Source organism: Cricetulus griseus, chromosome 5 (genome assembly GCF_003668045.3).
Source record: "Cricetulus griseus strain 17A/GY chromosome 5, alternate assembly CriGri-PICRH-1.0, whole genome shotgun sequence".
NCBI lineage: Eukaryota > Metazoa > Chordata > Mammalia > Rodentia > Cricetidae > Cricetulus > Cricetulus griseus.
In genome coordinates this window covers 177,600,699-177,672,787 of record NC_048598.1, presented here as the reverse complement: position 1 = coordinate 177,672,787, position 72,089 = coordinate 177,600,699, and the positions used below count along the sequence as shown (strand labels likewise).

Genomic DNA, 72,089 nt, shown 5'->3' with positions numbered 1-72,089 from the left:
ACAGAACTAGAAAAACACATCTTGAGTGTGGTAACCCATACCATGAAAGAAAAATACAGTATGTGCTTAGTCATAAGTGGATACCAGACATAAAGCAAAAGATACACAGCCTACAATCCACAATCCCAGAGAAGTTAGAACCCTCTTCCAGAAAAAGATGAAAGCAGATGCAGAAACCCCCACCAAACATTGGACTGAGTTCCTGGAGTACAATCAAAGTGAGGGTGGACCCATATTACAAACAGAGGAGTCAAGACCATGGTGGGGAAATCTACAGAATCAACAGACCCAAGCTAGTGAGAGATTACTGACTCTGGTCTGACAAATGGAAAACCTGTATGAGAACCATCTAGACTCCCTTAATATAGGTGATAATGGTCCAGCTGGGACAATACATGAGGCCACAGGCGTGGGTTCAAGATCTAACTCTAATGCACTAACTGACTTCATGGAGCCCATTAGATATGGAGAGATACCTTGCTCAGTATAGACACAGGGTGTGGGGTGGTGAGGGGGTGACTTGGTCCTGCCTCAACAAGAAGATGGGACAAAATTATTAGAATTCCTGTGATCCCAGTAGTCCCCATGCTCTCTAGTTCAGATTCACACTATAGGAAGTCAGAGGCAATGATGGCCATGTTGTAATGAGGAAATGGAGTGGTTTCCACTCTCCTCTTTTATAAGGACAAGGCTGACTCCCCACATGCAAATTCATCTTCTAGCTCTAAGTTAAATCCCCTCCTGGGCTGTGGGAGATCACATCTCTCTCAACAGGGGTGTAGCCTAGAAGATGAGACTGCTGGAACTTCTGTACCTGGTGACAGCCCTTCCTGGTGAGTGTGACCATTTCATACATGTGTCCATGAGGGGATGTGACAACATGTGATTGACAGAATTGACTCTTCCTGTCTGCAGGTGTCCTGTCCCAGATCCAGCTTCAGGAGTCAGGACCTGTCCTGGTGAAGCCCTCACAGTCGCTGTCCCTCACTTGCTCTGTCACGGGTTTCTCCATCACCAGTGGTTACTACTGGAGCTGGTTCAGGCAGTTCCCAGGGAAGAACCTGGAGTGGATGGGGAACATAGGTTATGCTGGTGGCACCAACTACAACCCATCCCTCAAGAGCCGCATCTCCATCACCAGAGACACTGCCAAGAACCAGGTCTTCCTGCAGCTGAACTCTGTGACCACTGAGGACACAGCCACATATTACTGTGCAAGACACACAGTGAGGGGACTTCAGCATGAGCCCAGACAAAAACCTCCCTGCAGAGGAGCTCTGGGCCAGCAGGGGGCGCTCAGCCCTAACCAAGCCCAGGATCTCTAAGTCTTTAGAGCTGGAAAGAAAAACACCTGGTTTCTTCAGTCTTTCTTCACACTCCCTAAGCACAGAGATGATAGGAGGTCTTTTCTCTGATTCTGAAATCTGTGTTTTTGTAAAGTCATATTTGTTTGCGTCTCACTGAGTCTCTCTAGAGTTTCTTTATAAAAGTCAGTTGGCCTTGGCATTGCAGTAGTTGATCCATTAAAAAATAATTCTTCCCTCGATTCTCCATTCCCTTCATCCTCAGACACATCTTCCTGTCATAGCACTTCCTAGAGCATTGACAGAAAGTAGCTGTATTATCCACCCTACAAGGAGGGGCAGGGATTTCCTTAGATCAAGATTTCATGGGTGAAGTAAAAGAGTGGTGTCATGGTTGTTACACCCAAGCAAATTTGGCATATTTCATACAAAATACAAATTTTTCATTTTTATTAAAACATCAATTAATCAAATTCTCCCATGTTTACACTGATAATTAACATTTTATAAGTGTATCATGGAAGACTCTGGGACCAGATATGGCCTACTGGAGACACAGTTTGTAATTAGGACTTCAACCCCAGAATCAGTGTCAGGAACAACGCTTCCAATAGCCAAGTTTTCTTGTGTCTGAACCATGTGGCATGCCTAACTGTGTCAGAGACATAGGAGGAGACTTCAGTGTAGACTCAGACTTAAAATCCTCCATGCATAAGAGTTTGAGTTAAGCATAGCACTTAAGAAGCTCTGAGTCTACTCAGAACAACTGGATGCCCTCATGTCGTATGAATGTCCCCGTGAGTGTCCTCACCAACAAGCATATGTCAACTACATTTCAGGATATGTGGTTTATTCTTGATGCTCAAAAAATAATCCTATGGATCTGTGGTACATCTTATTCTATGACAATTACTATTTGCTTATTTTCTAATAAGTGGATCATTATGACCCCATGGAGCATCTAAGGCATCCATTTGCTTTTTGATATTAGATCAAATAAACAGAAAATAAAACTGTCCATGTTTTTTGACAAAGGTCTGCAATTTTCAGATGTGGTGATGATAGGCTCAGATAGAAATCACAGAGGATTTAAGTAATCTGAATACCTTCCTATTTATTCCCCATCATGGGGAGTAGAAAATAGATCTTCATGAATAAATGTTATTATCTCACCTAGAGGGAGAAACAAGCCATCTACTGTCCCCAGCTTCCAATGTGTTAATGCTCTACTAACACACAGACGATTCACATTTTCACACAATTTAACGTGAAAATTTGCATCCTTGTCAAGATTACTTTTCAACCCAATGTCCCATGTTATGATCCCTTTGAAGGTGTTTCTTGTTCCTCCATATTGTGGAATGTCTGAGTGACCATTGTGCACAAGCCAGGTGCTGTCCTCTGAGGTCTCTGTTTTGTCTCCCTTCTATTGGCAACAGGGTCCTTTATCTCAGTTTTCTGATTTTTACTGCTGTTTTCTTGTTCATGTTGCCTGCATGCTCACTGCTGTGAACTCTTGGACTCAGCTAAAGGTAGGAAAGCTGGAGTGTTTACCTGTGAGTTGGAGATGATTAATGGGAGAAGAGATGGTTGGTGTTAGTTCAGAGTTAATGATCGCAGGTTTCAGGAATCTGGAAAAGGAAAAGAAAATCTACTTTTCCTGGTCTGAGTCTTCTGTGGATATTATTATAGTAACATCAGCCAAGTGTCCAGAAGTTTTGGTGAACAAACAGACTATAGAATATGCGATTACTGACCTCAACACAAACACAGTTCATCGAACATTTCAGCGTGAAGGTGAAAAACAAAGGAATCCACTTTCTGTTCCCTAACACCAGGGTTGAGGCTTAGGCCCACACAGCTGCCATTGACAAATGATGACCACAGTGAAATGAACTATTTCTGCTTTGATTTGGGAAAATAATTCTTCAACCACCATATTAATTCAGTTGACACAAACCTTCAGTGAGGAGGAAGAATAGACAGGAAGTACCAGGAGGGAGGGACAGAGGACATACTCCCTGATTCCTGAGACATTTCCAACAACACTGACTATCTCCAATGAACATTTGAGATATGAGGACATTAGTCTGTATTGCTGTGCTAGAGTCACAGAGAGGAGACCTCCATTTGAGCTCTGACATAAACCCCTCCACTGATTGGCTCTCTGCTTTGTGTTTGCATTGAAGATGTGAACTTTCAGCTTTCTGCTCTTGCCACCACTCCTGTCCACACAGAAGCCTCCTTATAGACCCAGTTAGCACAAAAGACCAATTACGAGGTACTAAGTCTTGGGAGGGTTTCTTCTTAAGGCCAGAATCACCATCCACAGAAACCTGGAGTCTTCACCTGGAACAGTAAGGAGGAAGAATAGACAGGAAGCACCAGGAGGGAGGGACAGAGGAAATGAGGAGGGCTGGGAGGGCACAGCATTGTGTCATACAGGAGGGAAAGATCTGGGGGTATGATCAAAATACAGTATATGGCAGAATTTTAAAAAGACAAAAAAATAAAATACATAATAGTCTGTGGGATTAAAAAAACTATTTGCTTTGTTGGGACTTGAGACACAAACATTCAGGAAACAAATTTCTTGCCAAGGATTTGTCAGCCCTTAGTTCATCAGGAGCCTCATTTGATTCAAGTCATCACTGCATACAAAGCACAGTTCTGGATCATCAGGTGTCTGGGCTGAGAACAAGGTTCTCTCTATAGAACACCTGGTCACCAGGACCCTGAAACCAGCTGGGGAAACATCAACTGAAAATTCCCCTAATCCTTTGCTCTTATCACTTCTCTGTTAGCTGCAGTGAAATCCATCATTTTGTTTCTTAGAGTCATTCCTGGGGTTATTAAATTGATACATTCAAATGCTTTCAACTCCACAGAGACATGATGAGGCCAATCTAGACCTGCAGGTTCATTTTCATGTGCACATGGTTCCCTTCCACTCTGTTACAAATCTGTCATAATCATCCCTGGAGAATTGTCCAGCTGTTCCTGTGAGAAGAAAGTCACTGATATGGCAACACCTACTATGCACAGGGGCAGAAAGCTCAAGGGGAGCCAGGCAGCAGAAGTCCATATCCACACTGTGGACCCTGGTGAGTCCCACACATCAGCTAGACTGTGGTTCACACTCAAATCCAGACAAGATCAACCTGATGCAAAGGAAATGCAGGTCAGCAGGTGATTCTGGCCTCTCAAACACTCAGACACCCCACGGAGCAGGTGCCATCAAGGGACAGCAAGGGAGGTTACTGCATCGACCCAGAGTTTCCTCCTTTCACTTATCTACATATAACCCTTTAAGTATGTGAAATCCAAAAGAGAAATGATTTGATCATTTAAGGGCCAAATCATAAATGACTTCAGATCACCAGTTCACTACACTTAGTTGCTTTAATGGGTTCCTTTCCCTGGGAAAGCCACAAAAATGAAAATGCCATAATCCACCAACCCTCTTAGCCATAGGAAGCACAGTTTCTCTAACAGTACATTTAATTGCTCCATTGGGACAATTGGGACCCAATTATCTCTTCTAATAAGGGGTGGCTATTCCAAGGGTCCTCTTGAGTCTGGACTGATCCCACAGCCACCAAGGAAGTCCTACTTTCTCAGGGGAACTGGAGAGATGGGAGGTCACACAGTCATGTCAGTAGAGACCAGGTAACAGACTCCTCTCCTTCCTGAGACACATGCACTCTGCACTGCCTTTCCTAACAGACGTTACACAGAAAGCACAATGAAAATAAATTAACGCTCATGAAGTTTTATTACAAATACAATATGAATAACATTTTAGTGAAATCATGCTTACACTGGTGCTTCATTTTCTCTCAGATATTTGCACCATTAACTGCTGCCCTGAGGGCTCACACAACAGAGCATGAGATATATCAGGAAGATATGCAAATACGGCCTCCCTCTGCTCATAAAAACCATCCCTGCCCCGGAGGTCAGGCAGAGGACTCTAGCCCTGTCTTCCCATTCAGTGATCAGCACTGAAAACACGACAGTAAACATGGGGCTGGGGCTGCACTGGGTTTTCTTTGTTGCTCTTTTAAAAGGTAGATAACACGGGATACTGAGTGTGTGAGGAGACATGAGTGAGAGAGACAGTAGACTTTGTGACAGTTTCTTCATCAGGATCCTCTCTGTTTGCAGGTGTCCACTGTGAGGTGCAGCTGGTTGAGTCTGGTGGAGGATTGGTGAAGCCTGCAGGGTCACTGAAGCTCTCCTGTGCGGCCTCTGGATTCACCTTCACAAATTATGCCATGTACTGGGTCCGCCAGGCTCCCGGAAAGGGACTGGAGTGGATTGCTCGCATAAGAAGTAAAAGTTATAATTATGCAACAAATTATGCTGATTCAGTGATGGGCAGATTCACCATCTCCAGAGATGATTCCCAAAGCATGGTCTACCTGCAAATGAACAACCTGAGAACTGAGGACACGGCCACTTATTACTGTACAACTGACACAGTGAGGAGTCTGCAGTGTGAGCCCAGACAAAAACCTCCCTGCCGGATTCCCATGACCAGCAGGGGGCGCTCAGCACACATAAAGCCGAGGTTCACACACAATTTTTTTTTTTTCTGTTTTATCTGGCTGCCCTGTAAAAAATGATTTGTCTAGGGGAAACTTTTATAATTATAGACTCTAGGATTTGATCATGCCTCTAAAATTGATGACTTTGCTTTGATGAACGTTCTTAATCACTGCAGAACCTGGAAAAGTTGTTGCTGCTATTGATGCATAACATACTGCTATTATTAATATATATTAATATATATATATATTGAATTTTTGGAAACTTTAGCTGTGCTGTCAACTTTGGAAAAAAGTATCCCAGTTTACCGTGTTGAGTTGGCATTGTACAGAAATTAACAGCCATATTGGTCTAGAAATGTTGAACTTAATTTTTTTCCATTCATACAGGGGTATCGCACTGTATTAAATATGCAAGGTCTTTAAAAAGAAAGCAAAAAAAAGAGAATTCCTCAGGGAAGAGTAATGGTAGAGCATCTGCATGGCATAGAGAAGGAGGCCCTGGTATCATTCCCAGCACACATGGACAAAATAAAATAGTTTTGCATGAAGTTTCACAGGAAGAGCAGTAAACTCTATAGAGATGTGTTTCCAGAGAGCTTTCTCAACTATTCAGAAAAGCAATGAAAATTTTGTGACTCTCCATGTAGAAAACTCTAGGATGGCTACAGCACAGGGAGGGTGAATGACAGCTAGGGCCATCAGGACAGGTGCCAGTTCCTCCTCTGGCTTCTCTTTAGGGGATGTGAGGTCACGGGAAAGCCTTCTGCAGGGGACCATGCTGTGTTTTCAGCAGCCCGGGTACAGGCAGGGAACTCACCCTGATCCTGCTTTCTCTTAGCTGTTTTCAACTGAAATCCATCCCGTTTCCTGAGCAGGACAATCCCATCTAACTTTTCTTATGTCACAGAATCTGATAAGGATTCACAGGACACCAAGGAAGGAAGAAAGTGGGAGAATGGGAACAAAAGGATGCCAAGAGGGACAGGTGACTGAATAAGTCAAAAAGGCAAAAACAAAGTTAAAACTGTCTCCAAATTAATGTTGAGCTTTTGTATTTTAAGCATTCACTTTGAAATCGACAAAAAACACATCATGCATGAATACATGTATTTTGGAAACTTGCACGAGTCACAGCCAAGAAAACTCCCAGCAGCTGGTTCTGTGCTTAAGAGTTTGTAACGTTTAAATGGAATCTGATTTGGCTCTCAGCTTCCCACTCAGGCAGCTCACAACTACCCATAATTCCATCTCTCTGACCCTCTGGCCCCTTCACCCAAACGTGATGACTCTGCCTCTGTATCATCCATTCCAGGATGTTTTCCTTTCAATGAGGATGTGTGTGATGATCTTGGAATCTCATTGAGACAATGTCAGATATTCCCCAATTTAATCATAGAACAAATATCAGCTTTATGCTGTATTCTGTGGACAGTTTCACTGATAAGTTGTTAGGAATTTCCATACATGGTTCTGTGTTCCTATCCAATACCTATAACCTACTTAGAGTCTCATATAATATCTGTTTAAGAGATGATCTTAATTAATACAGACATCTCAGGACATGCTGATTTTCCTCAAGGTGATATAATTTCTGTATTCATTCAAATGAAATATTCCCATTGTGTCCCACATATAACCGTGTCTTCTTGCTGCAGTCATCTGCTGACAGACGTGAAGTAAAGCTCAATAATTTATTGCAGACAGTGCTGCAAAAATATCAATGTGCAAATGTTTCTGAGGTGTGTTCCCTTTAGGTCAATTCAGAAGTCAATTCAGTTTGTATGTAGCCTACTTGAAGGACAAATACTAGTTCTATACATCTGACAGGAGCATGTAAATTCTCAAAATTTATCATATTTTGAAATTTCCATTCATCACCATCATCATCACAACCATCTTCTTTAAATAAATCTGACAACCTTGTCACAGAGCAGAGCAACTCTCTCAGGACTGAAATCTACCAAGAGTTTAGCTCTTGATGTTTCACCCACAGCATCTCCACAGCCCTGAGCTAAGACAAAGAATGCATTTCCTGAGACAGCGTTAGGATTTGGACATCAGCATCCTTTGCCTGATCCAGGTGTCCTCCACCTCCTCAAACTTGAGTAGGTCCTTATTTAAAGTAATTCTTTGCTCATGAATATGCAAATCATGAAATCTGTGCTGGTAAATACAGAGATGTCCACCCTACCAACAATATGTGATCAGTGTCCTCTCCACAGTCACTGAGCACACAGGTCCTCACCATGGGATGGAGCTGGATCATCCTCTTCCTGGTGACAGCAGCTACAGGTAAGTGCTTAAGTTCCAGACTTGAGGAGGGGCCATTTACTCAGGTGACAATGACATCCACTAGGCCTTTCTCTCCACAGGTGTCCACTCCCAGGTCTAGCTGTAGCAGTCTGGGGCTGAGTTGAGAAGGCCTGGGTCTTCAGTGAAGCTGTCTTGCAAGGCTTCAGGCTACACCTTCACTAGCTATGTTATGAGCTGGGTGAAGAAGATGTTTGGACAGTGCCTGGAGTGGATTGGAGATTTTTTTCCTGGAGATGGCAGTACTAGCTACCGTCAGAAGTTCCAGGGAATGGCCACACTAACTGCAGACAAACCCTCCAGGACAGCCTACAAGGAGCTCAGCAGCCCGACATCTGAGGACTCTTCAGTCTATTACTGTGCAAGAGACACAGTGTTGCAACCACAGCCTGAGTGTGTCAGAAACCGTGGAGTGGCAGGAAAGTTCCCTGGGACTGAGATGACAAAGAAGATCAGCCTGGAGACTTGCTCAGAAATAATCACTTGAGTGGTGACTTTTCTGACCCTCCATCACAGTCTCAACAGTCTTTGTTAAGTTTTCCAAGTTTCAACTGTAATAAAACGATGCTGAATGAGGTCCAGTGACCATCTCCATGTACATGTTCCTTCTGTAATAAAACACTACAGGGAAAACTGTGGTAATGCATAGTGACAATAATATCTTTGGGCTCTCAGAGACTGGATTTGGTTGTAGTAGCTTTGAATAAAATATTTTACCTGTAAAGTACAAATAAATGATATCACACCAAACCAAATATCCTCTCATAGTCTTTTTTATTTAAATTAGAAACAATATTGTTTTACATGTCAATCCCGGTTCCCTCTCCCTTGTCTCCTCCCCTACCCCAAACCAACAGCCTACATATCCCATATCACTTTTGCTCCACAGAGACAGTGAGGCCTTCCATGGTGGGTCTTCAGAGTCTGTCATATCCTTTGGGATAGATCCTAGGCCCTCCACCATGTGTCTCAGCTGAGGGTGTGTCCCTCTATGTGAAATGGGCTCCCAAAATTCATTCCTGTGCTAGGAATAAGTATTGATCTACTACAAGAGGCCCCATAGATTTCCGAGGCCTCCTCACTGACACCCACATTTATGGGGTCTTTTTCATTTCCATGATGGCTTCCCAATGATCAGTCTGGGGGGGGCAAGCATTCACCCTTGTTCAGCTGATTATGTGGGTTTCATCAGCCTGGTCTTAACTCCTTTGTTCATCACTCCACCTTCTCTGCAACTGGATTCCAGTTCAGTTCAGTGTTTAGCTGTGGGTGTCTGCTTCTACTTCTATTAGGTGCTGGATGAAGGCTCTAGGATGGCATATAAGTTACTCATCAATCTAATTATCAGGGGAGGGCATTTAAGGTAGCCTCTCCTCTGTTGCTTAGACTGTTAGTTGGTGTCATCCTTGTAGATCTGGAAATTTCCCTAGTGCCTGATTTCTTAAACCTATACTGGCCCCCTAACTGATGGAATCTCTTATTTCAGTCTCCTCTATTCTTCCCCCTACACCACATTCCTGTTCCCTTATGTCTTCTTCTCATAGACTTGAGTAACATGAATGTGTGTTTTTATCTCAGCCTGTGTCATCCAGAAGACCTTCTGGTCTCTTACAATGAATGAAATATTTGTGTCATTATGCATTGCTACAAAAGTGTAATTATTGTAAGTTGAACAAGTGTATCGTTAAATTAGTTTTCATCAAACACAATGTATATACATGCTAATTAAGAATAGGTTTAAGATTATTCATAATAATCTGGTCTCAAGTTTACTGCCTTTCCAGTCCCTGTACCCTGACCCACAGTCTCAAGCATTTACAGAACACCGCCTTACTGTGTTACACCCACATACTTCACCATCCACTGGATATCTTGAAGTCACCCTTGCTCCATAATGTGTTTGGTTTTATATAATGAGCAGCATGGAGGCCTTAAGTACTTGATAATCTCAATGTTTGGATGCAGTAAGAAGTCTCTGTGGCAGAGAATATTAATTTTGCATGTTCCTGTAGCAAACACACTTAACCTTGAAATTTGAATGCCATGAGCTGAATATGGATGAAGCCTCATATGATAAAATTTTGTTGGCAGGCATGAATCACCTGTGCCAATTCTGTGTTAGAGACCTTTCAGATCTGTGGTGAATTTAAAATACTGTTTGAAATACTGAAGACTTCATAAAGCACCTCCTGTCTTCTGCAGTGGTAACTCGGGAATGATAAGAAGGCAAGGGAATCTTCCCATTCTGGTCTCTGAAATGAACAAAACTCCAATGTACTCAGAAGGCATTTTTCAGGTTGCTGTAAGACATTGATACAAGTGGTTGTCTGTTACATGCTGCTGAGTCACCATGAAGTGCCCAAACACTTCAAATGTCATGTCATCAGGTAGACATGAGAATGTGGGAACATTAGAGCATGGCTGTTGTGGGAGCTCAGTCTGATTAGCCAATGACATTTGGGGTTTTCTTCCTCTATTGGCGTGGTTCTCTCTGCTTAGTGTCCAGATAAGACCTTAGGTCAGGAGTCCTGTGCTCTCTCTCCCTTGGAAGCTGAAGGCTTCAACATGCACCTGGTCATGTGCTTTTCTCCATCCTTCCCTGGCATAGGAAGAAGGATGTTTACACAAACATACTACATACAGAAACATCAAAACTATTTGCAAGTAGTTTTTCCAATTGTTTATATTATCAATAAACTATATTTACTTAATTAGTTTTCTTCAGTCTTTTGGATACAAAACACAGTCCTGGATCATCAGGTGTCTGGGCTGAGAACACGGTTCTTTCTGTAGAACAGCTGGGCAAGGACCCTGAAATCATTCTGGGGAAACAGCTGCTTAAATTTCCTCTAATGCTTTGCTCTTATCACCACTCTGCTAGCTAATAGCAAAGAGTCATCATTTCATTTTATGCAACTCTTCCTGTAGTTATGGAATCAATATAATATTTTATATACCTTCAATTTCTTAGAAATGTGATGAGGCTGATCCTAGCATCCATGCTTACTTTCATGTGCATTTATTTTTGTTCCAGTTTGCTGCAAGAAATATTACTAGATCCTGACTATGAGAAACTGTGTGTGAGTATCCTCCAGCAGTTCTTGTGAGAAGAAACCCACTGAGATGTCACCGTCTCACTGTGAAAAGGGCATAGAAATGAACAAAGACCATGCAGCAGAATCTAATGTCCACATTCCAGACTTGATGGATCCTATAGATCATCCATACTCCTGATCAGAAGCAACTCCCACAACAGATCAACCTGATGATTATGAAGCACAGGCCAGCAGGGTCTGACCACACCTCAGTCAATCAGAGCCCTAAGGAACAGGTGCAAAATGGAACAGCAAGGGAGTTCACCACATCTGTCTAGAGTTTCTTCCTTTTGCTTATCCACCCATAACCAGGCTAAATAAGTGAAAACTGGCAGAGAAATGATTTGATCATCAAGGAACACAGAACAGAAGTGACTTCAGATCAGCAGCTCACTGCATTTAGTTGCTTTAAATGAAGTCACTTTCCTGCAAGTGCCGCAAAAACAATAATGTCATGGTTCATAAGAACTCTTAGCCATAGCAAACTTTCTCTAAAACATGACTTCATTAATCAATTAATTCCAAACTCTCTATTACAGGGATGACCATTCAAAGGGGCCTCTGAAGAGTGATCCCACAACCACTATGGCATCACTACATAATCAGAGGGTGGAAGAGATGGGAAGATATAAACCATGGCACTACAGACCAGGTAACAGACTCCTCTCCTTCCTGTTGTAACCACACACAAGGAGCCTATATTCATTTTGCGGAAAAATAATGGTACAGATGCCAAAGGTGTTAACTAACAAATGCCAATCACAAACATTTGTCCCTATGTGTAATAGCAGATTGTGATGTCTATAGGATTTCTCAAGGAATAGCCTCTGAATGATTAATGATTATTTAATATGTATATTTATTATATATGCATTCATATGTATTCTATAATGAGGGCAAAATGTGTGTCCTGGCTCATGTTAAATTTCCCCCCATGCTGTCCCCAGCCCAGTTTTATTATAGTAAATTATGCATACTTCACTATTCATTGATCTTTACATTAGTCCCCCTTGAATTTTAGAATTGTAATTTTGAATGTTTAAACTTCGATGAACTTATTGTGTGGTATCTGGTGATTTAAGAAGTAAAGAATGCATGTAAAAATAAATAAATTAAAGATGTTGAAGCTTTTTGCAAACAAATAATGAATAATAGTTCAATGAAAACTTGGTAGTCACTATTTCATTTTCTCTCAGACATTTGCAACATTGCTGCTGCCTCTAAGGCTCACACGCCAGAGAATAAGATATATCAGGAAGATATGCAAACACGGCCTCTCTGTGCTCATAAAACAAGACCTGTCCTGACCCCGCAGGTCAGGCAGAGGACTCTAGCCCTGTCTTCTCATTCTGAGATCAGCACTGAAAACACGACATTCAACATGGGGCTGGGACTGCACTGGGTTTTCGTTGTTGCTCTTTTAAAAGGTAGATAACACGGGATACTGAGTGTGTGAGGAGACATGAGTGAGAGAGACAGTAGACTTTGTGACAGTTTCTTCATCAGGATCCTCTCTGTTTGCAGGTGTCCACTGTGAGGTGCAGCTGGTTGAGTCTGGTGGAGGATTGGTGAAGCCTGCAGGGTCACTGAAACTCTCCTGTGTGGCCTCTGGATTCACCTTCACTGACTATAACATGCACTGGGTCCGCCAGGCTCCAGGGAAGGGGCTGGAGTGGGTTGCTTATGTAAGCACTGAAAGTAACAATTATGCAACCTCTTATGCTGATTCGGTGAAAGGCAGATTCACCATCTCCAGAGATGATTCCCGAAGCATGGCCGACCTGCAAATGAACAACCTGAGAACTGATGACACGGCCACTTATTACTGTACAAGCAACACACTGAGGAGTCTTCAGTGTGAGCCCAGACAAAAACCTCCCTGGCAGATACCCATGACCAGCAGGGGGCGCTCAGCATTCATAAAGCCCAGGTTCAGACATAACGGATTGTTTTCTGTGTTATGAAGATGCCATCTCCATCTGACACTTTTCTGACGATCCTCTTAACAATTATAGAATCTAGGAATTGATTATGTCTCTAAAGATAAACAAGTCCTATTTTGATGCAACTTATTAAAACAAATATGTCAGCTAGTCCTACTTGAACCTAATACAGAAAGTGTCTATGAGGAAGAGTGATTCTCTGTGGTCACCAGGATCAGCTGCTGGGGAAGCTTGGAAACCTCAGATGGACTTTTGCCTCATCCTGAGGTTAGAACAGACCCTTGACAGGAACAGTTTTACTAAATCAGAGGGAACCAAGTGGAAGGGGAGCCAGGCTCAGTCTCAGCAGTCACCTTGAGTTGTCCTATGGGCTGAAGAGGGTTGCCCCAACGTTACAGAGGAACTGTGGGTGGCTGTCCAGGTAGCAGATGTCTCTGTCAATTCTAGAGTTTATATATTATCCTTCTGTGGTCTTTGATAGAATTAAAGAGAGATAGTTATGGTTATAGTTTTCTTCAGTTATTATAAAAGATAAGTTATCCTTCTTTTATTTAGACAGAAATGAGGAGATGATGGGGAAATGTACTGTGTATGTTTATCTTATTGATTGTTAAATAAAATACTCTTTGGCCAATGAGAAAGCAAGTTAGAAGGGACCAGGAGTCAAATAGGATTCTGGGAAATGTAGTAGAGAAGTGGTGATCCAGGCGGGAAGTGACATAGCAAGGAGACCCATATTTAAGAGAAGGAGAAACAGGGAGGACCCCCTTTTTCCCTTCCTTCTCCAGCGGCACAATGTGATCCACCAGCAAGGAGGGACGCCAGTAAGGCGTCTGATAAGATAAGTCTTATAAAATATATAGATTTATGATGGTTAAGACTGAGCTAGCAGATGAGAAGTCCTAGTCATTGGCCAAGCAGCTTGAACCTAATACAAGTTTCTGTGTATTCATTTGGGCCCTAACTCAGGCGGGCAGCTGGCGTGAAGCTCACACGTGGTGGTGGGGCTCAGGTGGCTTTTGGCAGAAAGATTTATAGTAACAGTCTAACCCCCTGTCCTCTTCTGGAGGCTGTAGACTTATAAGGCTCAGAAGCTGTAGCATTGAACTTTTAATTCAATTATTTTCATTACTACATACATCTTGGTGTTTTCTGAATGTGTTTTGAATTAATGGCTAGATGACTTTCAGCTCATGAGATTAGATCCTGGCTCTGATGGCAGACTTTATACATCACCTAAAGAAATGTCTGCACAGTGCTCTACTCCATGCATATGTGGGATCCCCTTACTCACCTCATCAGCATGTAACATGATCTGCCTACATCAATCCCAAAATAACACCACTGATCACAATCCAGGTAACTGAGATTTCTGAAGGATGAGTTTGTGGTTCCATTTTATCTAACGATTGTTCCCTCTGTAGTGCTTCTCACCTCACCTATCACCGTGATCAACAGAGGAGAGACAGTCATGCCAACATCAGACACTGGAAATACAATAAATTCTTGACATGCATATGTCCCAGGCTTGGGATTTTCAAAGCTGTAAAGTAGTTCAGTGAAATGTTCTGAATGGGTGAGTTAATCTGCTCCAATGTTAGAGTCATATCTCCTCCTTTTGATCTCTCATTGGCAGGGTGCTAAGCATCTACATTTATATAACATCTTGTTGGATTAGGTTTATGTATTTAACTATGGACTGCACAAGGCACACTTTTCTGCACTTCTTTTGACTCAGACCTGGGAGTTCTCTGTGCACATCTGACGGATTCAGGGAAAATGAATCTATGTCTACTGCAGCTCATATCACAGACCTGAGACAGCATCACACTTTTATTCCCTCCACATAAAAAGCATCTGAAATGCAGTCATTGTTCCTGGTTACAAATGAATCTCTCTCTTTAGGAGAGTCTGGTGCCTGCCTTTCCATACTCAGGTAGCAGCATTCCCTGCATCTCTGGGCCTCTAATCCTTCTGTCCTAACATGGCAACTTCATCTCTGTATATCCTATGCAGGTACTTTTCCTTCTGTGGATCCTTCCTACTGCCTGCCTTTGATGAGGATGTGTGTGGTGAACTTCTTATGTCATAGAGGTGATGTCAGAAGTCTCCTGTTTCAAGACACACAATTTAATAACAGATTAAATCATTGAAACACTCTGGAAAAGGAACCATGTGATTCTACAGCTCTTATTGCCCATCTTACCACAAGAGTTCAGTGCCTCAGCTCACTCTCAGCATTGTGGATTTGGTTTCTTTTGGCAATATTACTAAAAGCTTGTGGTAAGTTCATATTCATGTTTTAGAAACATCTTGGTATCTTTATCTTCCAAACACTCAATTGAGAAAATGTTGTTTTCATAAAATGAGTAATTTTTGATGTAGCCTTCCCTAAGAAATCAGCAGTTCACTCAAGCTACTTTCCAAGGATTGAATCATGTTCATATCACAATGCCACTGTGAAATTTGTTCAAAGAGAAGCAAATCATTTTCTTTCTGAATCTTAAAACATCAGTTGTCACAGAAAACATCAAATTACATTGCTCTATAACATCACTGAACCTGTGAAGAAATCCCTGGGCCCTGTGAGCTGTGACTTTCATCAGTCTCGGTCCTTCTTCCCTTTCTCCAGGATGTTCAGCATCTGAGAGAATTGAGATAACTGACCATGTCTCTGCTACAGGTTATGTTTTCTGTTGCTGCTGCTTTTAAAGTTTTCAGAAATAGACAGCAGTGTAAACATGAAGCTGTCCATGTTGAATATTAGAATATCAAATATGTGAGGCAGGAGATTGACAGATTAGTAAAGTCAATGAAAAACAACTCTCTTCCATGCAATTATAGACTGCATAACTGCCATCCTGCAAATGACACATACTGTTGATTGCTGAATTCACACAGTTATCATCAGATGTGCTGCCTACTGAGGACCTGGGTCTTCTCATGTTGGCTCCTTTCTATGGTGAGCAGAAGTGAACTTCCCTGAGACATCCTGTGTACCTCATCACAGACTGGATCCCCCTGAGACCCATAATTTAAGTCCTCCACCAGAGTCAGCTCCTGGTGAAGGAATGCAAATCTCTCCTGGCTTCACCCAAGCATAGGTTGAAAAGGCAAAGCTGGGCCTGGGCACTCACTGGTGTGCAGCCATGGCCCTGATTGCCTCCTTATTCCTGCTGCTGATTGTGCCTGCATGTGAGTGCCATAGATTTCTACATGAACTCCCATAATTCACTCTGTCCCAACCTTACCTTCTCCTTTTTCCCCCACAGATGTCCTATCCCAGGTTACCCTGAAGGAGTCTGGCCCTGGGCTGTTGCAGCCTTCCCAGACTCTCAGTCTGACCTGCTCTTTTTCTGGGTTTTCACTGAGCACATATGGTATGGGTGTGGGCTAGATCCGCCAGCCCTCAGGGAAGGGTCTGGAGTGGCTGGCAAACATTTGGTGGAATAATGATAAATACTACACCCCATCCCTGAAGAGCCAGCTCACAATCTCCAAGGACACATCCAACAACCGAGTAACCCTGAAGATCACCAGTGTGGACACTGAAGACACTGCCACATACTACTGTGCTCTAGTAACGAATACCACAGAGACACAGCCTCATTTGATATCTGTACAAAATTTCAGGAAGCTTCTCATCTCTTTCCCTTCCTAATATGGGGAGAGAGTTACATCTTTCCTGCAGCCTCTGAGGTTTCCTCTTCACTGCTAACTTCAGAGCCCGGGCTTCCTGTTATACACCATCATTCATTTTTAAGATGTTTAGAAATGAGTCTGTCTGTGTTTGGTTATACAATGATTAAGGAAGTCTGATGCTCAAGCCAGATGGTTGAAAGCTATTGTTTCACTCTGTACTTTCTCTCAAATTCCCACAGCAGGAATTTCTAAATTACTGTAATTTCTCCTTCAGTGAATAACTCCATACTGGGGAGATGGGCTTACTGGGTAAGCACTCACAACCTGAGACTCTGGTGAAAGGATTGCTAAGGAACCTCTGAGATATCTCAGTCTATTGCCAAGGCTCTTGGTTCTCTCCACAAACTGGTGATAAGGTCATAATGCTGAGGACAACACTTGTGTATCACAGTGGACACTGGGAAGTTGATCTGATATTTAACAAGATGTATTCTCTTCTACTGACTGGCATTCATAGCTATTGAAGATATTTTTCCATGAGAACGAGAAGGGCAATAACCAACCTAGATACAAATGCTGTGAGTTATAATAGTGACCATCCCATGAGATATGTTATTGCAATTGTTGTGGATGTAATCGATCATTCTCTGTTTGGATTTCATTGTTGTCCATGAGATGACACCCATGTCGGGCACTGCCAAGAAGGTGAAGAAACAGAGTCTAGATATACCATAGCCCCAGGTGAAACCAAATGCTATTTTCTTATAAAGGAACATATCAATAAAATTATTCTTAATCGTGTGCCCTCATAGACACATAAGTCATTGACTAAGTCAGCCATCAGCAGAGAACATTCTCTTTTTCCATATGTGGAAACTGACTTAGACAGAAAGGGACACTATGTACAGAGTGATATATATTTGGGCACACTCTATAAATGGGTAGTCTTCATCAAACCTTACACTCAGGATTGTGCCAACAATTCAGGGAAGGAGTTGGAAAGATGATAAGAGTGAGAAGTGATAAATGACTCCAAGGAAGCAGTTTCCTGCACTCACAGCGGGACTGATGCACACATGAACTCACAGATTCTGTGGTAGCAAGCACAAGGCTTGCACAAGTTCAAGCCAGAAGGGTTCTCAGGGCTGGGTGTTACGAGTGGACAAGAGCTCCCACTATTAACCAAGAAACTATCTGCAATTTATAACCACTAGCAAAGGAGAAAAATTGGCCCAATTCAATTAGTCTCACTGGTATATTAATCACACTTCTCTGGCTATATTAATTACACTCCATGACCAGGAATTAGCAAAAAGAAACTTTGTCCAATGACATTTTGGACAGCTTTTGTCTTATATAACTTTATTTAAGCTTCTTTGTTTCATTGATATTTTTGTATGTGTGCATATTTTGGTTTCTGATTTTGTATCCTTGAGAATATGTGTGTGTTTATGAGATACATAGATTGATGATAGTTTCTTGTTGTTTTTTGCTCATTTGTTTAATGAGTGAGGGAAATAAAGGCTTTAGAGTTGTATTGGTAGGGAGGGGAGAAGTCTGGGATTATGTGACAGAGGGGGAATATATTGTCTAGAAATATTTTTCTCAATGAAGCAAATTTAAATAAAACATACTAGAGCCACCCCAATCAGTTATGTATCTATGGATATTCAATATATTATAACATTTGGGTAGAGAGAACAAATTTATACTTTATTCTTGCATGTACATGTTCAACCTGGTTGGAGAGTTTGCAACAATTTCCGATCAGTTACTTAACTGCACTACTCTTCCCTCTCTTATAATTTCCTTCCTCCTGCACTGATGTTAATCAGGTAGGAATCTATGGAGTTTTGTAAATGTCATTGTTCAGACATTTTCTCAGAACAAGTGCAGAATCATCAGAGATAGGAGATAATATTTCAGTTTCCATCAGCTCATTTGTCATTGTCCTGCATGACATCATCAATACTGTCTTCATGACCCATGTCTCTGCTGTAATTCTGAATTCATTCCCATTGCAGATCTGTGAGGTTCAGACTTCCTAGAGTTGGTCATTATCTCTAAGCAGATTTGTCACTAATAATCTCTTCTGAGAAATACAGACCTGTTTTAGCCCTAAGTTCAAAATGGTTTTGCCTCTAAAGTCACCCAGGTCCTGAGCTGTTTCAATATTTAATCAGTTTGATCAATATTCTCACTCTTTTGTAAAGTCACTCAGTATTTTTACTGCATAAGTAAAACAATACAGAGTGAGTGATCTACCAGAAACAAAAGTGATTAAATTTGCCCATCAGGAAACCATAGACAGTTATTTGTGTGATTGTTAGCAGATTATCCATGGGATTTCCTTACTAGGATAGTGTTTGAGATTCAGGAGGAACCAAGAGAAAGGCAGAATCAACCTCCTGTACCCCAGAATCCTAAGAAATCTAAACTCTCCCTTCCTCTTTCCAAGGTACATACTGGGCTCAGACCTGAGCAATGTGAATTTTATCATATGCAATTTTTATACTTGGATCGTTCTTGCATTTCCCACATCACTTTGTTCAACAATTAAAAGCAATTTCTGAACTTTATGGAGAGAAGAATTTGGTGGGCAGGTTGGGCTAGGGCTTGAAGGTGGGGTGGTGACAATATGTGTTTCCTGTGATCCCTGTGGTCCCCATGCTCTCTATTCCAGACTCACACAGTAGGAAGTCAGACACAGTGATGTCTGTATTGTAATAAGGAAATGGAATGGTATCCACCCTCCTCTTTTTTAAGGACAAGGCTGACTCCCCACATGCAAATTCATCTTCTAGCTCTAAGTTAAATCTCCTCCTGAGCTGTGGAAGCTTAGAACTGTCTCACAGGAGGCTGACCTAGAAGATGACAATGTTGGGTCTTCTGTACCTGGTGACAGCCCTTCCTGGTGAGTGTGACCATTTCATACATGTGTTCATGAGGGGATGTGACATCATGTGATTGACAGAATTGACTCTTCCTGTCTGCAGGTGTCCTGTCCCAGATCCAGCTTCAGGAGTCAGGACCTGGCCTGGTGAAGCCCTCACAGTCGCTGTCCCTCACTTGCTCTGTCACTTTTTTCTCCATCACCACCAGTGATTCCTACTGGAGATGGATCAGGCAGTTCCCAGGGAAGAAGCTGGAGTGGATGGGGAACATAGGTTATGCTGGTAGCACTGACTACAACCCATCCCTCAAGAGCCGCATCTCCATCACCAGAGACACAGCCAAGAACCTGATCTTCCTGCAGCTGAACTCTGTGACCACTGAGGACACAGCCACATATTACTGTGCAAGAGACACAGTGAGGGGACTTCAGCATGAGCCCAGACAAAAACCTCCCTACAGAGGAGCTCTGGGCCAGCAGGGGGCGCTCAGCGCTAACCAACCCTAAGATCTCAGAGCAGGGAATGAAAAAGATCTGGTTTGCTCTGACAATGCATCCCACTCCCTAAGCACAGAGAACACAGTGAGTCTTTTCTCTCTCTGTTGCTGAAATGCCGTGTTTATGTTTATTTGTTCCTCACTCTGTCCTTGAAGACAGTTACACACTAGTATTTCTTGTACTTTTGATTGTGAATCTAACCCAAACCAGCTGAGCCATCTCTCTGGTCTTAGGAATTTTTCTTTTAAATCAAACGATGTTTTTGAAAGACAGCTCACCTTGGCCTTACAGTAGTTTAACCATTAAAAAATTAATTCTATGTTGGATTCTCCATTACTTCCATCCTTGGATACATCTGAATGTCATAGCACTTCCTAGAATATTGACAGGAAGCAGTTGTGGCTGTGCCTAAGGAATGTGGCACAGACTGAGTGGGGTCCACACATCACTGCAGCTGTGTGACCCACCCCACAAGGTAGGGCAGGGATTTCCTGAGGTGAACTGCACATGGCTGAGGTACAAAGTCTGTTGTGAGGTTGGCACTCACTCTGAATGCTGGGATATATTGTCCAAACAGTTCTTAAATTTGCACTGTAATTAAAACCATCAAATTAAACAAATCCTCCTGTGTATATAAATACTATTCTTTAACTGTGTCAAAAAGAAGGTACTGGACTACTGGAGACAGAATTTGCAATAGGGACTTGAACTCCAGCATCAGCATTGGTAGGGATACCTCAATCGCCAAGTTTCCTTAAATGAACCTCCTGCCATGACCTACTGTTCCAGAGACACAGGAGGAGACTTCAGTGTGAAGTCACACACAAGCCTCCCTACACAGGAGCTTGGGAACAACACAGGCCCTTAAGAAATGCTGGAGCTACTCAGAAATAGTAGATGGCCCTCAGATGACAGGCAGTTCTCATTTGACACCATGTACTTCCCTGTAAATAAGTGTACGTCTGATTTCGAATTTCTGCTTTCTTCTTCCTGTTCAAATAAACTTCTAGGGACCCGTGGCCATGTCCTAGTTACTACTGTTTCCATTTTTACTATGCATACAATAATTTTCCCATGGAGCATCTAAGGTATCTGTTTGCAACCTGCTGTCAAAATAAAAACAAAAATAAAACTTGATTTTCCACAGTGTCTATAATTTTAAGACTTGGTGATGATAGGTTTAGATGCAAATCATAGGGAAATTTAAATAATCTGATAATGCTTATTATTTATTTCCCATCTTGGGGAGTAAAATCCAAATCTTCCATGAATGAATGTGATTACCTCAGAAAGATGGGAAAACAGGATCTCTACTTTTTCCAGCTTTCAATGTTTTAAAGCTCTGGAAGGGTACAGTTAATTCACAGATTTACACAATTATACTGGAAATCTGCATCCTTGTAAAGATTACAATGCAACTTAATCCCATGCGATGATTCCTTTGCAGGTGTTTCTTGTTCCCCATCTTGTGAAAAGTCTGAGTGACCATTGTGCACAAGCCAGGTGATGTCATCTAAGGTGTCTGTTCTAACTCAGCTTCCATTGGCAACAGAGCTCCTCATCTCAGCTTTCTGCTTTCTGCTGCTATTTCCTGGTTCACATTGTCTACTTGCTCACTGTTGTGAACTCTTTGGCTCAGCTGAAGGTGTTTACCTGTGAGTTAGAGAATATAAATGAGAGAAGTTATGGTTGGTGTTAGTTTAGGGTTATGGATTACAGGTTTCAGGAATCTCTGGATACTATTATAGTGACCACAGCAATGTTTCAATAATTTGGGGTGAACAAATAGACTATACAATGTGGGATTACTGAGATCCAGAAAAATCACACCTCATTGAACAGTCCAGTGTGAAGGTGAAAACCAGGAGTACCACTGTTTGTTCCCTGACACCAGGGTGACCTCAGGCCACATGGCAGCCAGTGACATATGGTGACCACAGTGAACCTGTAGATTGGGAAGACTCTTGACACCAGAAGTCTGTAAATTAGCTACTCAATATTTCACAAGTATACTGAATAAAAGACATACATTCTTGAGAAATATTTAATGAATGTGAGATGACCTATTTCTGCTTAGATTTGGGCAAATAATTCTTCAACAACTCTATGAGTCCAGTTGATATAAACCTTAAAAGCACCAGCCATGGTCTCCTGATTATGGTCAGTGAGAACTGAGTTTTAAACAGGCCAGGATGGAGAGGCCACAGCATGACTGAATCTGTGACAAGTTTATTATTTTTAAACTCAGAATGATATGAGTATAAAAATTGTAAGGGCAGCAGGGGGCACCATGGAGACATCAATCCTTAGGATGGAAATCAGATGATGATTGGAGGGACTCCAGAGCCCCTGTGGACTCCCTTCTTAAAGACTATCAGCTGAACAACACCTGATACAGTTGATATGTGAAGTCAGGAATTTTCAAACACAGTAAAAATTCATTGTTAAATATTGCACAAATTTTATTTTCTCGTTTTTAAAAATAGTTATTTATTTTGGATTTTTGTAAAACACCTTTTCATGAAAAATATTCTGATGACATTCTATGCCCAATCCTCTCAGATATTTTCCATGTTCCTACCAGAAACCCCAAAGCCTTTTTTCTATTGAAACCAAAGACTATACTAGAAGAAAGGTATTTAGAAAAAGAAAAAAAATTACCAGAAACACACACCTGTAACATTCTGGAAAATATAATATTAATATCTTACCGATGAAAGAGTAATAATTCGCCAAATTTAGGAAGTTTTGAAATTTCCATTAACAATTTTCCTCATCACTACCCAAACCTTTGAATTTGTCAGGGAAATGAAATAATTTCTCAGGTTGGGATTCTATTTGTAAATTGAGGGATTAGGCCTTGATGTTATATCCACAGGATCTGCACAGGTCTCAGGAATGGCTGCTTCCTCAGACAGGATGAGGATTTGGACCTCAGCATCCTGATGCCTGACCCAGGTGTCCTCCACCTCCTTCTTCTCCAGCTGGACTAGGTTCTTATCTAAGAATTACCCTGATCATGAATATGCAAATCATGTGAGTCTAGGGATGTCCACACCACCAACAACACATGATCAGTGTCTTTTCCACAGTGACTGAGCACACAGTTCCTCACCATGGGATGGAGCTGGATCAATGTCTTCCTGGTGACAGCAGCTACAGGTAGGGGCTCCAAGTTCCAGACTTGAGGAGGGGCCATGCACTCAGGTGACAGTGACATCCACTCTGCCTTTCTCTCCACAGGTGTCCACTCCCAGGTCCAGCTGCAGCTGGGGCTGAGCTGCTGAGGCCTGGAGCCTCAGTGAAGGTGTCCTGTAAGACTTCAGGCTACAACTTCACTGGTTACTATATGAGTTGTGAAACCCTGAGGCCTAGACAGGGCCTGCAGTGGATTGGAGGTATTGATCCAGAAGATAGTGAATCTATATACACTCAAAAGGTCAAGGCCATACTTACTGCAGAAAAATCCTCCAGCACAGCCTACATGGAGCTCAGCAGCCTGACATCTGAGGACTCTGCTGTCTATAACTGTGCAAGAAACACTATTGTAACCACATCCTGAGTGTGTCAGTAACCCTGGAGGAGCAGAAATATGTCCTGGCACTGAGATAACAGAGAAGATCAGCCTGGGGACTTGCTCTGGAATAATCATTTCTTGTGACCCTTTGTAACTTCACAGTCTTACAGAGTCTTTTTCATCAGTTCAAAAGGACTGTTGGGAATAAAGTGATGTTAATTTTGGATGTCCCTACATTATACACTACTTGACCAGAGCGTTATGAATGACCACCTCTATTGATATGATTCTTCTTTAATAAAACTAAAAAGGCAAATTCTGGTGCCACAATATCACACACACACACACACACACACACACACACACACACACACACACACACGCACACACACACACACACATATATGTATATCGGATACCTAAGAGACTGGAAATGGTTCTGGACTTGATGGGAATAAACTATAAGTCAACAATTTCAGGACAAACAGAAAATCCCTTCAAAATTCAATTTGATATATGTGGCCCCACTTCAAATACTTCGTTGAGATGTTGTTCCCCAAGATTTGTGGGGAGTCACATTAACTTTCCTAATAAATCTAACTCATGTTTTTGTTTATAGATATGTCTCACCCTGAATCATTTTTGGTACTAGTAATAAAAATTCTTACTAATTTAGAGTCACAGTTAGAGCTGACTGTCACGCTGTGGAGTCCTCGGGGTGTGGAATTTCTTCACTGACAACAAAGTGGGCTCCTGCTCAGATAACACTGGGGGCAGAGCAGTGTGTTTCCAGGCTGGGAATGTAAGAGGCCTGTTCATGTCATTGAGAGCACTGGGTGCTCATTCTCTGCTCCCTGTAATTGGATTATCTTTGTCACAAGTTCTAGGTTGACACTGATTGACATAGAATGCACACATGTTTAAAGTGCATTAGACACTGACCCCAACACACACCTTCTTTTGTTCTTAGAAGAAGAAGGGCAACTGATGACCTCTCTTGGGTTTTCCCTCTGTTATAACTTTGACATGTCTGAATCTAATCATTTCTGTCTACATATGCTTTTTGGTTTTGTTTTGCTTTTATAGAACCCACATTCTGGTTATGCGAAGGCTGAATTCCAAGGACAGAAGTAATTCTGCCATTGGTAGCAAGGCTACAATCTGAAAATTGTAGCATGGCTACAATTCTGATCAAAACAACAACAACAACAACAAAAAAGTGAGGTTTTCTCCATTGAACACTTAAAAAACACTCAGATCCAGGTCAAGGTTGTATAAAAAAGGCCCTGTGAGTAGCAAAAACATTTTTTCCCATCTGACCTGGCTTTTCTTACATATATGAGCACACTCAAGTGGAGAATTGGTTGGGATGTCTGATTTCCTGCAAGTGTATTTATTTTCCTCCTGCAATTTTTTCTCAAAGTTCATCCTTATCCTTCCTTATCCTCCCAGCCTTTTCTAGCAGATCACAGGACACTCAGGAAGTGTCTCCTGTTCCAGTAAATGTGGACAGAATTTCCTTGTCATCCTAGGTATAGTGCCCATCTGTTTTAATCTGTGCAAAGTAAAGTTTCAACACCATCATGAAGATCTCTCTTGGTCTAATATAAACTCAGTGTTGGGATATATAGGAAAGAGGGTTCCCTTCTTTGTGAATTCCGGGAACCATCAACAGAAAGACTAATATTGGTATGAATGCAGGGCTGCTGTTATGTGTGAACTTGCTGGACCCATGCAAGGTTTATAGGGCTGACTTCTGTGGGAGGAGACTGGATTTCTGAAGAGTAGACACCGCTTTCATCCTCCACAGAACTCCATCTTGTGGCTTCCCTGATGCATCCCAGGCACACAGGATTCCTAGGACAACCTCCTGACCTGTACAGGATTGCTGAGATAGAATAAATTGTCTACAAACACTGAAGAGCAACCCCTACATGGGAGTGAGAATCACCAATTGGAGACGATGTTCCATCAAAATTAACAAAGAAGGACAATGTCCAATATTACATCAAGTGTATAAGAACTACAACAGTGCTAAATGTGTTTGTTGTGTGACAGAAAAAGGGAAAACCAAAATTAATTAGTTATGCAGACCATGTGGAATAAGAGCAGAGGGGTGAGAAAGTGTGTTCCCTCAATCTACTCAAGAGATTATTCCTCTCAGTTAATCACATGCCAGGCCCAGGAGACCATCTCAGATGACAGTTAGAACCCTCCTCTAGAAGGATACAAGGCCAGTTAGTTCCTAGAATCTATGTCACTCTCTTGGAAATGCTACAGAAAAGGAAATGACTCCATTTAAAGCCTCTCTCCCTCACCATGAATACAGTTTATCTCACAGTGGAATATTAGGACCTCTGTGGGTTGACAGTAGAGGGGGTTCTAGAGTTAAAAGGTGAAGTGCACATGTAATCCAGAATCTATCTCCAATTACAGTATCTTTAAAATGAAAAATGGGATTTTTAAGGGAGTCTAACCGAGGAAACCAAACACTCCTAAGCATAGGCTGCAGGTCCACCTGCAGATGTCATCAGGATCCAATTCAAATGCATTTGGGAGGTTCCCTGTGTCATAATATCACATGGCTTTAGTTCTATTTTATACATATATATATATTTATCTATTATTTTATACTAGAGTTCTTTTGCCTGTATAGAACACCTTCTAATTTTAAAGACAGCAAGATGTTTTATACGGATGGGGAGGACTTGGGAGTTGAGGAGGGGGAGGGAGTGTGGGATGCAGCTGATTCTATCAGCAGGTGTTTCCTCTACATTCCATAGTCTGGACAGAGCAAGAAGCAGGGATTCATATGCTACAGCAACGTGACAGCTTGATGAAATTCTAGCAAAGACGGGAACCCATCACATGACTGAAAAGGGAAAGAAAACTTGAGCAGTCTGGTCTTCTTCATCAGGAACCAGGAACTCAGAAGGCCAAGTATGAATAGTAGATTGGATTTGACATGGGACTTAAAATTACAGAAGCTGCAATTATGTTCATAGCAGCATTATTCGTAATATTCATAACTTGGTAATAACCTAGATGCTCCTCAATGGAAGAATGGATAAAGAAACTGTGATAAATTTGCACAATGGAATACTACTCAGAAGTAAGAAACAAAGATATCCTAAAATCTGCAGACAAAAGGACAGAACTAGAAAAATAAAAACAGCCTGAGTGTGGTAACCCATACCCCCAAAACAAATATAGTGTGTAGTCACTCATTAGTGGATACCAGACATAAAGTAAAAGATACACAGACTTTACAATTGTCAACCCCAGAGAAGCATTAACCCACTTTAAGAAACAGAGAAAAGCAGATGCAGAAATCCAAAACTAATCAATGGACCATTCTCCTGGTGTACAATCGAAGTGAGGGAGGAGTGATAATATGAACAAAGGGGTCAAGACCATGATGAGGAATTCAGAATTATCTGGGCTAGCTAATGAAATATTACTGACTCAGGTCTGACAAATAGGGGACCTGCACAAGACCAAAGTAGACTCCCTTAATATAGGTGACACTGGTGCAGCTGGCATTATACACGAAGCCATTGGGAATGTGACCAAGATCGAATTGTAATGTAAAAATTTTAGAGGAGCCCAATCTATATGGTGCAGTTGCTTGCTCAACCAAAACACAGATGTGCAGGGTGGTGGGGAGGCGCCTTGTTCCTGCCTCAAATGTATAATGGGCGGATTTAATAGACTCCTGCTCCAAGGAGCAGACGGGAGGTGGGGGTGGGAGGAGGAAGAGGAGATAAGGGAGGGGAACTGGGATTGGAATATAAATATAAATAAATTAATTAAATAGTAAAATTTATAAAATATTAACAAATAAGTTAATGGAAAAAAGCAAAAAATATACAGGAGCAGAAGAATTTGGTGACGGGATGTGCTAGGGAGCAGAGGTGGGGTCATGTCAGTATCTCTTTCCTGTGATCCCTGTGGTCCCCATGCTCTCTATTCCAGACTCACTCTGTAGGAAGTAAGACACAGTGATGGCTATGTTGTAATGAGGAAATGGAGTGGTATCCTCCGTCCTCTTTATAAGGACAAGGCTGACTCCCCACATGCAAATGCATCTTCTAGTTCTAAGTTAAATCCCCTCCTGAGCTGTGGGAGCTCACATCTCTCTCACAGGAGGCTGACCTCTGAAAAAACGGGGTGTAGCCTAGAAGATGAGACTGTTGGGTCTTCTGTACCTAGCCCTTCCTGGTGAGTGTGACCATTTCATACATGTGTCCATGAGGGGAAGTGACAACCTGTGATTGACAGAATTGACTCTTCCTGTCTGCAGGTGTCCTGTCCCAGATCCAGCTTCAGGAGTCAGGACCTGGCCTGGTGAAGCCCTCACAGTCGCTGTCCCTCACGTGCTCTGTCACTGGTGAATCCATCACCAGTTACTACTGGCACTGGATCAGGCAGTTCCCAGGGAAGAAGCTGGAGTGGATGGGGTACATAGGTTATGATGGTAGCACCTACTACAACCCATCGGTCAAGAGCCGCATCTCCATCACCAGAGACACAGCCAAGAACCAGTTCTTCCTGCAGCTGAACTCTGTGACCACTGAGGACACAGCCACATATTACTGTGCAAGAGACACAGTGAGGGGACTTCAGCATGAGCCCAGACAAAAACCTCCCTGCAGAGGAGATCTGGGCCAGCAGGGGGCGCTCAGCCATAAGGAATCATAGGCACTGTAATTCTTTAGAACAGGGAAATAAAAAGACCTGGTTTCCTCTGCCTTTGATTCCCATTCCCCATGCACAGAGAAGACAGGGGGTGTCTTCTCTCTCTGATGCTGAATTGCTGTGTTTATGTAAAATCAGTTAACTGCATGCAAGACCCAGGAGACCTCTCTATTTCAGCTAGAGCCCATGCCTTGAAGGACACCAGATCTGGCAGAGTTCAGTTAGTTCCTAGAATCTGTCACTGTCATGGGGATGCTACAGAAACAGAAATGACACAAATCAAAGACCTTCCCCGTCATATAGACAGTTTACCTATGGTAGAATGAATTCCTCAATTGGAAAACTAGGAGCTGGCACACTTGTCCCATGGAGAGGTGATTTCAAGGCTCTTCATGCTGAGAGTCACCTCCATTCTGTACAGGGGTAGGGGCAGGACTGGAGAGTTGGAAGGATTTCAGAGCAGGGCTCCACAGTGGAGTGTTAAGATCTCTGTGTACTCACAGACATGCTCCTTTATTACTTTGAGGATGTTCAGAAATAGTGACCTAATGTACAGGAGCGCTGCGAAACACAGCCCACTCCACACAAAAGAAACAAGTGTAAATTTTCAAAAGTTATTTACAGAAAAATAATAATTTATACAACGTAAATATGTTTATTTTTCGAAACTGAGTGTCACATACAAGTTGACTTCATGAATCTGCTCTAAGCTACCTCCTTGGAACCAATTCCTACTATTTATATCTGGATTCAATATTCATAAAACATTGATATTCTTTCTAAAATCATCAAAACCTTATTTTATTGGCCTCTGTGGCATGAATCAGGCAGAGTGGTGTCTGTAGTCCATAACACAATAAAATAAGACTTGGATTATATCACAAACATGTAATAAATAATAGGCAATTCCTTAATTATTTTCAGTTTCTCAGTTTTGTCTCCTTCATCTGCTCAATTCATTCATGGCTAATGCTTTCACCACAGAACTCATTGTGCAGCAGGAAATGCAGATGAAGCCTCCCTATGCTCATAAATAAATAGCATAGCCGTGACCCTGTAGCTCTGTCTGAGGAGCCCAGCCCTTTACTCCAAGTATTCCTAATGCATGTTTAACATTGAACTCATAACAGTCTCCCTGACTTCACTGTGAGAGGAGATTTCCTTGTTGATTTTTACCGGGATTGGTATTTAATCATAAGATTTTTTATTAAATTTAAATTAAAATGTTTTAAGTAAACGATATATATATATATATATTTTATATATATATTTTCTATCCGTTGCAGTACCCGTCAATATCCCAACTCTAGTGCCTTTCATATCCATTCCTTCCTCCTTCTGAAATCATGGCTGCTTCATCTGTGATAAAAATACCATGACCAAGGCAATGTAAAAAAGAAGAAATACACTGGGCTTACAGCTTCAGAGCATTACTGAAATAGCACGAGTGTTTAGAATCCCCAGAGATTTCCCCAATGACACATTTTCCTCAACGAGGTCACACTTCCTAAACTTTACAAACAGTTCCAAGTGAGAACCAGGGATTCAAACCTGTGAGCCTATGGGGGACCACCTCACTTTCAGTCCCTGAAGGACTCACAGTTTAGGCGATTAGTAAGGTCTGAGCAAGATGGAGGCTGGAAGGGAAGGTGGGACTTCTTAGAGATTTCAAGATGTGACCGACTCTGTCAACTGAATCTAGGTTTGTTGGAGCAGCTGTAACAGAGTGGGTCTATGAAAAGTTTTCTATCACATGTAATGTTCATGATGTATAAAGAAGTAAATTCCATGGGAATCAACTCATGGAACAGAAAACTCATATTTTAGGGTCAGGTCATATCACAGGGACAGAGAGGAACCTGAAGTTTGCAGTACAGTTTGGCCAGCTGTCCCAAAGATCTGCTTCAATATCCTATTTTTAAGATTAGCTACATGGGCCAAGGGGTGGTAGTGATGGTGCACTCATTTAATCCCAGCATTTGGGAGGCCGAGGTGGAGGCCAGCCTGGTATAGAGAGCAAATTCCAGGACAGGCTCAGAAAATATGTAGGGATCCCTGTCCCAAAAATCATAAAAAAAAACAAATACAGAATAGCAACATATTCCGGCAACTGAACAAATTTAAGAAACCTTCCTATGCAGGAACCTATGAAGAAGAGTGGATAGAATGATTCTAAGAACCAGAGGTTGGAGAAAACATAAAGGAATCAGTGTTTTCCAGACACAACATGGCAGAAACACATGTGAACTCACAAAGTTGGTGACATATTGAACAAAACCTATGGAAGCTAAAGCCACAGTGTCCAAGCATGAAGGAGTGGAAGAGCAAACCACAGCACACTCTTAGCCATGAAGACATTCATAATGGACAGCACTGTGAGGACATCAACCTTCTACAGTTGAGTGACACCAGGTACATCAGCCACACTCAGGGGAGGCCCCATGATAGGAAGTAAGTGACAACACACAATGGACTTCTTTGGATTATATTGTGTTTATCTTTTTTGTTTTCTGTGTTTCTTTCTAAGTGACAGAACAGTTTAATGTGGGTGGGTAGGGAGTTGGTAAAAACCCTGTGAGGAGTTAGGACCTTCAGTTCCTCACAGTTAGGAGAGATTTGAAATGCCTTGTAAGGCAATCATCACACACACTGAATTTAATATTTTTGAGTCTTCTCAAAATTTCAAGTGACTGAGAACTACCAAAATAACACAGGCAGACAGTCGTGGACTGATCATGACTGGGCAGGAAGATGAACAGCAGAGAGGAGGCACAAACAGAAGATCCAAATAAAGCAACCTTATGAGAACTGTGTCCATGGCTCCCTAGTGGCTGAGGGTTGAAGAAGGTTCCAAGTCTGTCAAAGTCTGTAGAGCACACATTGGAAGACAGCGCATGAACCAGGTGCAGAGCTTGCAGAAGATTTGACTCCTGTGCCTGGAATTATCTCTTCCTGTAATATGTGTTGTGAAATCACCTCTAAAAGTATTTTTGTATTATATTTTGTGGGAAACCAGCAGCATGAGTCCCAGGCTTGCCTCACTAATGTTACCAATACAAGGAGTATTTATAGTTCTTGATACTCATGAACCACCCCAGAAATCTAGGGTTTAATGCATGTGCCATTACAGGGAATATTCTTGGTGTGGTTTTGTACCTACTAAGCAATCACTCATGTATTTTTATACTATTTTTAATCTCTATTGACAATTAAAGAAACTCAGGAAATGAGGAGTTTGATTTTCATTGTCAATTCATCGTTTTCATCCTCCGTTTTCTCCCTACCACCTATCTTTTGGAGACTCCTGTTTTCTTTCAAAATCATTGTTTATTTTTTAACTTATAAATATTTGGTTTTTTTTCTCTCTCTTTGTGTGTGCGTGTGTGTGTGTGTGTGTGTGTGTGTGTGTGTGTGTGTCTGTGTGTGTGTGTGTGTGTGTGTGTGTGTGTCTGTGTGTGTGTGTGTGTCTGTGTGTGTGTGTGTCTGTGTGTGTGTGTGTGTGTCTGTGTGTGTGTGTGTGTGTGTGTGTCTGTGTGTGTGTGTGTGTGTGTGTGTGTGTGTCTGTGTGTGTGTGTGTGTGTGTGTGTGTGTGTGTGTGTGTGTGTGTGTGTGTGTGTGTGTGTGTGTGTGATTTCTATATATCTAAATAATGAAATTCAACCTCTCTTCATGTAATGTGTTTTCTGGTTTTACGGCATTGAAAAACTTAGAGGTATTCTCTTGTCTCTTGAAGACTGTCTCTGTTGCTCTGGGCTCCTCAGTTGCCTATAATCCTTTGACTACAGCTGAGGCCTGGTAAACTCTCCTCCTTCCATGTTAGCATGTCTTCTGTTTTCATTCTTGTTTGGCTCATGTTTCAAGCGCCTTGTTAGGTAGACTTGATGGAAACATCTTCTCTAATATGTATAGGAGACATAATCTCAGAGAAGATTCACTCTTCTTAAGCTGTACACACTCTTTCTACTCCCTCTTCTACAACAATTCCTAAGCCTATGAGGCAGGAGATGGATTGTAGATGTATCAGTTGAGGCTTGGGCTTAACAACTCTGCATTTTATCTGCTGTGGTTTTCTGTCTTCAAAATTTGCAGACAAGTTTCCTTGATCAGTGGAGATAACAACAAGTATTTGGAAGTATAAAGATGAAGAGTTGGAGTGTAGTTAGAGATCATGCTAGTTAGTGGCAGTTACATGTTTTCCTCCAAGATCTATGATGTGAGAAACCCGGGGTAGTTGACTAGGTTTCCAGCACCAGGCAGGATTTCCTTCTTAGAGGTAAGGATTTTAACAAAATGGTCAATTCATAGCATCTCCTAATACAGGTATTCCTAACCTGGATGCCAATATATTTTACAGAAGCCTATGAATGCATCTTTCAACATTAAGTTTGAAAGAATTTGAGACACCCTGGCTTGCGGGGACTCAAGTGTTTTCCCTAATCATTAACCTGAACTACAGTCTATGCAGCTAAGGAGGTGAAGCTCATAGGCCCTAGCTGTGTGACACTTCCTTGAATTCATTTTTAATCATCAAAAGTCTATTTAAACTAACTTTATTACTGTCAACTAGACAGTTCAGCATAAGAAGAAATCATCTTCATAATAATCCACAGGGAAATATCTCCAGTAGAATGTGACGTTTCCACCAGATAAACACACTACATTACAGGCATTGGGGATCTCCCTACATCCATTTACACTATGCCAGGTACACAGAAATATGGCAGAAGCAACCACATAAAGGCGCAGTGGAAGCAAAAGACATTTTGGAGTCTGTGGTCTCAGGTTTTGCCTATCAGAGATTCACCCACCAGGGCTTCAGCTCATGGTCAGGTGACACCTGAACTTCTCTTGCCACCTGCAGCTCCTCTGACAGGGCCACCTGCAGACAAGCAGAAGTCAAAGCTCAGCTCCACCTTGAAGTTCAGCTTCTCAGTCACTCCCCATTGCTGGGCACCAATAGGTAAACGTGCAGCAAAGGAAAACTGAATTAGAGGAAAACATAAGAAATTCACAGAGTGTCTAGAAAAGGCTCATGCATGTGATTAGCTGAACACTGGAATTCAGGCATGTCACATGACCTCCATAAAGAACAGGAGTTCCCAAACTCAGGCAGCAGCTGCACACAAAGCTATAGCTATGCAGGGAGTTTTATGTTCATCAAGGCTGAGGTCCACACAGCAGTGCCAACTCCTACAGAAATAAGCACCACAGAGCAATGTCCCTCTGGTTTGTAATCCCAGACACGGAGAATTGAGTTGAAATGAACAACAAAATGAGTCTCTTGCTTGTAAAGGAGATAATGGGAGATGGTTATAAAACAGTCTAACTTAATACCCTTTCCCCAACATTAACATTATGATCTGATTCCTCCAGCAAATTAACGAAAAACACAAGACCTGCCATCCCCAGGCTCCACGACAGAGCTTGCTGTAAAGCAGGAAGACATGCAAATGGGCCCTCTCTCTGCTCATGAAAAGCAGCCCAGTCCTGACCTTACAGCTCAGGCAGAGGGGCTCAACTGTGGATCCCAAGACTTCACTCAGGGATCAGCATGGAGTTGGGGCTGAGCTGCATTTTCTTGTTGCTCTTTTAAAAGGTAATTTATGGAGAGCAGTAGATGCTGACTGTGTGAGTGGACATTAATCTGAGGGACAATGGACATGTGTGATGATTTCTTGGTCAGGATTACTTTGTTGTTGTTTTTAGGTGTCCAGTGTGAGGAGAAGCTGGTGGAGTCTGGGGGTGGCCTGGTGAAGCCTGGGGGATTCTTGAAACTCTCCTGTGCAGCCTCTGGATTCACCTTCAGTAGCTACTGGATGACCTGGGTCCACCAGGCTCCAGGCATAGGGCTGGAGTGGGTTGGAAATATTAAATATGATGGCAGTACCACAAACTATGCACCATCCGTGAAAGGCCGGTTCACCATCTCCAGGGACAATTCCAAGAACACTCTGTACCTGCAAATGTACAGTGTGAAGTCTGAGGACACGGCCACTTATTACTGTGCTAGACACACAGTGAGGGAATCTCAGTGTGAACCCAGACATCAACCTCACTGTGAGGCCGCTCACGGACACCAGGGGGCGCACAGCACACACTGAACACAGGTCCATCCCAGGAGATTATGCAGACAGGGTTAGTAGAAGCACCCATCAGGTGTCTGGGCTGCACTTTTTCTTGCTGTTTTCTGGAAATTCTCTCACCACGTGTAATGTGAAGAGATACAGTGTCCTCAATACATTACATGTTCTCTTTGTACTATTTTAAATATATGAAGCACAGTCCCCATAACAAGATGCAAACCGACAGCTATGAGGACATAAAGGACATTAACACAGTCACTGAAATCACATGATAAGGAATTCCTGGACTTTCCTGAGTCCTTTCTTACTCTAGGCAGAGTCTTGTTCAGATTTCTGGAATATAATACTCATAAAATAGTGTTTAAGTGAAAACCAAGGGGAAGGTGGGGCCGAGATCATTACCATCAACCCTAGCAGGTCGGGAACCTTCCCTGAACCTTCCCTCCTCTCCTCTAACTGAGGACTGTGCGCTGTAATCCAGATGTGACCCAGCTGTGCTTTTAGCTAACTCAGTTTATTACTGCATGACTTTCATCTCTGTTCATTGTGGAAATTTGTTTAAACTGATCCCTTCAGTTGTTGAAAGATGTGAATGAGTGTGGTAACTATGGTTTCAACACTGAGGGACAAACAGATTGGTCATTGAAGCTTAGGGACAGGTCATTTGTGCTGAATTGATGAACTTCATGTTCAGTGAGAAACCCTATATTAAAGAAGGGTTATAAAGTGGGAGGGGAAAGACAACCAATACCAACTCTTGCCTCTGTATGTGTGTATACACACAAGCACACTCATCTGTGTAAACAACTGCACAAGACCACAAGACTTTAAAACAGCACAGAAAGGGAGGCAGAGAGAGAGAGAGAGAGAGAGAGAGAGAGAGAGAGAGAGAGAGAGAGAGAGAGAGAGAGAGAAAGAGAGAGAGAAATCCAGAGAGAGAGTGAAAGGATTTAGTAAGTGTACTTGAAGAAATAGTCTGAAGATCCAAAACAAAAGAGTCAGCATTTGGTTCATCAATTTGCCTCATTTTGGTGTTCCATAAAATACCAATTTTTGGAATTTCTACAAGAGCTTTTGCACAGGTAGTCCTTGCCTTATAGTCTATAGTTTATAGTCTATAGTCTATAGTCCAGAAACCATCAATGGTTGAATGTCTGAACATGTGTGACATTTCCATGAAATACCATGTTGTCTCTCAACATGTAGCCTGCAGTTTCTATGTCACAGTGTGGATAAATCTGGAGGGAATTGAACATGAAAAGAAACACAGACAATTATGTCATACATCACATTTCAGTCTCAGTGAGAATCAAGGACAGATAAATCCTAGAGAAGCACTGTTGAATGAGGACGGGGACCTGGGAATATGGGGGTGCACAGGGGATGCATGGATTTCTTTGTGTCTGAAGTTATGTTAGGAAGTAGAGAACTGGGAACTCCCCAGCATTGCGAATGCTGCAATTGTCAGGTTTCTGCTCACAAAAACGGTTGCTCATGTGAATTTCACTCAAAACTTGAACTTGATGAAGATAGGCAATTGAATGACAAACAGTGATTTGAAATGAAATTAATAAACCTATGAATGGTAAAGTGAATACATCTGTACACTCCACGGAGAAAAAACACATTTGAATTCTGAATGAGGCTGTGAGTTCATGCCACAGAGAGAGAGAATCACAGAGGACACAAGAGACAAAAATGTCCATTCTCTTGTCCTGTGTGAGATGTAGAGAGAAACTTCTAATTCCAAGTCTCTAAGCTATGTCACTGACTGTGACAGATCTGTGCCCCCTCAGACCAGAAATCATTTAGCATCATGATTGACATAATGACAAATATTGAAACATCTAACACAGGAGAGATCAATATCTGGAATGAGCAACAGCTAAATGCTCAGTAGAGGAACTGTTTCACATGGAACAAGAAGTCAGCAAAGCTTATGTAATTATCATGCTAATAGCAGAAGTAAACAACAATAATTTAAAGCATAGTCTGAAAGTATCAGAAAATTATGTAATTCTGAGGTCTTTTCTTCCCCGTTTCCAAGTCATGGATTGGCTATGAGACAGGACTTTGTTCTGGATAAAGGGAGCTATCATGATGCTCTGACCATCAGCCTGGGGCCAGCATGCTGCAGGGAGTCAGTGTTCCATCAGGGGGAGAGAAATCAGGTGTGCCCTTGAGCAGGTGCACAGGAGGCCAGAGAGCACTTCCTGTGAGCCCTGGCTTCCTCTCCCAGCCCAGTGTGCTGATATTATTATTTTATTATTTTATTAGTTCTAGTTAGGGAACAAGCTTATTTCAAGTCCCTTCTCCCTCTCCCTCCCCTCACCCCAAATTCCTCCCCCACGCCCAGTCTACCCCCCACCCCATCTACCCACCACTCCCCAGGCAGGGTAGGGCCCTCAACTGGGGCTCTGCAAAGTCCATCAAGTCTTCCTATGCTGGTCCTGGGCCCTTCCCCATGTGTCCAGGGCCAGAGTGTAACCCTTCATATGGGTTGGGCTCTCAAAATCCCTTCTTGCACCAGGGAAAAATACTAATCCACCACCAGAGGCTCCCTGGAGTGCAGAGGCCTCCTTATTGACATCCATGTTCAGGGGTCTGGATCAGTCTTGTACGGGCCTCCGGGACAGCATCTGGGGTCGATGTGCTCTCCCTTGTTCAGGTCAACTGTTCCTGTGGGTTTCTCCAACATGGTACAGACCCCTTCGTTCTTCATTCCTCCCTCTATTCAACTAAATTCCCGATTTCGGCTCATTGTATATCTGTGGATGTCTGTTTGTGTTTCCATCAGCCACTGGACGAGGGCTCTTTGAGCAGTGTTTCTTCACCTTCTTCTACACCTATTATTCTTAGGTTTGGCCCTTTTACGGTGTCCCATATTTCCTGGATATTTTGTGTTAGGGTTTTGTTGGACTTGAGGTTCTCTTTGGTTGATGAATGTATATCCTCTAGTGAGTCTTCAGTAGCTGAGATTCTCTCTTCCATCTCTTGAATCCTGTTGGATATGCTTATATCTTTAGTTCCTGATCATTTATCCAACCTTTCCATTTCCAACATGGTCTCATTCTGTGTTTTCTTTATTGTCTGTATTTCAGCTTTCATGCTTTGAACTATTTCAAGAGCTTCCTTCACTTGCTTGGATGTTTTTTCTTGGCTTTCTTTAGATTCTTTAAGAGATTTATTTATTTCTTGAATTTTTTGGTTTGTCTTTTCCTCCAATTCGTTTAATTTTTTGTTTGCTTTCTCTTCTATTTCTTTAAGGGATTTTCTTGTTTCCTCTTTAAAGGTCTCTATCAACTTGCTGAGATAATTTTTGAGGACCATCTCATCTTCATGCTCTGTGTTGGGCTTTTCAGCTCTTTCTGGAGTGGAGTCCCTAGATTCTGGTGGTGTCATATTGGTCTTTCTGTTGTTGAGTGAAATCTTATTCTGTCTTCTCCCCATATCTTCTTTTAGTGGGTGCAGGTGGGTTCTCTCTATCTCCTCTTGTGGCCCAGTGGTGTGTGGGGGCCAGGAATTCAATGTCCACAACTCTAGATGATCTTGACGCTCCTGGTAGTCTCCTCACTAGTTCCTAGTTCCTCGGTCGTTCGGCTGAATGGAAGAGTGGGGTGCTATCAGATTTGGGGTGCAGGGAACTCCTCCCTGCCTGGGCGTGTCTGGCCCAAGCAGGCAGGCACAGGCGGGGGTGGGGGATGGGGGTGGTCGAGGTGTTCTGGCCTGGGGTCCGGAGCGGGAAGAAACTCACTAACCTAGTTCCAGGACAGTCGGCGGCGGTGGAATGGAAGCGATATTATTTATTAACTTGTTTAACATACTGCTGTGTCACTTCTGTCCACTCCTCCAAACCCTGACAATTTTCCCCGGACTCCCCATCCACTCCTCCATTTCTTTTCAGTTGAGGGCGAGCCTCCCATGGCTATCAACAAACATGGCGTGTCACATTGTTGACACAACTTAGCATGAGGAAAAGGGTTGCAAAGTCAGCACAAGAGTCACAGACAGCCCCTGCTCCCACATTTAGGAATCCCACATGAAGACATGCATACTACACATCTGGCACGTATGTGCCGAGACCCTAGGTCAGTCCTCTGAATGCTCTGTGTGAGTCTTTACCACCCCGTGTTCCTTGGTGCCTTGGCATTGGGGATGAATGTCACAGGAAGACAGTAGGCTCTGGGGAAGGAAGGAGGTGGATTACCTTATAGTCCCCCTTAGTAAATTCTCTCAAGATCCAGGTGGATCTTTACTGTGAGAAACATCAGGCCTAGCTGATGGAGAGAGAAACGGAAGTCATTGAAGAAACAGAGAGCAGAAGGATGTGGCATGGAAGGAAAGAGCCCCACTGGGTGTTTTAGGGAGGTTACAGAGAGCCAGCACTACCTTTGTGATGGGCATGAGAGGGTCTCTATAGAAGGTCAGTCCTGGAGCAGTGAAATGGTTAATATGGGTTATCAAAATGTGTTATAACCATTGTTAAAGAAGAATCTTTATGCAGGAAATGTTATACCACTTTGCTGTGGCCTCAACCACATGTTGTTAATTCAACTAAATTCAACTAAAGGTAGGCGTTCATTGTTTACTGAACCTTATACAACAATTATTAAATGATTATGTTGTGGTTTTTCTTATCTTCAATTCCTAAGAATTAGTTTAATAATCCATGCAAAGTTAGCAGAAAAGTTTAGAAGTAGAGAGCACAACAAAGGAAGACTGAAAATATATGGCAATGTAAAACCATGAAGTCAAACTTAATAGTCTATTTTCTAATTTCTTCTATCTTCTCTTTTCTCTGTTGGCACACAGTTTCATATAGACCAAGCATAATAACTTCAGCATAAGATTCTCCTACTCCAAGCTCTTGCTTATCATGTAATGGTGGGGATGTACACGGGGCTTCAGGAATGCAAAACAATACTCTAACAACTAAGCTACATGCCCGGGGCAATGATTGATACTTTGATATATACACCACTTGGTTCATAATTTCATCTCAGACAGCTACACCCTTATTTGTCCTCCCTAAGACTCCTGCCCATGAGCTGATAATATAGCAGGAAGACATGCAAATAGTGTTCCCCACTCCCCATGAAAAGCAGCACTGACCCTACAGCTCTGACAGAGACACCCAGCTCTGGACTCCCAGGTCCTCACATTCTGTGGTCATCACAGAACTCTCAACGCTCAGCATGGAGATGAGACTGAGCTGGGTTTTCCTTGTTGTTCTTTTGAAAGGTAATTTATACACAACAAAAGATACTGTGTGAATGGACTTGAGAGAGAGAGAGACAGTGAACATTTGTGAGAGTTTCCTGACAGGATTCTCTTTTCACAGGTGTCCAATGTGAGGTTCAGCTGGTGGAGTCTGGCGGAGGCTTGATGCAGCCTGGAAAGTCCCTGAAACTCTCCTGTGCAGCCTCTGGATTCACCTTCAGTGACTACTGGATGGATTGGGTTCGCCAGGTTCCTGGGAAGGGGCTGGAGTGGGTTGCACAAATTGGAACCAAGGGTTACAATTATGTAACACACTATGGGGAGTCTGTGAGTGGCAGATTCACCATCTCAAGAGACGACTCCAAAAACAGCCTCTACCTGCAAATGAACAGCTTAAGAGCCGAGGACACTGCCATTTATTACTGTGCTAGAGACACACAGTGAGAGGACTTCAGTGTGAACCTGACAAAAACCTCCCTGCAGGAGCGCTCAGAACCAGCAGGGGGTGCAGGTCACATGGAAAACCAGCACATTGCAGGAACAGCTGCAGACATAATTGGATGCTGGTTCTGAGGTCTCGGATGTCAATCCATCTAAGGATTTACTTGAAAGCGTCCAGAACTTGTGGTCTCTACATGCCTGGAGATCAGAGGGTGGAGCTAGCTACTAGTTAACTTCAGAAGCCAGGCAGTGGTGGCACATGCCTTTAATCCCAGCTCTCTTGGCTCACACCTTTAATCCCAGCACTTGGGAGGTGGAGACAGGAAGTGAAAAGGTTGGATGTAGACAGGATCTCAGCCTTTTTGGATGTAGGAGCAAAACAGGTAGGAAGCAAGTGGCAACTGTTTCCAGTTCTCTGATCTTCCAGGTTTTTACCCTGATATCTGACTTCTGGTTTTTATTGATTAAGACTCATGAGATTAACACCTCATCCTCATCCAATTTTTGAGTCACGTTTTCATGAAATAGCCACTTTCCTGTGGCTTTGCAGCACTGGCCCCGGAAGCAGCTGAACCTGGTAGGAAATGTGCCCAGCAGAGTCACAGAAGCAGAGGTTGTCTTTCCCTTTCTTCCCAAGCCCTCTGAGCCATTCTGGTTTTGTTGTTGTTGTTTTGTTTGTTGTTTGTTTGTTTTATTTTTTCTGTTGCAGCCTCTTTATAGAAAATGCTCCAGGTGCTTGACTTCCTAATGCCAACCGAGTCAGCATGTTTCCATGTTCCCCAGTGCAGACGGTGGCTCTTTGGCTTTTTTCCTTAGTGGGTTTGAGCTTTCCCTGGATCCCCTCCTCACACTGATGACAGGCCAGCAGCAGCAGCTGTGTGTATTCACCATGCTGTTCACAGCCTGTGTTCTCCACTCAGACTCCCTAAGTATAACATTTCCCCATCATCATCACCAGATTTGGAGAGACAATTTGCAATTCTTAGATGGAGGAATTAGTTTTAAAAAAGCTTTTCCAACGTTAAAAAATTGGAAACACCATTATGATGGAAGGAGATATGTCTCTGTATGATCACATGATGGGTGTGTAAAAAGAGAACAAATAAAAGAGGGGAAAATTAACTCAGATGGGATCCACAAAATGCCAAAGATTAACATTATTGGATTGATCATTCTTATTTTATCCCTACAATGTTGGCTGATATGAGAGCCAAGTTGCTTGACATGAGTGCCAAGATACAGGTCTTAGAAAGAGTTAATAAAGAAAACAATTCCATTTTGACTGATAAGTTACAAGCTTTAAGAGATATTCAGACAAAGACATGGGAATTGAAAGCATATTCAACATCAGTATTACATTATAATATTAGAGAGGAACAGCCCAAGGCTTTCAAACAACCAACCTTTATTTATCCAGTCACCTGACAGCAACAACTGCCAAATGACAGATATCCTCCAGGCTGTGGAAAAGCTGACTGGATTAGTGTGGGAATGATATTTTTGAGGAGATTTAAGGAAGTGATATTCTCATATGTTATGCATTTACCCTTTGTGAGGCAGACATTACATTCATGGTCAACTAGTGACAGATTTGTCCCAGATAGACTGGAAAGGCTTGTTTGTGGCAGTGTTGGAGTCTGTTCCTCAATTTCAGTGAAGAACCTGGTGAAAAGAGAAAAGATGAAGCTAGGACAATTAAACAATGAAGGAGGGATAGAGGTACTGAAACTTCCTAAGACCTATTCATTGGAGAGTGAGATTACCATGGTGTGTGTGTGTGTGTGTGTGTGTGTGTGTGTGTGTGTGTGTGTGTTTTGTGCACATGAGAACCTGTGTGTGTTTTTTGAATTTTTTATTGTATAATAGATTGTATACATGTCATTTTATTCACCTGATTGATTTCTAAAGGGAGGGGGCATGAAGACCTGAAAGTTGGAATGCTGGTGAGTTGTGAGAATTGTGATCAGAATGTATTTATATAAATTTTATTTTTGGCTGGATGTTGGTGTTGCACACCTTTAGTTCCAGCACTTGGAAGGCAGAAGCAGGCTGATCTCTGTGAGTTTGAGACCAGGCTGGTCTACAAGAGCTAGATCCCAGACAGGCTCCAAAGTCACAGAGAAGCCCTTCCCCCCCAAAAAATGTTATTTTCAATGAAAAAATGTTATCAGGCACCTGTGCCCTCCTGTGTCTCATGATACAATTTCAAATAAGCAGAGGCTAGTTGGCTCTCAACAGAGTCTTGACACTAGTTTACCAGTGAAGGTATCTGTCTTGGCAGGGAAGAATTGTCATAGGATTAGTACATAACTTGGAAATGTTTGGTTGGTGACTTTTCACCCTCTATAGCCTGAACAAGTTCTTTTGGACATAGGACTCCAAATCAGTCATCATTGAGGAAGATTACAAATCGTTTACAGCTTGAGTTACTTGTGTCTTATATCCAGAGTGTATAACCTGTTAAGCACTAAGGGCTTATCATATTGATCTGGGAAATAACAAAATCAAAGCATGTATTGTTTTAGGATCTCTGGACCTATGATTAAATCAAACCAAACCAAACCTAACCAAACCAAATTAAACAAAACAAAACAAAACAAAACAAAAACAATGGCTTCTGTTTTCCTCTGCATTCAGGTTAGATTTCTAGCCAAGTGTTGTTACAATACCAATATTCCTATAAGATGAACACTGTGTTCAGTAGTTTAAATCAGTTTTAAATTTAATCTTTAAACCAGGTATAAATTGGATGACAGATTAAATTTTTAAATCATGTTTAAATTTAATCACAGATTTAATAACAGATTAAAAGCCAGATTTATGTTTACCATAAAATTATGGCCAAATGCCATGACATATTCTTCTTAGTTTGTGATCTTAGTTTCGACTGACACATTAGTATGTGTTAACAGTGAAACATAATACAATATAATATAATATAATAATCAAAACAAAAACCATCACAACTAAGTTGGACAAGGCAAGACAGCAGAAGGAAAAGAGAAGGCAAAAAATCAGAGACCTACTCATCCATATACTCAGGAGTCGTATATCAAGAAATAGGAATTTGGGGTTCTTCAGTTTGTAGAACTAATATGGTTTTTAAAGACAAACTTTTTCATACATGAGTAAAATTTTATATTCTATTCTGCTCCTGCTCTCTTTCATATATATATATATATATATATATATATATATATATATATATGTGTGTGTGTGTGTGTGTGTGTGTTCCTAATATATTCCTAACATATACATTCCTTATATAATTACAAGCTTCTCAGTCCACATAATGTTACTTGTAAATATGATTTCAGGGCTTTTGTATTGCTGTACTCTCCTCTCTAGAAGACCATTTCTCAGACACACAGCTCCTTAGTCTGTGTTCTTTGACTACGGTTGAGAGGAGGTGAGCTGCCTTCATTCCAGCAGGCTTTGTTTCCACAAGGTTCAGTCACTGCATTATTCACAGTTTCTACCATGATCCCGAGTATCTGTGGAGAGGAAGGAGAGGACACTCTGGTTGGTATGTAAAATAAATGAAAGAATTAAATAACAATACTAAAAGAAGAAATGGAGCTCCCAACCTCAGGGGGCAGCTACACTTAGGGCTGAAGCTGACTCAGGCAGTGCTCAGTGCATCAGGGCTGAAGTCAACACAGTGAAAGAAAATTGCTCCAGAGCATGGAACAGAGCAATGCCCACTGTCCATTATAAGCCAGGACACAAAGAATTGGTGTGAAATGTACCTTAAAATGCATCATTAAACAATTCTGGAATGTAAATTCTCCGTGTGTAGTCTGACATTTTACTCTTCCACAGTCACCTCCCATTCTCACCTCAGCCTCTGGGAATCAGAACAATGCTCTCTGTTGCCAGGGTTTCCACCTTTTCATTCTCCATGTGTCTCAGGTCAGGCAGTGTTTGTCTTCATGACCTTGGATTATCTCACTTGCTGTAACTCACTCAGGTCCATTCAGTTTCACACACAGGACTGAGTTTTCATCATCCCAAGACCACATCACAGTATTCTCATAGATTCTCTCTGCCACCCTTTCTTTGTCAATGACTTATTCCTCAAATAAAATGATCGATTTCAAATTAAGTCATTTTATTGCTTCTATAGTTATTTTATGTATCTATGACATATTTTGATGATAGTTATCAGTCAATCATCCCATTAACTCCTCAATTCCCCCACCCCACAAACCACTCTCAGCTTCATAGTGAAGTCCTTTTCTTATCTTGACTCCTGGGAATGACCCTGCAATAGTTGCAGATGTTGGTGTTGACCTCTCATGAAACACATGTTCCTGTCTCTCATATGTAGCCTATTGGTTGACTGGGAGAACTTATGGTGAAGCTGTGTTTTGTTTGGTGAAGAGTGCACACCAGTCTCACCACACTCATCTACAGACAAACAAAAGAAATGCTTTATGTGTGTATCAGCCATTATTATCTCTTGTTTCTGACAAGTTATACTAAGATACCTGATGGACATTCCCATGTGCATTTAACCTGTGGATCAATAATAATTAAAAACTGGAAATTCTTTAGACATCTATGAACATAGATAAGTATTGTTTAGATAAATGCCTATCAAGTATTTTTTAAATATTTAATTGATTTTTCTCATTTTTTGACTGAATTATGTGCATATGTGTATATGGGCTCATGATAATATTCATACTGAGTGAATATTTTCAAATTTCCAATGTGAAGTGGTCATCCCAGAAATCATGTACAAAAAACACTGAAAAAAACTGAGCTTGTTGTCCTATATATTTATCTCTCTCTCTCTCATTCTCTCTCTCTCTCTCTCTCTCTCTCTCTCTCTCTCTGTGTGTGTGTGTGTGTGTGTGTGTGTGTGTGTGTGTGTGTGTGTGTGTGTGTAAATAACTCATACAGAGGAGGAGGCTAGGAATTTGGTAGTGAGAGTTTGGGTATGCATGGTGTAATTCTGTATGTCTTTATTTTTCTATCTTGATTTTTAATATGTCTAGTATTAATTTATAGGGAATAGTGATGGTGTATCTCACTATCTTTCTTAATTTGTTTATTGGTTGTAATACCTCATGTAGTCTTTGACTGTTTCTAATTATATATATATTCATGCCGTCTGAATTGATGAGTAAGTTTCAATTTTCTAATTTGGGTGACTTTTATATTGTTTTTGTGATTAATGTTCTGGCTATTATCAAATACTATCTTGACTAAGGTGGTTCAAATTAGGACAATTTTCTTTTACTTACATAAGTACCAACCATTCAACTCCACAACAATTCTTTACCACTGTAGAAAGCAAACAAATAGACAAAAGAAAGTGATTTAAAGAAGGAAACTCATGAGAAACACACCTACAGCATTCTTAAAAAGAAAACTTTAACATCCAAGTTTTTTGGAGCGTTTGAGTTTATCAAGAGTCCATTTGGGCTCCTCTAGCTTGTGTCTCAGAAACATTAACATAGATCCCTTACTAAGTGCCCACACTGATAACAAGGGTTGTTCTACTCAATAGGTTGAAATTCATGCCCCATTCTGGCAAAATGTCTAAGGTGTGGCCAGCTAATATTAGAGGTGTCCCATGGGTCCTGCGGGTATCTGATGAGGGTTGAACAACACTCTCCAATATCCTCTGCTAAAGCCTGGTGGGCCAGGACGGACTCAATGCCCTCAATGCAAGTTCCCTGAGTCACAAACACATTTCACACTGAGGATGATCAGCTGGCTCATGGACCATTCAGTGTGGCTCAGATTGAGGAACATGACAGTGGGGACTTCAGTCTCAGTGGGAAGGAGTCTGTCTGTGAAGAGCTTAGGGATGAGTTATGGGATGTATTCAATAAGAGTGTGTTAGGACTGGTCAATCAGTGTCCTGCTGTCTGACTCAGAGGCTTCTGCCTTCTTCTCAGGCTGGATCAGGTCTTGATAATAACAGCTAACTGTCTCATGAATATGCAAATGACCTGAATTCGTGATGCTAAATACTGAGATGTCTATAGACCACAGCAACAGGTGACTAACCTCATCTCCACAGTCCCTGAGTGCATACATCCTCACCATGGGCTGGAGCTGGAGCTTGTTTTTCCTGGTAGCAGCAGCTACAGGTAAGAGGCTCTCCAGTTCCAGGCCTGAGGACAGTAGAGGCTCAGGTGACAGTAGCATCCAGTTTTCCTTCTCTCCACAGGTGTCCAAGGCGAGATCCAATTGCAGCAGTCTGGGTCTCAGCTGGTAAGGCCTGGGTCCTCAGTGAAGGTGTCCTGCAAGGTTTCAGGCTACAACATCATTGAGTACTATATGCATTGGGTGAAGCAGAAGCCTGGACAGGGGCTGGAGTGGATGGGACGTCTCAACCCTAGAACTGGTAGCACAGACTACGCACAGAAGTTCCAAGGACGGGTCTCCATGACCAGTGTCACATCCTCTAGCACAGCCTACATGGAGCTCAGCAGCCTGACATCTGAGGACTCTGCAGTCTATTACTGTGTGAGAGACACAGTGTTGCAACCACATCCTGAGTGTGTCAGAAACCCTGGAGGAGCAGGAAGCAGAGACTGAGATGACACAGAAGAGCAGCCTGGAGACTTACAAAGAAATAATGAATCTGACTGTCCTGTTTCAGCCTCCTCCTAATGGTCCTATGAGGTGTTTGTTAGTTTTTCCAAATGACATCTGAAAATGACTGAGTGTGCCCTGCATTATACCACAAATTGATGAGATCTTTATCAGTGACCACCTCCACTGATATGTGTCTTCTTTAATGAAACAAAATATAAGAAGCTGTGACAATTCATTATGGTGTGTGTGTGTGTGTGTGTGTGTGTGTGTGTGTGTGTGTGTGTGTGTGATCTAAATTAAAGACATTAGAATTGTTGATAAAGTAGCTGGGAATATACTATAATAAGAATTTGACTAGGAAAATAGATCAGCAATATCAGAACAAACATAAACAGATGTCAAAATTCAGTTTGATGTACTTAACAGCACACCGAATACTTTAGTAGAAGTTGTTACCAAAGATTTATGAGGAGTCCCTTTACATTTCCTCATAATTTCAATTCTAAGTAATCATTTATAAATAAGTCTAATCCTGGATTGCTTTTGTTAGTTGTAATCACACTTTTTTATCAATTGAGAGATGAAGACGGACCCAAATATCACACTGTGGAGTCCTCTGGTATAGAGTCTGTTACTCTCTCAGCATTCTGGGCTCCTGCTCACATAACACTGGGCCAGAGCAGGGGATCCTGAACTGATGATGGGAGAGGCCTTGATGTCATCAGGTGATCATTGCCTGTTTCCTGAAATTGGATTGTCTCTGCAGCAAGTTTAGATTGACATTGAGTGACAATGACTGGACGTCAGTGTATGACACAGGATAACCACAGCACCTCCATACAACACATACACACACACAGACACACATAGACACACACACACACACACACACAGACACACACACACAGACACTCACTCACACAGACACACACACAGACACACACACACAGACACACACAGACACACACACACACAGACACACACAGACACACACACACACAGACACACACACACACACACACACACACACACAGACACACACACACACACACACACACACACACACACACACACATACACACACACAGACACACACCACAGACACACACATACACACACACAGACACACACACACACAGACACACACACACACACACACAGACACACAGACACACAGACACACAGACACACACACACACACACACACACACACACACACACACACACACACGCATGTACACAAAGGGAAAGATGAGAGAGAGAGTGAGAAAGCGAGAGAGACTGAGAGAGATTTTTGTTTTTAGAGATGTGAAGGGCCACTTATAACCCCCTTTGATTTATGACTCTAACTTTCACATATCTGTATCTAATGAATTCTCTATATCTTGCTTTTTTGTTTTTCTTCTGTTTTCATTAGGAGAACACACATACCTTGTTTCTACAAAGGCTCAATGACAGGAACAAATAATTCTGCCATTGATAGCATGGCTACAGGGTATTTTAATTACAGAAAGTTCCTGTCATCCAGGGTCAGTGTCCCCTCAATGTCCTGTGTGCAACATAAAGTTTCAGCAACATCATAAAATCTCTTACTCAGATATAAACCACAGAGTCAGGATAGAAAGGGAAAAGGGGTTCTGTTATCTGTGAATTCCAGGGAACCATCCACAGAAAGATCAAAAGTGGTAAGAATGTTTTGTTGTTGTTATATTTGAACTGGATGGACCCATGCAAGTTGAATAGGGCTGACTTCGGTGGGGACATACTGGATCTCTCAAGGAGAGGTAAAGATTCCATCCTCCACAGAACTTCATCTATGGCTGCCATGATTCATCACAGTCACACAAGATTCCTAGGAGAACCTTCATGAACTGTACATGGTTGCTGAGAGCACATTAAACTATCTACAAACATTTCAGGGCAATCCCTGACAACATTAAGAATACATTGCAACATGGGGAGGGAGGGACTCCTGAGGACCGACACCAAGTTTAGTGTCTATTGGCATTTGATGAATGATGAGGACAATATATTTACTCTTTATAGGAAGGTTTCTGCAGTTCCCTATGTACTAGTGGATGGCACTCCTATGTATATGTAGATATTATTAATTGTACTCAGTGTGTTATCTGTTACTTAATGAAACTAAAGAGGTCAGGAAGTTGGAAGAGAGACTGATTTGAATGTCCAAAGGGAAACAGAGGGACATAGTGATGGAAGATATGAAATTAATATGTTTCATAAAGTAATGGAAATTTCAATGACATAACAATTATGAATAGCAAAAATAATGTTATATATGTTTATAATTTTCATTCATGTGTATATTGTACACTGCGTGCATTTTCTCCACTTCTACTCCTCCTTTTCTTTCCCTCCTAGTTTTCCTTTAGTCTAATAGACAACTTGACTTATAAACCATAATATATTTGTATACACAATTGTATGCACTATGGAATGTGAAAGAACACTTATGAGACAGTCACATAATGTCTGTGTTTCAGAGATGGTTTTAATTAACGCAGTAATCTCCAGTTGAATTCATTTTGCTAAGAGTGAAGTAAATTCCTTATTCTTTCTTGATGAAGAGTCTGCTGTGTTCTACATATAACCACATCTTCTTGATACAATCCCATTAACAAACACGTAGTTTATTTACATTAATTTAGCTATTTTAGATATTTCTGCATTAAACATTGATGAGCAAATATTTCAAAATTTACATTTAGTCTTTTGGTCAGTTTTTAGTATTTAAGATACCGTTAAGCAAATATTAACTATATGTATCTAAAATGAGGATGTAATCAGAACTTAGCAGCTTTTGAAAATTCCTGTCACCATCATCATCACAGCCACCATCTACAAATCAACCTGACAACCTCTTCACAAAGTAAATCAACTGTCCTAGGTCAGAAAACTACTGAGAGCTTAGATCCTGATATTACAACCATGTCTACACATTGCTGAGGGAAGTGTTACGTGATGCATTTCCTCAGACAGGGATGGGACTGGACCTCAGCATCCTGCTGCCTGACCCAGGTGTCCTCCATCTCCTTCTTCTCCAGCTGGACTAGGTCCTTATCTAAGAATTTCCCTGCTCATGAATATGCAAATCATGTGAGCCTATGGTTGTAAATACAGGGACGTCCACACCAACAACACATGATCAGTGTCCTCTCCACAGTCCCTGAGCACACAGGTCCTCACCATGGGATGGAGCTGGATCATTGTCTTCCTCATCTCAGTTTCTATAGGTAAGGGAATCTCCAGTTACAAACCTGAAGAGGAGCCAGAGAATGAGGTGTAAGTGACACCTACTCTGCCATTTTCTCCACAGCCGTCCACTCCCAGGTCCAGCTGCAGCAGTCTGGGGCTGAGCTGGTGAAGCCTGGAACCTCAGTGAAGTTATCTTGCAAGGCTTCAGGCGACACCTTCACTGAGTATGAAGTGCACTGGGTGAAGCAGAAGCCTGGACAGGGCCTGGAGTGGATTGGAGCTGTCCATCCTTATATTGGTGCTACTGCCTATGCACAGAAGTTCCAGGGCAAGGCCAAACTGACTGCAGACACATCCTCCAGCACAGCCTACATGGAGCTCAGCAGCCTGACATCTGAGGAATCTGCAGTCTATTACTGTGCAAGAGACAGTGTTGCAACCACATCCTGAGTGTGTCAGAAACCCTGGCAGAACAGGAAGCTGCCCTGGGACTGAGATGACAGATAACATCAGTCTGGAGACCTGCTCAGAAATAAGCAATCTGAGAGTGCATTTGTCTGTCTCCTCCTCACAGACGTACATTGCTTTTGTCAACTTTGTAAAAGACAACTAAATATAAAGTGGTATTGATATAGGATGCCCCTAGAGTTCACTATATCTGGGGAAATCTTACCAGTGACTGCCTCCATTGACACAGATCTTGTTTAATAAAATAATAACAAAGGAAAGCTGTGATGATGAATTATGATGAAAATATATCTGTTTTTTGAGTGATGAGAACTTTTGCACCAACAGCTGAGAATAAAGTATGATACACAGTTGACCTTTCAATTCCAAATCACCAACTTCAGGGCAAATAAAAACTCCTTAAGTCTTAAGTGGCTTCCAGGTATATTGTTGACTCTGGCTGTGTGGTCCAGCAGAAGTTCCAATATCTTAGAATGTAACAGATATTTATGTCAACATGCACTGCTACACATGTGTAATTCCTGTAAGATATACAAATGTATTATTAAATTACTTTTCACACAACACATTTATCAACTCAATGTTAATTTAGGTAGGTTCTGAGATTTTACCTCAGTCTCTTGTCCCACATTTATTGCCTTCCCTGTCCAAGTTCCAAGCTCTAAAGTACACAGACTTTAGAGAACATGGTCCTACATTGATACAGTATCAACTCTTATCAGTGCAGTGGATACCTGCTCTTCATGCTCATTCTGTAGAGTATTACATTTTAAAAACATGTGTAACAACCAGCATGGAGAACAATTGATATTTGGTAATCTCAAAGTTTTGATTTAGTGTGATGTCTCTTTATATCAGTACACTAACTTTTAAGTTCCCCTAGTAGAATAGCCTCTCCTCCCCTTACAAATATGAATGTCACATGGTTAATATGTATGCAAGCATGTGGGAAATGCATTGTGGCAGGCAGGAATCCCCTTGGCCGATTCTGTGTTAGAGATTATGCAAACCCATGCTGAATCTAATTTACTGCTTGACATAGCAATGACTGTATAAAGTTTCCTCCTATGTTCCCCCAACTGGGAAGACAGTATGAGCAGGTTCCCTGTGTCCTCAGAAACAAACTCAATTTGAGGATGCTCAGGACCAACAGGGACCACTGTAAACACAACTTACACTGGGCAAGAAAGTGTAGTGGGTGAAAGAAACATCTGGAGAGTGAGTGAGTCTTCTGAGACCCTAAGGTTTCCTGTCCTGACCTCAAATAACTGCAGAGACCGTGCAATTCTCATGATGTAGCTACGGTGACAAGACTCCAAATTTAGTATAGTAAAAATTCTTTGTTAATCATATTGCAATACATGTTTTAGTCATTACATACGAACCTTATTGAGAAGAATAATCAATTGCTTATACACAGAGAATGATGGAAAATTTCAAACATGATTCTAGTCATCAGAACCACCACCAGCATCCTTGAATCTATCTGTAACATCTTTCCACTGTCAGGAGGGGTTTTCTCAGCTGGAATGTATGACTGTGACCTGGGATCTCAGGCCTTGAAGCTCCACCCACAGTGTTGAGCCCAGGCATTTCTGATAGACAAGTCTAGGAGCTGTGGTCCCAAGGCATTGTTCACTGCCCTGTAAAGGCCTCAGCTCAGATGAAGGAGAGAAGGAGAGAAGGAGAGAAGGAGAAGTTGGGCATGCTTGCATAATATGGCTTCCATTATAGGTTTCCATCATTCATTTTTCTGGGAATGTTTTCCATAAAATGAAAGATTTTTAATCAAATTTGGAATATTAAACCCCAATATAGGTTGTGTGTGTGTGTGTGTGAGAGAGAGAGAGAGAGAGAGAGAGAGAGAGAGAGAGAGAGAGAGACTTGGGAAAAGAGAAGAAAGTAAATTAATTACAGACTGTTCCTTTGCACATTAAAGATCCTGTAAGTGGAAAAGTGAAGTTTTCACACCTTACATGTATCACTACCCAACTTGTGAATTTACACCCTGTTCCCTGTTCCCTTCAACATTCTGAGTTTGAAGCCACCTTCATCTCTTGAGGACACAGTACCCTGGACCTCATGTGTGAGCAGCTTCCTCTTTCCAGTCTTATGTTTAAGGAATGAGTGTCCTTCACTCTGGGGTGATGTCCCAGGTGTGTGTACAGCTCCCATCCCTGTGTTCAGATTTATCCCAGACATTTCACTATGTGATTAAGAACCGCATGTCCACTGTTAGATTTTCAGAATTTCAGCTTGCTGGGGAGATTGCTGATGAATTCTCATGAGACATCAACTTTCTTTCCCCTGGCTGGATGGCGTTAGCACCTCAAGAGATTAAATCCTGCCTCTGGTAGCAGACTTGACACAGTGCCTAATGCAGGTTTGTTTGCTGCTCTAATCTGTGCGGATCCTGAATCCCATGAGTCACGTCTGCAACATATAACATGCTCTCCTCACAGGAATCACATAGCAGTACCATCATTTTCAATCCAAGTGCTTGAGAATTTCTAAACGATGAAATAGTAATTACACTTTATCTAACAGGTGTTCTCTCTAAAGTGCTTTTTACCTCACATGTCGCAGCCCAAGACATGCCTACAGCACTGATTGGAAATATATTAAATAAACTCTCATGTTGACTATATCTGAGTTCTGGAATTTTGAGTGTCATGAAGTAGTTCAGAGAAATGTTCTGAGTGCATGAGTTACTCTGATACAACTTTACGGTAATATTTTCTAATTGTAAGCCCTTATTGTCAGGGAGAGTTAATCAACATTTGTATAAGCTTTTGTTGAATTAAATTCCTGCATTCCTGCATTTCATTTTTTGTGCTGCATAATCCACACTTACATTCATGTTTCTTTTTTTGCCTTGGAACCAGAGCAATTCAAGTACATCTCTGAAAATTTGGGTAATTATGTCTATATGCATTGCAACTCATATCATATCACAGAATTAAGACAGAACACCACTCTTTTATGTCCTCCATGAACAAGGCATCTGAAACACAACATAAGTGTTTCTGGTTAGAAATGAAGTTCTCTCTTCGGAAGAGTCTGTCGCCTGCCTTCCCTACATCAGGAACCAGCTGTCCTTATGTCTCTGACCCTCTCGCCCCTTCACCCAAACTCGACGACTTTGTCTCTGTTTCATGCCTTCCAGGATATTTTCCTTTGGAGGGGGATATGTGTGATGATCTTGGAATCTCTTGGAGACAATGGCAGATATTCTCCAATTTTGAGATACATAATTTAATCAGAGACTGAAAATCAGGGTGTGATCAGGCTGACGTAGAGTGGGAGGCGTTCAGTGGATGGGCACTTTCAGTTTCCTTTTCGGCTTGCCTACAGATTGCTGCCACACCGGCTGGCTAGGTCGCTATGTAAGTAAGGCTTTTCCCTATTAAATACCCTTATATTTTCTCTTGGCTCCTTATTGGTAATTTCCCACTTTATCTGGTGTTGGCAGCGGGAACTTGGCCCCATTTGGGACAGCCTGATGGTCCTCCCCACCCCTCCACCCCCGATGGCAGACTAGGCTGGGAAAGTGCCCTCTCTCCCCACTGCAGCTGAGCTGCTCAGAACCATCCACCCAGCTTGGAGACAGTTTCTAGCTGCCTCGGCTTTCAGCAGAGGCTTCCCCTGGCCGCATCTGCAGTAGCGCCGCATCTCTTTCAGTGGTTGTGGCCACAAGGCCGTATACTCTCTAAGATAAGAGTAGCTGCTTTTGTGACCTCTCTCCAAGGCTGACACCAATTTGCCTGGCAAACCTCTGCCAAACACCATGCCGAGTAGCTGAATGCCTGTGCCATCTTCTAGTTAAAGATAGTTACTGCATCTGGAGTAAAAATCAGGTAAAATTATGGTGGAATATTTATCATTTGCTAAAATTGCTCTGTCTTTAGCATATTGGACACAGAGCCAAGCTTATCATCTAATTTCTGTTCCACTTGCTGCACAATTGTGGTCTGACCTAATCTGTTCTCTAAAACCTCATTGCATAAAGCTGTTATTTCCTGCAAGCAGGTGGTGAGGTTATCTCTGTCCCTGTTCCTGAGCCCTCTGGCTAATGGTATTATTTGTACCAGCAAGCTAACTGCCTTCACGACATATAGGCCAGTAATTGGCAAATTAGCATCCTCCTCAAACAGTGAATTCACATAATAAGCAAAAATATTACCAATTTTAGCAAATGATAAATATTCCTCCATAATTTTACCTGATTTTTACTCCAGATGCAGTAACTATCTTTGACCAGTCGGTGGCACAGGTGTTCAGTTAATCCGTGGCAATTGGCAGTGTTGGGTGGCAGCTGTGGAGAGAGGTTACAAAAGTGGCTGCACTTATCTTAGAGAGTATACGGCCCTGAGAAACAACCACTGAATGAGGTGCAGCTTTAAGGCCACTGCACAGACCCTTCTGAGAGCCGAGACCTACTGGGTTCAAGAGCTGGAGGTCTCTGGGCGTGGGTAAACCGCTGTCCAAACTGGTCCCGAGAGCATGGTGGAAAAACCGTAGGAGTCTCAGAGCTGGGAGCACCTGTGGATAGAGGGCGCTTTCCGGGCCTAGGCTGCAGGCCTGGTGGGTCCCACAGCCTGTTCCAAATGGGCTGTAGGTTTCCAATATCCAGCTCCTGACAACCAGATATAGTGGGGAATTACCAATATGGAGCAACGTAGAAATATAATAGTATTTAATAGGGAAAAGCCTTACTTACAGAGCGACCTAGCCAGCTGGCATGGCAGCAGTCTGTCCAGAAAGTACCAAAGTGAAACTGAAAGAGTAATGCAGTCCCCTGAAAGTCTCACTCTATGTCACCCTGACCACGCCCTTGCAAAAGTGGTCAGGGACACCTGTAGCCAACTCCTAAGTAGGTGTGGCTACAGCTTCCCCTACATACTGTGACATGCTATCTTTTATTACTAACTACAGAACTTGTTATAGAGCAGTAAGACATGCAAATAAGGCCTCTCTCCTCCCATGATACTCAGTCCAGCTCTGACCCTGAAGCTCAAACAAAGGAGCCCAACCCTGGAATCTCAGGTCTTCACATTCAGTGATAAGCACTTAGCAGAGTTCACAGCATGGATTTGGGGCTGATTTGGGTTTTCCTTGTTGCTCTTTTAAAAGGTGATTAATGGAGATGAGATCCTGAATGTGTTAGTGGATATGAGCTCGATGGAGCTTGTGTGACATTTTCCTGACAGTAGTCTCTGTGTTTGCAGGTGTCCAGTGCGAGGAGTACCTGGTGTATTTTGGAGGTGAGCTGGTAAAGCCGGGGGTCCCTGAGACTCTCCTGGGTAGCCTCTGGATTCACCTTTACTAGTGACTTAATGATATGGGTTCGCCAAGCTCCAGGGCAGGGCCTGGAGTGGGTTGGAGAAATTAATTATGATGGCAGTACCACAAACTATGCACCATCTGTAAAAGGCCAGTTCACCATCTCCAGAGACAATGCCAAGAACACTCTGTACTTGCAAATGAACAGTGTGAAATCTGAGGACACCGCCACTTATTACTGTACTCATAACACAGTGAGGAGATCTCATTGTGAACCCAGACATAAACCTCACTGTGAGGCCGCCAACGGCCACCAGGGGGCGCACAGCACACACAGAACACACCATCCCAGGAGAGCATAAAGACATAACTGTGTACCTTTATCAGCAGCTTAGGATCTTTTCATCCTACAGTTCCCAGAAAGTCTCTCTAAATATTTGTGCTGTGGGTGACTGTTGTCCTCAGACAGAAAGTGAGGTGATGTGAGAAGCATTGATGTTATCAGGATATCAGGAGCCCTGGGTGATCATTGCCTGTTTCCTGAAATTGGATTGTCTTTGCAACAAGTTTTAGATTGACACTGACTGACAATGACTGTACATCTGTGTATGGCACAGGATAACCACACCACCCCCACACTAACACATACATAAGTGCACACACACACACACACACACACACACACACACACACACAGATGAGAGACTCAGAGAGAGAGAGAGAGAGAGAGAGAGAGAGAGAGAGAGAGAGAGAGAGAGAGAGAGAGAGAGAGAGAGATTTTTGTTTTTAGAGATGTGAAGGGTCACTTAAAATCCCTCTTGATTTATGACTCTAACTTTCACATATCTGTGTCTGATGAATTCTGTATATTGTGCTTTTTTGTTTTTCATCTGTTTTCATTAGAACACACATACCTTGGCTCTACAAAGGCTGAAAGACAGGAACAAATAATTCTGCCATTGAAAGCATGACTACAGAGTATTTTAATTGCAGAAAGTTCCTGTCCTCCAAGGCCCAGTGTCCCCTCAATACTGTGTGCAACATAAAGTTTCAAGCAACATCATGAAATCTCTTACTCAGATATAAACCACAGAGTCAGGATAGAAAGGGAAGAGGGGTTCCATTATCTGTGAATTCCAGGGAACCATCCACAGAAAGATTAAAAGTGGTAAGAATGTTGGGTTGTTGTTATTTTTGAACTGGATGGACCCATGTAAGTTGAATAGGGCTGACTTCAGTGGGGACACACTGGATCTCTCAAGGAGAGGTACAGATTTCATCCTCCACAGAACTTCATCTTATGGCTGCCATGATTCATCACAGTCACACAAGATTCCTAGGATAACCTTCCTGAACTGTACATGATTGCTGAGAGCGCATTAAACTGTCTACAAACATTTCTGAGCAATCCCTATATGGGGTGAGATTAATCAATTGGAGACCATGTTCTGTCAAAGTAATTATAGAGGTCCAATATTGTATATTGTGATTTTCCAAATGACATCAAGTCCACATGGTCACTGACATTGATAATTATTTTTGCCATGATACATCAGAAATTAAAAGCAAAATAAGTTATTTGTACACAGCCTGAGGGGTAAGTATAGAGGGGCCAGCAAGATTGTTTCCTGACTCTACTCAGCATTTACTCCTCTCAGTTAACCACATACAAGGCCCAGGACACCATCTCCTATGGCAGTTAGAATCCATCCCTAGAAGGACACAAGATCAGTTAGTTTCTAGACTCTGTCACTCTCCTCGGACTGCTACAGAAAAGGAAATGACACAGTTCAAAGGCCCTCTCTGTCACCATGGAGACAGTACATCTCATAAATTCCTCAATTGGAAGCCAGGACTGGACAGTCTTGTCTTATGGAGAGGCAAACTCAAGGTTCTTCATGCTGAGTCTCACCCAATTTGGATAGAGTTTCATTTCCTGGGAGGGGACAGGACTGGAGGGATGGAGGGACACGAGATCATGGTCCTGAGTGGAGGCTTCAGATTTCTTAGAGACACACATGGTTCCTTCATTAGTTTGAAAATGTTTGAATCTATTGACCCTGATGTGCAGTAGTGTGAATTGAAACACAGGCTTCACCAAACTAATAATTAATGCAAACAAAGATTCAAATTTAAGTTGCTTACAGGATCTAATTCAAATACCTTTGGGAGGTTTCCTGTGTCATGATATCATATGGCTTTATTTCTATTTTATGCATTTATCTATTTTTTTCTTATTGTATTCTACAGTTCATTTGCCTATATAGAACAGCTTCTCATTTTGTCTTTTTATGGGATTCCTGAGTAAATAAATCAGGTGGTCCCTGCAACCACACCTGTTTCTAGTGCCTTTTCTTGGGCTCTTGCCATTCAGTTTTTGGTTTGTTTTGTCCTGTTCAAATGAGTTATTTTTTATCTCAATTTACTTTTTTGTATTTTATTCACTAGAATCTATTTGTTTTCAAAAGACAGCAGGGTGGTGAATACGGATCGGTGGACATGGGAGTTGAGGAGGGAGGAGGAAGTATGGGAAGAAGCTTCTCCCATCAGCATGTGTTTTGTCTACATTCCACAGTCAGGAAGGTGGAAGAAGTAGGTATGGACCCCATGCTACAATGACATGACAGTGTGCTAACTTTCTAGGAAAGATGGGAAAACATTAAATGGCTGGAAAAGGGAAGAAAAACTTAAGCAGTGGGGTCTTCCTAGTCAGAAACCAGGAACTCAGGAAGCCAAGTGTAAAAAGTAGTTTGGAGTTGGCATGAGACCTAAAAATACAGAAGCAGCAACTACATTTATAGCAGCATTATTTGTAAAATCCAGAACTTGGTAATAACCTAGATGCCCCTCAATCAAATAACGGATGAAGTAACTGTGATATATTTACACAATGGAGTACTACTCAGCAGTAACAAAGATGTCCTAAAATCTGCAGACAAAGGACTAAGCTAGAAAATAAACAGCCTGAGTGAGTAAACCCATTCCCACAAAACAAATATAGTATGTACTCTATCATAAGTGGATACCAGACATGAAGCAAAAAATACACAGACTACAATTCTCAACCCCAGAGAAGCTTTAACCCTCTACTATAGTAGGAAATTACCAATACGGAGTCAGGTAGAAATATAAGGGTATTTAATAGGGAAAAGCCTTACTTACAGGGTGAACCAGCCAGCCGGTGGTAGTCTGTACAGCAAGAAGCAAAGAGAAACCAAAACCAAAACGCAGTCCCCCTACTCACTCTAACCACACCCTCACAAGCCCTCAGATACTCCTGTAGCCAGCCCCTAAGAAGGCGTGGCTACAGCTTCCCCTACACTCTACCATAAACAGACAGATGCAGATGCAGAAATCCACAACTAACCAATGGGCCAAGCTCCTGGAGTGCAATCTAAGTGAGGGAGGAAGGATGATATGAACAAAGGGGTCAAGATCATGATGCAAAAATCCACAGAATCAGCTGGGCCAGCTAATGAGATGTCACAAACTCAGGTCTGACAGATGGTGAACCTGCGCAAGACCAAACTAGACTCTCTTAATATAGGTGACAATGGTGCACCTGGGACAGTATATGAGGCCACTGATGGTGTGAACAAGATCTAACTCTAATGCACAAACTGACTTAGTGGAGCCCAGTCTATATGGAGAGATACCTTTCTCAGCCTAGACACAAAGGTCCAGGGTGGTGGGAAGGCGTATAAGTACTGCCTCATAGAGATGATGGACAGAATTAGTGGATTCCTAGGGGATGCCTTACACTCTCCAAGGAGCAGATGGGAGGTGGGGGGAGTGGGAGGAGTAAGAGGAGCATCTCATGGTGGCTTCCCGGTCCTCTGGACCGAGCACTCTTTCTGTCCCCTCTTCAAGAATTTTCACTAAGCTTTTGGTGTGTTAATATTGAAGATGTATCAAGTGTAGTTGTGCATCCCTGGGTCACTTGTTCTCTGAACGTTTGCCTGCTATTGATCTCTGTAATAGTCTCCATCTGCCATTAAATGAAAAACAAGAACATCATTAATGAAGGAGTTAGAGCTTTTATCTGAGGATATAAGGATATGTTCATAATTAAAGTTAGAAAGTGTGTGTGTGTGTGTGTGTGTGTGTGTGTGTGTGTGTGTGTGTGTGTTACAAGCATGGCCCCATTGAAGGTCAAAGTGTTTATAGATGGGTTTAATTAGTGTTTAATTTTCTGCTTTGGAACCAGGCAGAATACATTCTGTTGCAGTAACCAGTCAATATCTGATTTAATTCAGGACTCCTCCATGAGATAGTACCTATTTCTGAAACTGCTCAGATGGCCAAGAAGCTGATATTAGAGATCCCTGGGAACTAGGAGAAAACCAAACCTCATATTCTGTTAAAGATGGCTTGGGGAGGAAAGATTCTGCATAAACCAGCCCATCTGGCAGCACTGAGATACAAGAACCTTGAGGAATAGGAGGCTTGCATGTTAAGTAAGAACAATGTCTGCTCAGTACTTCAGAGAAGCAAGACCAAGGTAAACAGTGCCTAAGATGTGGGAGAGAGTAAAGACAACATGATCACATGGGAAAGAAAGTCACAGGAAGACAGTAGGCTCTGGGAAAGGAAGGAGGTGGATTTCCTTGTCCCATGCAGTCAAGTCTCTCCAGATCCAGGTGGACCTTTACTGTGAGAAACAGCAGGCCTAACTGATGGAGAGAGAAAGGCAAGTCATTGAAAAACCAGAGAGCAGAAGGATGTAGAATGGAGTAAATAGTCACACTGAGTGTTTTAGGGAGGTCACAGAAGAGTTGGAGTGCCTTTGTGAAGGGGATCAGCAGGTCTGTATGGTAGGTGGGGAAGGTTAACCCTGGAGGAGCTATATGCTCAATACAGGTCATCAAAATGTGTTTTAATCATTGTTAAAGAAGAATCTCAGACAGTATTTATATTTATGTAATTTTTTTTTGTATTTTGAGGATCAATTTTCAGTCTTTATGTGTGAAAGGCTATAGTACTTTGCTGTGGCCTCAACCACATTTCATGAATTAAATTAAAAGTAGGTATTCATTATTTATTGAATCTTATAAAAACATTTATTAAATGATTGTATTTTAGTTTTTCTTATCTAAAATTTCTATGAATTATTTTAATATTTCATAAAAAGAGAGCAGAAAAGTTTACAAGTAGAGAGCACAAGAAAGTAATTCTGAAAACACATTTTTATGTAAAACCATGAATTCATACTGAATAGTCTATTTTTTCATTCCCTATATCTTCTCTTTTCTCTATTGGCACACAGTTTCATATACACCAAGCTTAACTTAAATCTAAGGTTCTCCTATTCCAAATTCTTGCCTATCATGTATGGTGGGGATGAACACAAGGCTTCAGGCATGCAAAACAATACTCTAGCAGCTAAGCTACATGCCTGGGGAAACTATTGATGCCTTGATGCTATAAACACCACTAGGTTCCTAATTTCGTCTCAAACAGTTGCACCATTATTTGTGCCTCTTAGTTCACGATATAGCAGGAAGATATGCAAACTACATCCTCCTCTGCCATTGAAAACCAGCCCTGATACTGCAGCTCTGACACAGGTGCCCAGCACTGGACTCCCTGGTCCTCCCATTCTGTGGTCATCACTGAACACTGAATACTCAGCATGGAGTTGAGACTGAGCTGGGTTTTCCTTGTTGCTCTTTTGAAAGGTAATTTATACATAAGGAGAGATACTGTGGAGTGGACTTGCATGAGAGGGACAGTGGACATTTGTGAGAGTTTACGGACATGATTCTCTTTTCACAGGTGTCCAGTGTGAGGTGCAGCTGGTGGAGTCTGGGGGAGGCTTGGTGCAGCCTGGAAAGTCCCTGAAACTCTCCTGTGCAGCCTCTGGATTCACCTTCAGTGGTGCCTGGATGAACTGGGTCTGCCAGGCTCCAGGGAAGGGGCTGGAGTGGGTTGCACAAATTAGAATCAAACCTGATAATTATGCAACGTATTATGGGGAGTCCGTGAAAGGCAGATTCACCATCTCAAGAGACAACTCCAAAAGCAGCCTCTACCTGCAAATGAACAGCTTAAGAGCCGAGGACACCGCCATTTATTACTGTGCAAGACACACAGTAAGAGGACTTCACTGTAAACCTGACAAAAACCTCCCTGCAGGAGCGCTCAGGACCAGCAGGGGGCGCGTTGCGCACATGGAAAACCAGCACATTGCAGGAACAGGTGCAGAACATAATTGGAGGCTGGTTCTGAGGTCTCAGATGTCACTTCATCTAAGGATTTCCTTGAATGCGTTCTGTACTTGTGGTTTTTAGATGCCTGGAGATCAGATGGTGCAGCTAGCTACTAGTTAACCTCAGAAGCCAGGCAGTGGTGGCACACGCCTTTGATCCCAGCTCTCTTGGCTCACACCTTTAATCCCAGCACTTGGGAGATGGAGACAGGAAGGGAAAACGTGGGATGTAGAATGAGCTCAGGCTTTTTGGATGTAGGAAGAAAGCAGGTAGGAAGCAACTGGCAGCTGTTCCCACTTCTCTAACCTTCCAGGTTTTTACCCTGACATCTGTCTTCTGGTTTTTATTGCTTAAGACTCATGAGATTAACGCCTCCTCACGCATCCAATTTTTTGGGGTCATGGTTTCATGAAACAGGCACTGTATTGCAGCTTTGCAGCCACTGGTCCTGCAGCAGCTGCACCTGGCAGGATCTTTGCCCAGCAGAGTCTCAGCACCAGAGGCTGCCTTTCCCTTTCTTCCCCGAGGCCTGTGAGCCATTCTGTATTTTTGTTTGTTTGTTTGTTTGTTTGTTTTGTTTTCTGTTGCAGCCTGTTTACAGGAAATGCTCCAGGTTCTTGTCTTCCAACTGAGTCAGCAATTTTGCATGTTCCCCTGTGCAGATGGGTGGCTCTTTGGCTTTTACTGTGTCTCTCTGTCCCAGGGACAGACTGATGAACACAGCAAGAGCCTATTCTATCTTGTTGTCATTTTATTATATAGGGCTCTGCTAGAGCTTGGTCCCACTGACACCAGGGAGGAGCCTGGCTTTGAGAGGGACATTGACAGTAATATTGAAACAACATGAAATTCATCTCTGAAACATCCTGTCAGCATCTCCCAGTAAACAAAGCCATTTATCCCTGCAGTTGAGCTCTGTGAGCACTGAAGTTTTAGGATTTTGTTCCTGATCGAGACAGAGACAGTGCAGCCTCAGTGTAAGCAATGACAAACCAACATGAGGGGGGTTCATGAACAGCAGGGGGCGCAATGGAACCAAGAATCCAGTAGAGAGATGAGGTTGTTGTGGAGGGGATTCTGTATCCTCTGTGGTTTCCTTTCTTGAGTCTGCTAGTAGACCTCCACCTGCTGTGGTTGACGTGTGAGGTTTCCATACTCAAACACAGTCAAGATTCTTTGTCAAACTATTTATGGGTTTATATTTTTTTGTTTATATTATTCAGTTTTCACTGACATTAACTTTTTCAAAAAAATCTTACAATAAATTCTGATCACTGATTCCTCTTCACCTACTCTTCCTAGATAGTTCATGTATCTTCCCCTACAAAAATCTACACATGTCTTTGCCTCTCCAGGAAAAAAAATACATACAGAATATTTTAAGGAAGGAATCAACACCAAACAGAAAGAAAACTATAAGTACACTTACACATAAGTGCACACAAATTAAAAAAAAACCACAACTCTATATCCATGATACACAGGCAAAAACATGAAACAAAAATGCACAATGTGATAGCAGAGAAAACAATTTTAAAAATGCCATTGAGTTCATTCAGTTTTGCCAGAGCTTCTCAGGTAGCTGATCAGGTAAACGTGTCTCCTGGGAAACTTGGCAACATCAGTTTGATAGTTTGGAACAACTTGATAGGATGCAAGAACTGAATTCTGTAAGTTGTCCTCTGAGGATCACACACACACACACACACTGGTGCCTGTCTCTCCTGTTCACACCACTCAAGATCGAATAACAATGTTTAAAACTGTTATATGAATTGGAGAAACTCCTGAGGACCCACACCAAGCAAAGAATCTATAGACATTGAAGACTTATAAGGAAAATATAATCAGTTTTCTTTGGAAGTTGTCTGCATGTTTCTTGTGAACTAATGAAAAACTCCATCCATGTGTCATAGATAAAACTGATTGGACTCACTCTGTTACTAATAAATGAAACAAAAGAGGTCTTGAAGAGGGATGGGGACTGATTGAAAAGTCCCAAGTGGAACCACTGGGGCATAGTGGGCATAGATATGATCATACAATATTTTATACATGGGTTAAAATTTCAAAGAATGTAATATATGAAATATGAAAATAACATTTTACATAGTTTTAGATTTTTCATACTCATGTATTTCATACACTGTGTTTTTCCCCCATAATCTCTACCCTTCATTTTCTGTCCCCTCCTACTTTACCTTTGTTCTACTAGACGATTGCACTCATACTTTGTCATGTATTTCCTTTCATAGTTGTGTATAAGCATGCAATATGTAAAAACTACTGATTCTATTCTCATAATGTCTGGTTTCTGAGATGATCTGAATACACTTATCGATAGCTTCATCCATTTTTCTATAGCAGATGTAATTTCCCTATTCCATGTAGTTGAACAGCTTGTTTTGTTTATATAAACATGTCTACTTGATGAGATCCTCTGTTGGCAGTTACATACTTTATTTCTACAATTTAGTTATTGTGATGTTGTTGCAATAATCATTGATGAGCAAATATTTTTGAGATTTGGCAGAGATTCTCAGTATATAATCTGTTGGAAAGGCACTTATTAATTGCATACATCTGTTACAATAAATCTTTCTGCCAAAAGCCGCCTGAGCCCCACGTGTGAGCTTTATGCCAGCCGTCCGCCTGAGATAGGCCCAAATGAATACACAGAAACTTGTATTAGGTACAATGCTGCTTGGCCAATGACTAGGATTCTCATCTGTTAGTTCAGTCTTAACTATAATAAATCTATATATTTTATAAGACTTATCTTATTGGACAACTTATTGGCGTCCCTCCTTGCTGGTGGATCACATTGTGCCGATGGAGCAATAGCAGAGGGGAAAAGAGCGATGCTTCCCTGTTTCTCCTTCACTTAAATATGAGTCTCCTTGCTTTGTCACTTCCTGCCTGGATCAGCACTTCTCTACTACATTTCCCAGAATCCTCTTTGACTCCTAGTCCTGCCTAACTTGCCGTTTCATTGGCCAAACAGTATTTTATTTAACAATCAATAAGATAAACATACACAGTACATTCCCCATCATATATCTGAAAGGAGGCTGTAAGGTTCAACCTCAGCAAGTTTTAAATTTCCCATCACTGTCATCATCATCAAAGCCACCATCTGTAAATCAGTCTTATAACCTTGTCACATAATGGAGCCACTGTCTCAGGCATGACATCACTTGAGATCTTAGGTCCTGTTGTTACATCCTCAGCATCTACTGAAGGACCTGGCAAGAAGGATGCTATACATATCCTCACAGAAGATTCAGACAAGGACCTCAGCATCCTGCTGACTGACCCAGGTGTCCTCCACCTCCTGCTTCTCCAGCTGGACTAGGTCCTTATCTAAGAAGCACCCTGCTCATGAATATGCAAATCATGTGAGTCTATGTGGTAAATACAGGGATGTCCACACCACCATCAACATATGAGCAGTGTCCTCTCCACAGTCACTGAACACACAGGTCCTCACCATGGGATGGAGCTGGATCATCCTCTTCCTGGTGACAGCAGCTACAGGTAAGGTGTACCAAGTTCCAGAGTTAAGGATGGGGAATGTACTCAGGTGACAGTGACATCCACTCTGCATTTCTCTCCAGGTGTCCACTCCCAGGTCCAGCTGCAGCAGTCTGGGGCTGAGCTGGTGAAGCCTGGGACCTCAGTGAAGATATCCAGCAAGACTTCAGGCTACACCTTCACTTACGGTTATATGCACTGGGTTGAACAGAAGCCTGGGCAGGGACTGGAGTGGATTGGAAGAATTGATCCTGATAGTGTTTACACTAAATACAATCAGAAGTTCCAGGACAAGGCCACACTGACTAGAGACAAATCCTCCAGGACAGTCTACATGGAGCTCAGCAGCCTGACATCTGAGGACTCTGCTGTCTATTACTGTGCAAGACACAGTGTTGCAACCACATCCTGAGTTTGTCAGAAACCCTGGAGGAACATGAAGCTGAGAGGACACAGAAGATTAGCCTGGGGACTTTCTCAGAATTCATAAATCTGAGTTCCCCTTTTTCTTCGTCCTTCTCACAGTCCTATAGGGTGTTTGTCAAGCTTTCCAAATGCCATCTGAGAATGAAGTGGTGCTGATTGAGTAAGCCCTGTGGTCCTGCAGTAACTAGACATTGAGGAGATCTTTATCAGTGACCACCTCCATTGACATGCTTCTGCTTTAATGAAACAGAAAAAAAGACGCTGTGACAATACATTATGAGGTGTGTGTGTGTGTGTGTGTGTGTGTGTGTGTGTGTGTGTGTTTGTGTGTGTGTGTTTGTCTTCTAAATCTAAGACACTAGAAATGTTATTGGAGTACCTGGGATTACACTGTAATATGAATTTGGCTAGGAAAAGTCAACAATAGCTAAACAAACAAAAACACCTTTCAAAATTCAGTGATGTATCTAACAGCACACCAAATACTTTGGTAGAAGATTTTTCCATAGATTTGTGGGGAGTCTCTTTACCTTTCCTCTTAACTTAAATACTATGTAATCTTTTATAGGTAAGTCTAATCCTGTATTGCTTTTGTTAGTAGCAATCAAGCTTCGTATCATTTGAAAGATTACGCTGGAGCCAAATACCATTTTGTGAAGTCCTCTCCATATAGAATCTGTCACTTTGGAGACATTCTGGGCTTCTGCTCATATAACATGGGCCAGAGGAGCGGGATTGGAAACTGGTGATGTAAAAGGCGTTGATGTCATCAGGAGTCCAGTTGATCATTCCCCTGTTTCCCCAATTTCATTGTATTTGTCACAAGTTTTATTTTCACACTGATTGACACTGACTGGACAACAGTGTATTGCACATGATAACCCCACCCCCACACCAACACATACACAAGCACACACACACACACACACACACACACACACACACACACACACACACACACACACACACACACACAGAGAGAGAGAGAGAGAGAGAGAGAGAGAGAGAGAGAGACAGAGACAGAGACAGAGACAGAGACAGAGAGAGATGGAGAAAGAGATTGAGAGAGAATTTTATTTTTATAGGTGTCATGGCCAACTTATATCCATTCTTTTTTGTTTTTCTTTTACTTTCTTTCTCTTTTGTTTTTTTGGTTTGTCAAGACTGGTTTCTCTGTGGCTTTTGAGGCTGTCCTGGAACTAGCTCTTGTAGACCAGGCTGGTCTCGATCTCACAGAGATCCTCTGCCTCTGCCTCTGCATCCCGAGTGCTGGGGTTAAAGCATGTACCTCCAATGCCCGGCAAGAGGCTGCTAGTCTCCCCCTTGGGGAATCCAACCCTGGTTTCCCGAGTGACAGGCAGGGATACTCACCACTCTACTACCGAGGACAACTACCATATCCACTCTTAATTTTGGACTCAGTTATAACTTTCATATGTATGTATCTAAGCAATTCTGTCTATGATGGCTTTTTGTTTCTGTTCTGTTTTATTTAGGAGAACACAATACCTTGGATCTACATAAGCTGAATATCAGGAAAAATAATTCTGCCATTGATAGCATGGCTACGATCTGATGATTTTAATTACAAAAATTTCTTTTCCTCCAAGGCCCAGTGTCCTCCCAATGGTTTATGTGCAGTATAGAGGTTCATCACCATCATGAACTCTCTTGCTCAGATATAAACCACAGCCTCAGGATGTAAAGGAAAGAGGATTCCTTATCTGTATATCCCTGGGAACTCTCAGCAGAAAGACTAACAGTGATATGAAGGTTGGGTTTTTGTTAGATGTGAACTTTCTGGACTAATGCAAGGTTCATAGGGCTGACTTCTGTGGGGAGAGACTGGATTTCTCAAGAATAGTCAAAGCTTCCATTCTCCACAGAACTCCATCTTATGTCAACACTGCTGCATTACAGTCACACAAAGTTCTTCAGACAACATTCCTGACCTATAAAGGACTGCTGATAGAAAATAAAACTGTCTACAAACATTTCAGAGCAATCCCTACATGTCCATATGATCAATAACATTGCTAAGTATTTTTGCTATGAGGCATCAAAAAGGAAAACCAAAATAAATTATTCATGCAGAGCCTGGGGAGTAAGTGCAGAGAGGCCAGCAAGGCTGTTTCCTGACTCTACTCAGAGTTTATTCCTCTCAGTTAACCACATACAAGGCTCAGGAGACCATCTCCTATGGCAGTTAGAACCCTCCCCTAGAAGGATACAGGATCCGTTAGTTCCTCGAAATGTGTCACTCTCCTGGTAAATGCTACAATAACAGAAATAACCCTGTTCAAAGACTCTCTCAATCACCATAAAGACAGTTTCCTCAGAGTAGAAAGAATTTCTCTTTGGAAAACCAGGGCATGCATTTGTCCACAGAAGATGGGGTTCTAGAACACAAGGAGGTGTGCATGTGGTCCCATCCCTAACCCATTACCTATCTCCAATTCATAACATCTTTAAATTAAAAAATGACATTTCTCAAAGGGTGTCAGGTGGAGGAAACCAAATAGTCCTGAGCACAGACTGTAGATCCATCAGCGGAGGCCAGCAGTATCTAATCAAATACCTTTGGGAGGTTCCCTGTGTCATGATAACACATGGATTTATTTCTATTTTATACATTTATCTATTTATCTCTTATTTAACCATAGAGTTCCTTTGCCTATATATAACAGCTTCTCATTTTGTCTTTTTATGGTATTCCTGAGTATATAAATCTGGTGGTCTCTGCATCCACACCTGTTTCTTGTGCCTTTTCTTGGGCTCTTGTCAGTTTTTTGTTTGTTTTCTCCTGTTCAAATGTGTCTATTTTTACCTAATTTTACTTTATTGTATTTTATTCACTGGAATCCTATTTGTTTTAAAAAGAAAGCAAGGTGGTGAATACGGATTGATTGACTTGGGAGTTGAGGAGGGAGGAGGAAGTATGGGAAGAAGCTTCTCCCATCAGCATGTGTTTCCTCTACATTCTGCAGTCAGGAAGGAGGAAGAAGTATGATGGGGAAGTGCTTCTGTGTATGTGTTTGTCTTGCTGGATGATAAATTAAATACTGTGTGGCCAATGAGACAGCAAGTTAGACAGGACTAGGAGTCAAAGAGGATTCTGGGAAATGTAGTAGAGAAGTGGTGATCCAGGCAGGAAGTGACATAGCAAGGAGACTCATTTAAGCAAGGAGAAACAGGAAGTGTCCCCTTTTTCCTCTTTGCATCCTGCACAGCGATGGGATCCACTAGTAAGGGAGAGCGCCAATTGAAGGCGTGCAATAAGTCTTATAAAATATATAGATTTATGATAATTAAGACTGAGCTAACAGATGAGAATCCTAGTCATTGGCCAAGCAGCATTATACCTAATACAAGTGTCTCTGTGCATTAATCGGGGCCCTAACTCAGGCAGGCGGCTGGGGTAGAGTGAACACATGGCGGTGGGGGCTTGGCGGCTTTTGGTGGAAACATTTATCATAACAGAAGTAGGTACAGACTCCATGCTACAATGACATGACAGCGTGCTAACTTTCTAGGAAAGATGGGAAAACATTACTTGGCTGGAAAAGGGAAGAAAAACTTGAGCAGTGTGGTCTTCCTAATCAGAAACCAGGAGCTCAGGAAGCCAAGTGTGAATAGTAGATTGGAGTTGGCATGACACCTAAAAATACAGAAGCAACAATTTCGTTCATAGCAGCATTATTCGTAAAATCCAGAACTTGGTAATAAACAAGATGCCCCTTAACCAAATAATGGATGAAGGAACTGTGATATGTTTACACAATGGAGTACTACTCAGCAGTAACAAACAAAGACGTCCTAAAATCTGCAGACAAATGGACTAATCTAGAAAAAAAAAACAGCCTGAGTGAGGAAACTCATTCCCACAAAACAAATATAGTATGTACTCAATCATAAGTGGATACCAGAAATGAAGCAAAAGATACACAGACTACAATCCTCAACCCCAGAGAATCTTTAACCCTCTACCATGAACGGATAGAAGCAGATGCAGAAATCCACAACTAACCAATGGCCCAAGCTCCTGGGGTGCAATCAAAGTGAGGGAGGAGTGATAATATGAACAAAGGGGTCAAGATCATGATGGGGAATTCCACAGAATCAGCAGACCTGAGATAGTGAGAGATCAGTGACTCTGGTCTGACTAACGGGGAATCTGCATAAGACTGAACAAGACTCCCTTAATATAGGTGACAGTGGTGCAGCTGGGACAATACATGAGGCCACTGATGGTGTGAACAAGATCGAACTCTAATGCACAATCAGACTTAGTGGAGCCCATTCTACATGGAGAGAGAATCTGCCCAGCCTAGACACAGGGGTGCCAGGGGGTGGGGAGGCACCTTGGTCAGCCTCAAGGAGATGATGGACAGAATTAGTAGCTTCCTAGGGAAGGACTTATACTCTACAAGGAACAGATAGGAGGTGGGGGAGTGGGAGAAGGGAAGGGAGAGGAGGGAGGAGAAACTGGAATTTGAATATAAAATTAATTAATTAAAGAATAATAATATATAAAATGTTAAGAAATAAATGAATGGAAAAAAGAAAAAAATATACATAGGAGCAGAAGATTGGGGGGTGTTGGTCTAGGAAATGGAGGTGGGGTCATGCCAGTGTGTGTGTCCTGTGAGCCCTGTGGTCCCCAAACTGTCTTACCTCAGACACACACTATAGAAAATGAGACACAGTGATGGCTGTGTTGTAATGAGGAAATGGAGTGGAATCCACCCTCCTCTTTTATAAGGACAAGGCTGACTCCCCACATGCAAATGCATCTTCTAGCTCTACGTTAATTCCCCTCCTGGGCTGTGGGAGCTCACATCTCTCTCACAGGAGGCTGACCTCTGAGAAAAGGGGGTGTAGCCTAGAAGATGAGACTGTTGGGTCTTCTGTACCTGGTGACAGCCCTTCCTGGTGAGTGTGACCATTTCATACATGTGTCCATGAAGGGATGTGACAACATGTGATTGACAGAATTGACTCTTCCTGTCTGCAGGTGTCCTGTCCCAGATCCAGCTTCAGGAGTCAGGACCTGGCCTGGTGAAGCCCTCACAGTCGCTGTCCCTCAATTGCTCTGTCACTGGTGAATCCATCACCAGTTCCGACTGGAGCTGGTTCAGGCAGTTCCCAGGGAAGAAGCTGGAGTGGATGGGGTACATAGGTTATAGTGGTGGCACTGGCTACAACCCATCCCTCAAGAGCCGCATCTCCATCACCAGAGACACAGCCAAGAACCAGATCTTCCTGCAGCTGAACTCTGTGACCCCTGAGGACACAGTCACATATTACTGTGCAAGACACACAGTGAGGGGACTTCAGCATGAGCCCAGACAAAAACCTCCCTGCAGAGGAGCTCTGGGCCAGCAGGGGCGCTCAGCCCTAAGGAATCCTAGAAACTCTAATATTTTAGAACAGGGAAGAAAAACGCCTGGTTTCCTCTGCCTTTGATTCCCACTCCCCATGCACAGAGGAGACAGGGGGTGTCTCCTCTCTGAGAGTGAATGGCTGTGTTTATGTAAAATCATTTAACTGCATGCAAGATCCAGGAGACCTCTCTATTTCATCTAGAGTCCATGCCTTGAAGGACACCCGATCTGGCAGAGTTCAGTTAGTTCCTAGAATCTGTCACTCTCATGGGGATGCTACAGAAACAGAAATGACACAACTCAAAGGCATTTCCTGTCTTATAGACAGTTTATCTATGGTAGAAGAATTCCTCATTTGGAAAACTAGGAGCTGGCACACTTGTCCCATGGAGAGGTGATTTCAAGTCTCTTCATGCTGAGAGTCACCTCCATTCAGTACAGGGGTAGGGGCAGGACTGGAGAGTGGGAAGGATTTCAGAGCAGGGTCCCACAGTGGAGTGTTAAGATCTCCCTGTACTCACAGACATGTTCCTTTATTACTTTGAGGATGTTCAGAAATACTGACCTAATGTACATGAGCGCTGCATGAAACACAGCTCACTCCACACAAAAACAAACAAGTGTAAATTTTCAAAAGTTATTTACAGAAAAATAATAATTTATACAACTTAAATATGTTAATTTTTCGAAACTGAGTGTCACATACCAGTAGACTCCATGAATCTGCTCTAAGCTACCTCCTTGGAACCAATTCCTACTATTTATATCTGGATTCAATATTCAGAAAACATTGATATTCCTTCTAAAATCATCA

At 42.1% G+C, this 72,089-nt stretch overlaps 2 pseudogenes and 9 gene segments (V, D, J or C); all 11 read left to right on the top strand.

The window, feature by feature from the left end:
* The first annotated feature begins 5,328 nt into the window (after positions 1 to 5,328).
* On the top strand, positions 5,329 to 8,654 carry LOC113838404. The segment is given in 3 exon segments: positions 5,329 to 5,374; positions 5,472 to 5,804; positions 8,317 to 8,654. Coding segments are annotated over 3 exon segments (717 nt in total).
* Positions 8,655 to 12,643: 3,989 nt separating this feature from the next.
* LOC113831237 lies at positions 12,644 to 13,226 on the top strand. The segment is given in 2 exon segments: positions 12,644 to 12,689; positions 12,787 to 13,226. Coding segments are annotated over 2 exon segments (486 nt in total).
* Positions 13,227 to 23,354: 10,128 nt separating this feature from the next.
* On the top strand, positions 23,355 to 23,800 carry LOC103164590 (annotated as a pseudogene).
* Positions 23,801 to 27,939: 4,139 nt separating this feature from the next.
* LOC113838405 lies at positions 27,940 to 31,380 on the top strand. The segment is given in 3 exon segments: positions 27,940 to 27,976; positions 28,059 to 28,354; positions 31,282 to 31,380. Coding segments are annotated over 3 exon segments (432 nt in total).
* A 2,542-nt stretch (positions 31,381 to 33,922) lies between these two features.
* LOC113838406 lies at positions 33,923 to 34,554 on the top strand. The segment is given in 2 exon segments: positions 33,923 to 34,049; positions 34,160 to 34,554. Coding segments are annotated over 2 exon segments (522 nt in total).
* Positions 34,555 to 39,701: 5,147 nt separating this feature from the next.
* Positions 39,702 to 40,200, top strand: LOC113838400. The segment is given in 2 exon segments: positions 39,702 to 39,777; positions 39,878 to 40,200. Coding segments are annotated over 2 exon segments (369 nt in total).
* A 6,058-nt stretch (positions 40,201 to 46,258) lies between these two features.
* LOC113838403 lies at positions 46,259 to 47,579 on the top strand. The segment is given in 3 exon segments: positions 46,259 to 46,304; positions 46,385 to 46,715; positions 47,522 to 47,579. Coding segments are annotated over 3 exon segments (435 nt in total).
* Positions 47,580 to 49,957: 2,378 nt separating this feature from the next.
* On the top strand, positions 49,958 to 50,421 carry LOC113838407. The segment is given in 2 exon segments: positions 49,958 to 50,009; positions 50,093 to 50,421. Coding segments are annotated over 2 exon segments (375 nt in total).
* Positions 50,422 to 61,324: 10,903 nt separating this feature from the next.
* LOC113838401 lies at positions 61,325 to 61,950 on the top strand (annotated as a pseudogene).
* A 3,466-nt stretch (positions 61,951 to 65,416) lies between these two features.
* Positions 65,417 to 65,951, top strand: LOC113838409. The segment is given in 2 exon segments: positions 65,417 to 65,468; positions 65,549 to 65,951. Coding segments are annotated over 2 exon segments (375 nt in total).
* Positions 65,952 to 69,322: 3,371 nt separating this feature from the next.
* The window catches only part of LOC118238969, a 3,461-nt gene continuing 694 nt past the window's right edge, over positions 69,323 to 72,089 (top strand). The window contains 2 exon segments of the V gene segment in view: positions 69,323 to 69,373; positions 70,920 to 71,199. Of these exon segments, the coding sequence occupies positions 69,323 to 69,373; positions 70,920 to 71,199 (331 nt within the window).